General features: G+C 34.3%; 2 protein-coding genes, 1 long non-coding RNA gene, 2 other non-coding genes and 4 pseudogenes across 5 annotated transcripts; 3 read left to right on the forward strand and 6 right to left on the reverse strand.

The window, feature by feature from the left end:
• Positions 1–18204: 18204 nt before the first annotated feature.
• Positions 18205–19449, reverse strand: LOC120181021 (signal recognition particle 54 kDa protein, chloroplastic-like). Its single transcript, XM_039186267.1, has 5 exons — positions 19087–19449; positions 18848–18980; positions 18703–18770; positions 18503–18603; positions 18205–18320 (listed from the first exon to the last, which is right to left on the reverse strand). The coding sequence occupies exons 1-5, from the start codon at positions 19258–19260 to the stop codon at positions 18299–18301; spliced, it is 498 nt and encodes a 165-aa protein (XP_039042198.1). The 5' UTR covers positions 19261–19449; the 3' UTR covers positions 18205–18298.
• Positions 19450–19465: 16 nt separating this feature from the next.
• On the forward strand, positions 19466–21455 carry LOC120181022 (annotated as a pseudogene).
• On the reverse strand, positions 21359–23675 carry LOC120181020 (annotated as a pseudogene).
• A 461-nt stretch (positions 23676–24136) lies between these two features.
• On the reverse strand, positions 24137–27052 carry LOC120181039 (rho GTPase-activating protein 5-like). Its single transcript, XM_039186276.1, has 5 exons — positions 26381–27052; positions 25700–25820; positions 25488–25607; positions 25001–25231; positions 24137–24861 (listed from the first exon to the last, which is right to left on the reverse strand). The coding sequence occupies exons 1-5, from the start codon at positions 26875–26877 to the stop codon at positions 24277–24279; spliced, it is 1554 nt and encodes a 517-aa protein (XP_039042207.1). The 5' UTR covers positions 26878–27052; the 3' UTR covers positions 24137–24276.
• A 2486-nt stretch (positions 27053–29538) lies between these two features.
• LOC120181041 lies at positions 29539–30626 on the reverse strand. The gene is made up of 3 exons (XR_005521725.1): positions 30530–30626; positions 30432–30459; positions 29539–29879 (listed from the first exon to the last, which is right to left on the reverse strand). It is a non-coding gene; the product is annotated as an uncharacterized LOC120181041 (long non-coding RNA).
• Positions 30627–36915: 6289 nt separating this feature from the next.
• Positions 36916–37443, forward strand: LOC120181053 (annotated as a pseudogene).
• Positions 37444–37968: 525 nt separating this feature from the next.
• On the forward strand, positions 37969–38043 carry TRNAK-UUU. Its single transcript has one exon. It is a non-coding gene; the product is annotated as a tRNA-Lys (tRNA).
• A 775-nt stretch (positions 38044–38818) lies between these two features.
• Positions 38819–38891, reverse strand: TRNAK-UUU. Its single transcript has one exon. It is a non-coding gene; the product is annotated as a tRNA-Lys (tRNA).
• A 432-nt stretch (positions 38892–39323) lies between these two features.
• Positions 39324–40204, reverse strand: LOC120181040 (annotated as a pseudogene).
• Positions 40205–72089: the final 31885 nt, after the last annotated feature.

The following is a 72089-nucleotide window of genomic DNA, read 5'->3' on the forward strand; positions in this document are numbered from 1 at the left end:
GGGTTATCAATTATCATACTAAACATCATGTATCCTTAGCAACTATTGAAATTGAGGGAGGGGGAACCTTTAGTATTTAAGGTTTAGGGTTTAACTACAGTACCCTAGTCTAGTTGATAAAGGCATGGCTTTGGTAGTTGTAGAGTCACAAGTAAGGTTTAGGGTTTAAAGATTAAAATTTAGGGCATGCTTAGTTCTAGAAAATATTTTTAATTTTTATTTTCTATTTTTGTTTTCAGAAAATGGTTTTTATTTTCAATTTTTTGAAAATTAGAAAACATATTCGGTTGATATAAATGAAAACTTGAATCCAAAATTCAAATACTAAAAATGTATTTGGTATCTAATTTTTTTAAATAGAAATAAATAAACAGTTGTTAAATAATTAAATTAAACTATAATTATTAAAAAAATATTATATAAATTTAACCTGTGTTATGCAAAATAAAACAATAAACCTGATAAGAAATTCCATAACACAAAATTTATTTTTGTTTATAATAAGAATATAATGTTAATACATATTGGACATCAATTGACTTTAAAAAATAAATAAAATTCTTGTCATAAGCAAGACCACAAAAAAGTGTCATTAACAAAAATAAATATGTTTAGTTATAATTGACCAAAACAATTTTGGGGAAAATAATTGGTTTTGTCCCTAGACGTTTTTGCACTAAATGTGATCCTTAAACTTAGGAAAAAAAATTAATCTAACCCTTTGAACAACAGAATCAAACATTGATCGTCACGATTCACAAACTTACATGGCAATCTATAATATTGATGTGACAGTTCACGATTCTGTTGTGACGGTATTCGATGGACGATGATGTGGTAGATAGACTTAATTGATTATTTTATAAAGTTTAAGGACTTATTTACTTTAAATTAAAAATATAAAATATAAACAATTATTAAGATATTTAATACACTAAATGTAAAAATATTAAAAAATAAATTAGTAAAAAATTTAATTTAAGGATTACACTGAGTGTGAAAAAAGTTCACAGATCATATTGATTTTTTTACAAAAGTTTGAGGATTTCATATACCATTAAATCAAAAAATTATTGTTAGAATGATTTAAATGTGTGTAACTTAAGTTAAAAATCTATATATTATGTTTCCTTATTTTTCAAATTTCCAAAATAATTTTAATGAAAATACTAAAAAAATCTTTTTTATTGTTTTCATATTTTCACTTATTTTTATTTTCATTTCCAAAATTATTTTTTAATTTTATTTTCTTCAATGTTTTCTATTTTTTTAATAAAATATAAATGAAAATAACTTAACCCAAGTTAAACTCAACATTTACGGATTTACCCTATTCCCCGAATAAGTAGCCGCCACTCTCTTTAAAGCATCCAAACTATATAGAAGCCTCTTTCGAAAGAGACCAAAAGTAGAATAAACCTAACATTTGTTGCCACCTACGATTCTCAAACAAGGAGAAGCCATTCTGGTTAAGTTGGAATCAATGGGATCAAAACGGAGCCGCACAAAAAGGAAGAGGCCTGCTTCCCTCAGAAATATCAATGAATACAACAAAAACGATCACCTGGATCAAGCGTTAAGGTTTTGTGAAAAAGTTAGGGAGGAAACCAGTTCAGAGGATTATCTGATGTTGCTGCGATGCCTTCACGATTATGGCACAGGAAATATATCAATGGTTGATCTGAAGATGAAGATAGCCGATTACTTCCCAAGTTTCATTGAAGATTTTGATCGTGTTTTGGAGCACTATGACGGGAAGATGGGTGACGGCAAGAAGAAAGAAGAAGAAGGGATTGATGATTGTTTATTGACAGAAAGCTATCAGTTTCTTCCCAAAGAAGTTGCAGGACTTAGCTGCAAGGGTGCCACAGAACTTGAAAAACAAGTTCTCAACAGAACCTGCTATTGTAAGGGATCGGGCTCCACGACGCACGTTGAAAGGAGTATAAGCCATGCTGAAAAGGAGTTGAATGAAAGAGAAGACGAGTTGTTCATCACCGACATGTGGAAGGCATGGATGCGTTCCACCAGGGAGAATGCTACAAAGCTGGATAGAGCGATCAGGGATGAGATAATCCAGAATCCAACGGTGAAGGATGTGAACAGCTATTTCCCGGAATACAATTTCAGTTTCATAGCCAAAATGTATGGGAAGGAAGGATGGGCAATGGTGGATCTACTGCGTGAGAAGCCTCAAGCATTTCTTCCGGTCCTTATCAAGAGGCTGGACAGGATGAGAATTGAAACCCTTCCACATTGGACTTTACATTAATTCATCTTTTTTTCTAAGGTTCTATCCTCAAGTTTGCCTTCTAGACTCATCTGGATGTATTGCATGGGGAACTAGTTTATGTATTATATAATTAATATATCCAACTATTTTTTTTAACATTCAGAAAATTATATATGCTAAATTTACATTTATGTGTTAATTTGTTTTCATGTCTGGATCAAGCCACCTATTCTCAATCATCTCTGCCATTCTCTTTACTGTAATGTAGGTTGAACAACCATAATATGATGGTATTTAGAAATATACATTATTTTTGTTGATGCACAAATTTGAGTGTCATGCAGTCAGGAGGATTATAAGTGAAGATCTTTAAGAATAAGCATACCATATATCTTTGTTGGACCGTTTCATCTTCTCTCTGCTTGATAGGTGAAGCTTGATTCGAATAATCATCCTGTAATGTTTGGCAGCTGAGAAATCAGCAGTTTCTATAGCATCATTCTCTGCTTGCATGGCTAATGCTTGCCATTTTCGTTTAGCATCTGTTGTGATACCCTCCATGGAGGAAACATTTCCTTCCAAAAATGTTTTGTTTACAACAGCGCTTTCTTTGATATCAACAAGCTTTGCATCCACCTGCCAGAGAAACCATTGTTTAGTCTTCAAATAAGCATAACCAACACTAAAAACCAAATAGAGAATGAACGGACCAGCTCTTTTTGCCGACGAACATGGTTATACACGATTTCTCATATCAGCAATAAGCTTCACAGCATCAGACTTCGATTGCTCCTACATGGCATATGCTTGATGAATAAGAAAAAGGAGCACTCCAAATAAATAAAATAAAAGCAACCAAACTCAAACTATCAGCACCTACCTCTTCAATAGAATGTGCATTTGGTGAAGCCAGAGTTGAAATTTTATCCAAGGCAGCATCGGCGCTAGCTTTGTGCAATCACACTACATTTTGGACTGCCTCCATGTGGGAAATATGCAAAGCTCTCGCAGCAGTCACCTTTTTCTTCATTTCCAAGATTGCCTAAAAGCAAGAATTATGAATATAAGGTCAACCACAGCTGTTAAATTACATCCACAAATGAACTACCATGCTGGAAAAATGTAACATTCAAGGCTAATTTAAGGGGAAAACTGTCATTACCTTATCATGTATATCAGTAAAGGAGCAACAGAGTTTCTCAACACTCTGAAGGTGCTCAGTTTGCTTAGACACTGATGAGGCAACCAAATTGCAAAGTAAACCAATTTCTTGGGCTAGTTCTGCTTGAAACCTGTTAACCACAACTTTATTATCAGAGTTCAGTTTGTCCTCTCTTCTATAAAGTAAAGCACCATAGGGTCATGTATCAATTCACTCATTATACATTACGAATGAAATGGCTAAGCAGAAAACATACCATTTTTTAGGAACAATTAAGCATTATCCTTGAGAGCTTTCTCCAAATCAGACCTTATGCTAGAGCATTTTCTATTTTTGAACATTCAAAATAATGTCGACACAAAATAAATATTAATAGGCAAGATTCAAGTAAGTACTTATTGATATGTACCTTCTTTTTTCAGTTCACATATAATAAATTCTTTCTCCTTCAACTTACAGTGACACTTCTTCAGTTCTTCTTCAGAGTTGGCAAGCAATTTGACGGTTCTATTCAAGTTTTTCTGCATTTTCCACCTATTTAATTAACATGAGTCTATATATAAAAGGATCGGAGAAAAACCTTAACACAATTCACCTCAGTCATCTCAAGTTTCCCACTCAAATCAGAGCATTGTTGTCTTGCAATTCCTGAAGTTGCTATTTTGTAACAAACACACAAAAGAACAGAAAGTTGTAAGCCAGATAAATCAAACAAAGACACCAAGGATCTCATGACCAGGGCTAATTAAAAGTAACACCATAGCAAAGGCTAACCTTCTGATGTGTTTCTGACCCCCATTTGTTCAATCTGTTATCCCATTGTCTAAAAAATGCCAGAGAAACCACATGAATAATAAGGAAGCAAAAGAATCATTCAGTAGCCCTGAATAATGAGTGTACTGAATAAAAGGACTTCACTTATACATGTACAGAAAAAGTCATAGATAGAGTAGACAAATGCACCAAAGTTTCCAATAGTAGCGAAAGAATATCTTATGGTTAACCTACATAAAGTTATCAATAAGTTAATGTTAAACCTTTTCTGATTTCCAAACAACAGAATCATATAACTAGCCATGACAATAAAACGTCAACAAGTTGCATGGTAGGAACAAGAAACAATAAGTGGATATTTTCATACCCAGAAGATTGCACATTCACAATTTATATTCAACTTACATTCAAGATATAGTGCAAAATAATTACTTTCTTCCACAGGCATGCATAATCACAACACTTTATTAATAACACTTACTGACTGTGAAGGCTATAAACCAACTTTAAGTGCATAAAACTCGGAGGGAATTCAGAGTACTATTTGAAGCATGAATGATACATTAGTTTCCAGGAAGTTAAACTTTCATTTATCAAAATTCAATTTTAACCAAACAGTGCTGCAACTTGCAGGTCGATGCAATTCCAACAAAATTGGTAGAAGCAATAGCAGGAACTCATTAACTGTAAATGTTAGCAAGTTTCTAGCTACTGTTTAAGTAATAAAAGAAAAGATGAACCGATCAAAAGGGTGACATGGGAAAGAAATCGACTTGTTGGTTAATGACTTTGCACAACAAACCTCAGGATTATTCTTTTATATTCTTTGCCCTGTGTGCATAATCCAGTGTACTTAAGGTATCTTCAAGACAATGGACAACAGGAGAAACTGTAGATATAATGCAAGTCTTTGTTCGACCCCACAAGTGAATCACGAAGTAATCGAGTAAGCTTACTATCCCTAAACCCTCATTAAACTAAATAATTGGAGAAGTACATGAAAGGAATACAGCTATCAAGCCACTAAAAGAGGATTTTCAGACCTGTGAAAACAAATGGCTTAGCTTCAGTCAAGCATATAAAGCAGACAAAAGAACCATTACCTTGACTGCCCTCTTTCAAGCAAAGTAAATATCTTAATTAGCACTTGTAACAATTTCTTCTTCTAATCCTCTCACAAGAACTCCCCCATTCCCATCTTCCATTAATGGCAACTGCTTCTGCTGTTCGCCTCCAAAACAACTCTTGAAAATTCTTCAGGCGCATGAAAATCAATCATCTCTTCGTTAACCTACTGACTGTGAGAAGATAAAATAAGATTCCAAAATCTCAAATGACTATCATATCTTAGTCAATATGCTAACTTTTAGCTCATTAAGTCATCAATCTTTTGATAAAAGGGACAAATTTGAAACATATGAATAATTAGATGACCATTTTATAATTTTTAATAGTCGAGAAACACAACAAAGTAATATTTTATAGTTTGGGGACCATTTTTTTACTTTACCAAAAATTAAGTTAATGACCCGGATAAGACTCAATTAGACGCTCAGGTTTGGACCTAGGTGTCTTTAATGAAATCCATGGAATGTTATATTAAACTAATAAAATGCTAAGGAAACTAGAAAAGCCCAATTGATAGGGCTAAGGGATATTTAAAAGAAAAAAATAAAATGAGGGGCTTCGTGAGCAATTTACCCCTTTTCAAATAAAAATCTATCTTGAAGCCCCAATATGTTGAGGGGATATTTGGTTCGCCGAAAAGATTACTACCAAGGGGAATTATCTTTTCCAGAATTGTATTATCATGTTTGGTTTATGAAAAAGATTATTATCAGGTAATAACTTATTACCAATAGTAGTATTTTTGGGTTAAAATGATGGGAATGTCATTACCTCCAAATTCTTAGGTAATGAACAATTCCCACCACTAATGATATAAATACCCTTGAAATAATGATTTTTTTTCATATAGATCATTCTCAATTCTTATTCTTCGCGCTTTACTCAAAATTATAAACTTAATAATAATAACATACAAAGAGTTTAATATAATAAGGGTAAATTACATTGTTACTCACTGAACTTTAGTCTCTCTCATATTTCACTCACTGTACTTTCATTTTTTAATTTGCTCACTAAACTTTAGACACTGAACTCTTTTGGTCACTCGACTATTTACTCAGTAAAGGGGTTCTCATGTGGCTTATTCTAATAATAAAACATGCCACATAGGACTTATAATTAAAAAGATAAATTACACATTTACTCACTGAACTTTACTTTCTCTCCTATTTTACTCACTATACTTTTAATTTTTTTTCAATTAATATAGCAACGTCATAACGCTGTTAGAAATTTAACGGCTGAGTGATCAAAAAGGTTCAATGTCTAAAGTTGAGTGAGTAAATTGAATAAAATTGAAAGTACAATGAGTGAAATAAGAGAGAGAGTAAAGTTCATGAGTAAGCATGTAATTTACCCATTTAATAAAATATTAATAAATTTGAGTAGTTAAAATCATTTTATATTTTAAATATTTAGTATATTAATTATTTTATAATTTTATAAGGTGAAAAATATTATTATCATAAAAATATAATTATTTAAAATAATATTTAATTTTGAGTTATTAAAAATAGATCTTACACATTAAAAAATAATATATTTGTCTACTCGAGATCACAATATTATTTTTCATATTATATTTTATATAAATAAATATGATACTTATAAAAATTATTTAAAATTATAAGTTTGATATACTAATTATATTAATTATATGTTAAATTTATTTTTTCTTTAAACTTAGATAGTGTAATAATTAAAATATTTTTATGAGTTTTCATTCAAATATTTATAGTTTAATATTAAAGTTTTAATTGTTAAAAAATATATATATTATAAGGATAATTTGGTAGAATATGCATCTAAGTAATCTTATATTCCTCCAACCAAATATTGTAATCTTACATTCCTATTAAACAAACCAAATAGGGTAATACAACATTCCCAGAGTAATGTTACATTCCGATAATCTTATTCCCAAAGATAATCTTGCATTCTGTAAACCAAACGTACCCTGAGAGTTATAGTGGTTTCTAGAAGAAGAAAAAAAGAAAGAGAGATAAAATTTCACTATCAATTTTTTTGAATCTTTACCACCTCTATCCTTCATCTACTTCTAGATTGATCAAGAGAGAAGACCTCAAATTTAAGGTAAGAATCGATACTTCTATGTAATGGGTTTTGAACTAAAGGGGGAATTTCATATTTGGGGGTGAAGTTTACACCGAGTTTTTGGGTGAACCTTTATATATGAAGAGTTGCTTGAGAGTTTAACAGATCCAGAGTTACATCAAACTTTATTTTCATTTATAGTAAAGATTTTATAAGTAACTATTTCCTTGTTATTCTAGTGAAAGGAGGGGGTCTTCCCAAGATAAAGGTAAAGGAAAATCTTGAAGGTAGAAGAAATGGGATTTTCTCCTAATTGTTTTTAGGTTAATGCACTCTTATTCTTTGTGGATCCATATGATTATAAAGAGAACAAATTATGAATGCAGTTGCATGTTCAGGTGACTCGGTCATTCCAATTTAATCCTTATTTCCATTTGTTTTGTGAAATCATAAGTTTAGTGTTGGAATTAAGTGATGATTTCACTGGTGTAAGTCTATGTTATATATCACTACTAGAATTAAGTGATCATTTAATCGTTGTAAGTCTATGTTATATATCACTACTAGAATTAAGTGATGATTTAACCAATGTATGTCTGTGTTAAGTTTCACCAGTATAGTCTATGTTATATATCACTGCTAGAATTAAGTGATGATTTAACTAGTGTAAGTCAATGTTAAGTTTCACCGGTATAAGTCTATGCTATATATCACTACTGGAATTAAGTGATGATTTAACCAGTGTAAGTCTATGTTAAGTTTTACCGGTGTAAGTCTATGTTATATATCACTGTTGGAATTAAGTGATGATTTAACTGGTGTAAGTTTATGTTAAGTTTCACAAGTGTAAGTATGTGTTATAATGTATGTTATGAATATGAGATAAAATATGCATGGAGACATGAATCAAAACTAGGTGAATGATAAAGAGATACGGCTCACTTGGTATGCAAGGATATAAAATCATATTTTTCTGCGTGAGTCGCACGAGCCCCGAAGGATTAAAGTGACTCACACGGGAGTACATAGTCATATTATTCAGGGTGACTCGCATAGGAGCCTCAAAGAATTAGAGTGACTCACGCGAGAGAACCTAATCATATTATTCCGGGTGACTTGCAAAGGAGCCCAAAAGGATTAGCGTGACTTGCATAGGAGCCCAAAAGGATTAGAGTGACTCACACAGGAGCACATAATCATATTTTATTTTAGGTGACTTACACTGAAGCATAAATGATCTAAGTGCACTACACAATAATATTTAATTGTTTAAATTATGTATTGATACTAATGTTTAAACATTTCGTGGATGGAAAGATACACAAATAGTGTGTGTGTGTGTGTGTGTCGGTAACATCCAAAAGTGTTATAGTGTCACACCCCAAAATATGGCCTAAAATTCTCTTTAAAAAATTTTGAGGACTAAATTAAATTTTGATTAAATTAGGGGATCAAAGTAAAATTTTGATTAAATTTTTGATCCAATTTCATAAAGCAAATAAAGATGGAGGACCTATGGCATGATTTTTCCATTTTCTTTTTTAGGGTTTATATAACCCCAAAATCAGGAAAACTTTTAATTTATTTATTTTCTCTCTTTAATATTTTCCTCTCTTAGAAACAAATCTTTGATCGTCGTTTCGTCGCCGGTTGTTGCTTTGTTTTTGACACCTCCCGCACCATCGTGTTCCTTGCGTCGTCCCGAGTTCACCGATGTCCTTCTTATCTCCGTTGTCACCGGCGTGTGAGGGGTGAGGAATATCAAGTTTCTGATATTTCAAAATCGAGCTCTCCGCCGTTCATCGTTGTGAAACAAGTTTGGTAAATGTCTCAAAACCCTTTAAAATGCACTTAGAAATTTGTTAAGAATTTTTCCAACACCCTAGCCCCTTGCACGCGCCGCACGCGCCCACACGCACTGCTCCTCTGCGTGGGGAAAGTCCACCTCCTGGTGAACTGCTTGGAAATGGGTCGATCCGACCTGACCCACTGACTCAAACCGTTGACCCATGTTCGACCCGTCTTCCTGACCCTGTCCAACATGAACCATTGACCATTGATTGTTGACCGTTGATCGACTGTTGATCGTTGACATTGACCAAAAAGTCAAAATTTTGAAAAGTAATATTTTATGTTTTTCGACATCATGAATATGATTCTGAAGTCTGTTTTAACAAATTCTGACCCTAAAGCCCCGAATCAATCTCGTTAACCTAAAAATGCTTAGTATTTTTAACATTTTTGCTTATTTATTTGAGATTTGGTTATGGAATTGATCCAAGAAGATATTTTTATGAAGATACTCATGTTTCACCTGACCAATGGTCAGTTAGGTCCGATATTTCAACTCCGTCAGATCCACACGATCTGCGTTTCTCAAGAGTTACTTATAGGATTACGATATGGATTTTTCGATTCATAGGATCTAGCGTTGCCGCTAATCGTGATCGACATAATCAGTAGTAGGTTTCCCTATCAGACTACTTAGATCGATACATGTGTGTTTCCTGTTAGTGTTACATTACTGTTTTCAACTATCTGTCTGAACTGTTTGAGATTTCTGATAATATTAAATATTTTTACGACACAATACCTGATTTTCTGAACACAATTTATCTGATATATGATTTACTGTATATTTATGATATTATCTATGGATTACCATATTTTCGTATCTGATTTCTGAAAATCGAATATTTTCATATTTTAATGGATTAAACTACTATTTTCATTCAAATACATACATGTTATTCTGTCATTGGGGGTATTATTAGAGGATGTATCTCAGGAATAGTCTATGACTTGTAAGACCTAACCGCTTTCCTCAGGCTCCTTGGCTTTGTGCTCAGGGTAAGTCCTTACTGTAGGCTCATTTGTTTTTGCTCAGGGTAAGTCCTTACTACAGGCTCCTCAACTTTGTGCTTAGGGTAAGTCCTTACTGCAGACTCATCTGCTTTGTGTACTGGATAAGACCTTACTGCAGGCTCCTCTGCTTTGTGCACATGGTAAGTCTTTACTGGGTATACAGGTGGGTGTATAGTTCTGGGGAACCTACACATTCTGGTGATCGGACGAGGGTAGTATTCATGTTTTTAAAACATGTTTGATAAACCAATTTTAGTGAAATATCTTATCTATATGTTTTTATACACAGTAAGGAGTAGACTGAGCTTTTTAGCTCATTCCGTAAATTTTAACATTTTCAGATAATAGCATACTAGGCTAGCAGACTTAGCATAAGGAGGACCGACTTATCCTAATTTTGTACCACTGTATATTTCTATATACCTTTCTGTTATATTTGGTGACATGTGTTTAGCTACCGTCTTGATATATTTGTATTACCAGTATTTTGTTTCATTTTGTAGTATTTTGATATGTATATGTTTTATACAATTTTCTGACATATGTATACATTTATGTTTATCATATGAATCTTTCTTATGGATTTTAACGTTGTTTTAAATATGAAAAATTTATGAATACGATATGTAATCGCCTAGATTTAGGCATAACATCCAGGTTATGTCTAGGGGGTTACACTTGGTGGTATCAGAGCTTTCAGTTTTAAACACTCGGACTGTGGATGAGTCCAAAATCCAGATTTTCAAGATATTTTTCAAAAAATTGTGTTACCTTGTTTTATGAGTTTAAATATATTTGAGGTTCATGATGTTAGTCTAACTTATGTTCAAATTCTTTCTATAGAGCCTTGTAGATTTACTTAAATGAGTGCGACTAAAGGTCATAGGCTAGGCCGTGGCCGTGGTCGAGGGTGAGCGACTCGACATTCTGTTACGATAGACGAACATATGTCACCTAGAGTTCCTTTTATCCCGCATATAGATCCGTCTATTTCTAGAGATGATCTGGTTACTCCTGCGAGAGACCCTCTCATCACTAAGGATGAGGACACTGATATAGATGAGGACGCCATTAATATGGTTGTCTTTCGCATGTTCAAGAGAGCTGCTAGAGTCTTTGGTAATATGTTTGCTTTTGAGATTTTGAAGTTTTTTGTAGCTGATGGAGTAGCTCCGTTTCTGAGAGTCTTAATATCCCGGTTGATAATATTAAGAGTTCGGTGATAGTTCAGAGTTCTGTAGGTCAGTACATAGAGTTAGAACATATTTATAAAGGGTGACCTATAGAGATCCATGGGAAAATATTTCTGGCCGACCTGATAGAGTTATCTTTGGAGAAGTTTGACGTGATTCTTAGCATGGATTGGTTGAACAATTATCGAGTTAATCTCGATTGTGAGACCAAGAGAGTTGTTTTAAAGACTTTGGATAACCAAAAGATTATGATGATCGGGAAATGTCGTGGATTCCTAACGAATATTATGTCTACTTTTGTAGCTTAGAGGATGATTAGGAAAGGTTTCGAGATGTTTCTTGCTTATATTTTGGACACTAGGAGTTTTCGATCTGACATTGAAGGCATCTAGATTGTTAAGGAATTTCTCGATGTTTTTCTTGAAGAGTTTACTGGATTGCCACCAAATAGAGAAATTGAGTTTGAGATTAAAGTCTATTCCGGTTCTACCCAGTTTCGATGGCTCCTTACCATATGGCCATAAAGGAGCTTAAGGAACTGAATGTTAACTCCAGGAGTTATTGGATATGGGATTCATTCGACCTAGTGTTTCACCATGGGCATCCCCAGTTCTCTGTTAAGAAGAAAGATGGGATATTGAGACTTTGTATTGATTATAGGAAATTGAACAAGCTTACTGTTAAAAACAAATATCCTCTGCCTAGGATTGATGATCTGTTTGACCAATTTTGAGGGGATTCTATCTTTTTGAAGATAAACTTGAGGTCTAGTTATTACCAAATCAAGGTGAAAGATTCTGATGTCCCAAAGACTACTTTTCGTAGTCAGTATGAGCATTACGAGTTTTTATTTATGTCATTCGGGTTAACTAATGCCCTGCTGCTTTTATGGATCTTATGAATCGGGTGTTTTGACCTTACTTGTACCAGTTTGTAGTTGTGTTCATCGATGACATACTGGTGTATTCTCGAACCAAAACAGAGCATAATGAGCATTTAAGGATTGTTCTACAGACTCTAAGGGAAAATAAGTTATATTCCAAGTTGAGCAAGTGTGAGTTATGGCTCAACGAATTAACTTTTCTTAGACATATCATTTATACTGAGGGTATTCGGGTGGATCCGAGTAAAGTGGAGGCTATTCTAAACTGGATGCAACCCAAGAACGTCTCTGAGATCAGTAGTTTATTGGGCTTAGCTGGTTACTATCGTCATTTCATTTAGGGATTCTCCATTATTGCAATTCCTCTAACGAAACTGTTAAGGAAAGATGTTCTATTATCTGGTCTGAGAACCAATAAGCTAGCTTTGAGAAACTGAATATTGTTCTGACTCAACCCCTAGTGTTGATTCAGCCTGAGTCTGGGAAAGATTCTTCTGTCTATAGTGATACTTCTCACTTTGGATTAAGATGTGTTTTGATGCAAGATGATAAGGTTGTCACTTATGCGTTATGTCAATTAAAGTCGCATGAGCGCAACTATCCCACTCACGATCTAGAGTTAGCTTCCATGGTTTTTTCTTTGAAGATCTGGAGACACTATCTCTACGAAGAAAAGTGTTATATCTATACCGATCATAAGAGTCTGAAGTATCTACTTACTCAGAAAGAGTTGAATTTGAGACAGCGTCGCTGGTTGGAGCTTCTAAAGAACTATGATTGTAAGATAGAATATCATCCAGGGAATATTAATGTGGTGGTCGACGCCTTGAGTCGTAAGGCAATATCTTATCTGAGAGTCTTGCTCGCCAGCTTGAGTTTATTTGATGATTGCAGTCTGTTAGCAGAGTTACAAGTTAAACCCACTTTGGTTGATCCAGATAAGTGTTATATCTATACTAATCATAAGAGCCTAAAGTATCTGCTTACTCAGAAAGTTGAATTTGTGACAGCGTCGCTGGTTGGAGCTTCTAAAGGACTATGATTGTAAAATAGAGTATCATCCAAGGAAGGCTAATGTGGTGGTCGACGCCTTGAGTCGTAAGGTGATATTTGATATGAGGGTCTTGTTCGCCAGCTTGAGTTTATTTGATGACGCCAGTCTGTTAGTAGAGTTGTAAGTTAAACCCACTTTGGCTGAGGAGATTAAGGCCAAACAACTCATTACTTCCCATTGTTGAACAGGTTGAGCAGGGATCGAGTTCATAGTATACTTTGGATCAGGATGGTATTTTGTGCTTTAAATGTCGTTACTGCATCCCTAAATATGATGAGTTGAGACGGGCTATTCTTCAGGAGGCTCATAGTAGTCCTTATTCTATGAATCCTGGCGGGGAAAAAATGTACAAGAATCTCAAAGAGCGCTACTGTTGGACTGGTATTAAGAAGAATATTTCAGATTTTGTGACGAAGTGTCTAACTTGTCAGCATGTTAAGACAGAGCACCAACATCCGTCTGGATTGTTACAATCAATTAAGATTCTTAAGTGGAAATAAGAGCGCATTACGATGGACTTCGTTACCGGACTTCCTATGACTCCTTCCAAAAAGGATTATGTTTAGGTGATTGTTGATCGACTCACCAAGTCAACTCACTTTATCTTGTTTGGGTTAATTATTCTTTGGACAAGCTGGTTATATTGTACATTTCCGAGATCATTAGACTTCATGGTGTTATGTTGTCTATCATATCTAATCGAGATCCGAGGTTTACTTCCAGGTTCTGATAGGCTTTGCACGAGGCTCTGGGTACTCGTTTGAATTTCAATACAACTTTTCACCCATAAACTGATGATCAGTCTAAGCGATTGATCCAGGTGATAGAGGATATGTTACGGGGTTGTGTGATTGATTTCCATGGTAGTTAGGAAGATTTCTTGTATTTATCCAAGTTTTCTTATAATAACAGTTACCATGCAAGTATTTGCATGGCACCGTACAAGGCTCTGTATGGACGTAGATGTTGTACTTCTATATGTTGGATATATTTGCATGATAGAAAGACTTTGGGTCAGAGTTAGTTCAAGAAACTGAGGATACTGTCTGATTGATCCGTGATCGCCTGAGAGAGGCATTTGATAGGCAAAAACCATACGCAAATTAGCGACAGAATGATATCGAGTTTGAGGTTGGGAATCAAGTTTTTCTCAAGGTATCTCCGTGGAAGAAAGTGTTGATATTTAGACGTAAGGGTAAATTGAGCTCGAGATTTATTGGGTTGTATCGTATTATGAATAAAGTCAGACATGTTGCTTATCAGCTTGAGTTGCCTCTCCAGCTCAGTCGCATTCATGATGTTTTTCATGTATCCATGTTGAGGTGATATTGTCCAGGTCCATATCACATCATTCATGTTGAGGAGGTAGAGTTCAGACCTGATTTGTCTTATGAGGAGGAGCCCGTTCAGATTTTAGATCGGGATGAGAGAGATCTTCAGAATAGGCGTATTCCGATGGTCAAAGTTCAATAGAGTAACCTTGGCCCCTCAGAAGCTACTTGGGAGACATTGGAGTCAACGATGGCTCAATTTTCGTATCTGTTTACATCAGGTAAATTTCGAAGACGAAATTTCTTTTAAGGGGGAGAGTTGTCACACCCCAAAATAGGGCCCAAAATTCTTTTTAAAAAAATTCGATGACTAAATTGAATTTTGATTAAATTCAAGCACCAAAGTGAAATTTTGATTAAATTTTGGATCCAATTTCAGAAAGCAACTAAATATGGAGGACCTATGGCATATTTTGCCATTTTCTTTTTTAGGGTTTATATAACCCCAAGAAAAATTTTAATTTATTTTATTTTCTCTCTATTTAATATTTTTCTCTTTTAGAAACAAATCTTTGATCGTTGTTTCGTTGACGATCATTACTCCATTTTTGACACTTACCATACCATCGTGTTCCTTGCGTCATCCCGAGTCCACCAATGTTCTTCTTATCTCTATTGTCATCGGTGTGTGAGGGGGTGAGGAATATCAAGTTTCTGACGTTTCAAAATCGAACTCTCCGTCGTTCACTGTTGTGAAACGAGTTTGGTAAGTGTCTCAAAAACCCTTAAAACACACTTAGAATTTTTTTTAAGAAATTTTTCAACCCCTATAGCCCTGGACGCGCCACCCCTGTGCGTGGGGAAAGTCCACCGCCTGGTGGACTGCTTGGAAATTGGTCGATCCGACCCGACCCACTGACCCGAATTGTTGACCCGTGTTCGACCCTCCTGCTTGACCTGGTCCAACATGAACCATTGACTTTGACCCAAAAAGTCAAATTTTTTGAAAAGTCGTATTTTATGTTTTTCGATGTCCTAAGTCCAATTCTGAAGTCCATTTCGCCAAATTCTGACCCAAAAGCCCCCAAATCGAGCTTGTTAACCCAAAAATGCTTAGTGTTTTTAGCATTTTTGCTTATTTATTTGAGATTTGGTTATGGAATTGATCCAAGAAGATATTTTTATGAAGGTACTCGTGTTTCACCTGACCAAGGGTCAGTTAGGTCCGGTGTTTCCCGTCCGTCATATCCTCACGATTCGTGTTTCTCGAGAGCTACCCGTAGGTTTCCATAAATTATTTAAATAAAGGTTAATATTATTATTATTAGGATTCCGATATGGATTTTCCTATTTGTAGGATCTAGCGCTACCTTTAATCGTGATCGACAGAATCAGTAGTAGGCTTCCCTATCATACTATTTAGATCAATACAGGTGTGTTTCATGTTGGTGTTACATTATTGTTTTCAACTATCTATCTGAACTATTTGAGATTTCTGATAATATTAAATATTTTTACGACACAATACGTAATTTTCTAAACAAAATTTATCTGATATTTGATTTACTGTATATTTCTGATATGATCTATGGACTAGCATATTTTCGTATATGATTTCTGAAAATCGAATATTTTCATGTTTTAATGGATTAAATTACCATTTTCATTCAAATATATACATGTTATTATGTCATTGGGGGTATTATTGGAGGAAGTATCTCAGGCCTAGTTAATGACTTGTAAGACCTTACCGATTTCCGCAGCTCCTCGGTTTTGTGCTCAGGTTAAGTCCTTACTGCAGGCTCCTCTGCTTTGTGCTCAGGGTAAGTCCTTACTGCAGGCTCCTCAGCTTTATGCACAAGGTAAGTCCTTACTGCAGGCTCCTCTGCTTTGTGCACAGTATAAGACCTTACTGCAGGCTCATCTGCTTTGTGCACAGGGTAAGTCCTTACTGGGTGTACAGGTGGGTGTATGGTTCTGGGGAACCTACACATTCTGGTGATCGGACGGGGGTAGTGTTCATGTGTTTTAAAACATGTTTGATAAACCAATTTTAGTGAAATATTTTATAGGTATGGTTTTATACACTGTAAGGAGCAAACTAAACTTTTTATCTCATTCCGTAAATTTTAACCTTTTCAGATAATAGCATACTAGGCTAGCAAACTTGGCATCAGGAGGACCGACTTCTCCTAATTTTGTACCACTATATATTTCTATATACCTTTCTTTTATATTTGGTGACATTTGTTTTGCTACCGTCTTGATATATTTGTATTACCGGTATTTTGTTCCGTATATGTTTTATACAGTTTTATGAGGTATTTTGATATATATATATGTGTGTTTTATACAATTTTCTGACATATGTATACATATATGTTTATCAATATAAATCTTTCTTATGAATTTTAACGTTGTTTTAAATATGAAAAAAAAAATCTGAATGCGATATGTGACCGCCTAGATTTGGGCCTAACGTCCATGCCGGGTCTAGGGGTGCATATAGTTCATGCGCTGATTGTTTACATTACCTATTTTGTTTATGATATATGAATCTCAATATAATAATTGGTACATTACTAGACACTAGTGGTTCACTCTGTAAATATTGAATTATCTTGTCTGACTGGTGTATCTATGTAGACATTTGGTATCGGTAATCGTAGTGTATTTTGTTGTGAAATGTTTTAAAATTAATGTTTTTTTAAGTTGACACTGATATAGATGGTGCTCCACTTTTGAAATTAATATTTAAAATAAATCAATTTGTATGTACCATTTTGTTTTAAAACAATTTGTTGAATGTTGAAGGAAATGTCTTATAGTTATGAATAATGGATCTACTGGACACTGGTGTGTGACACTTTAAGCCCGAATGTGTTTAGGGTGTTACAGTTAATAAATTAATCAAAAGCTTAATATAAAAATAAGTGTCCAAAATATATATTTTCTCTCCATTCAGGTCCCTAAACTTTTTTTTGTCAATATAATTGTTTAATGTTACAAAAGTTATCATTTTAAGTGTTCCAACCGTAACAGCCATTAAAAAAGTTTGTTGAATGACATGTGTCGTGTTTATATATAAATTTTTTGAAATTTTAATTTTTAAAAAGAGATAAAAATTATAAAAAAAAACCCAAATTTCTTTAAAAAAATAAAAAAAATCTTAAAATCCTGAAATCTCTAATTTCAATCGTCTCTATCGTCCCACCAACTAATCAATTATCGTCTTTATCGTCATCCTAAACCCTTGAATACATAAACCCCTAAATATATATATTCCTAAATCACTAATCATAAATTTAATGGGTGAAAATTTTAGTTGAGATTTAATCCCAATAGATCCATTATTCATAACTATAAGACATTTTATTGACGATTAAGTCCTATAACAGTTCACCCAGAATAACAAGTTGGTCTATAGCAGTAGGTCTATACGCATCTCCAGCAATAAGCATGCAACGCTTACCCTGTAGTCAACATTACGCTCCATTGTAAATTGAGGCTTAACGAAAACTGCTAAAATTATTTATACGTGAAACGGAACCTGTTTCTTATGATAATTAGGTAACTTCGCACAAACGGTTGTCTTCCCAACTCCCTGCAGACCAGCCAATAATATAACAGCGGGGCCAGATTTGAGAACACCAGTTCAGAAACCTCTCCTCCAATCAATTTCACCAACTCATCGTGTACAATCTACAACCAAGGAAGACATATGTGGTTTGTATAAATAAAAAATCAGAGACAATAAGACTGTTCTTTTTTTTAACAAGAATGAATGCAAGATCCTGCTGAACCAAACATGTTAAGCGAATTCATAAAAGCCTTCCTTAGAGAATTCCTAAGCAAAGTTCGTTTTGTTGATAGAATGATCATACCTTAACCAATTGTTATCCGGCTTCACCCCTCGAATAAGACCAACTCCAACAGCCTGGTCACTTACAGCTTGGACAAACCGTCTAACAACAGGAAGACTCGCCTATGAAAAGACACTAAAAACGTGTTATTAATACGTGAACTACAAAGTGAATTGAGGAAAACCCCCAAGAATTTTCCAGAACACAACTCAGTCACTTACATCTGCTTCCAAAAGGGCTCTCCTAATGTCACGCATTGGCTCCACAATATTATCCTTCGTCAAAACCACTGAAACACAATAAAAATAAATCTTTTTTAATGATTAAAACACTTCTCTTTTATGCTCTAGCTTCGGAGTGGCAAACCTTCTCCTTTAAGTTTGGTCCAAGCAGCTTCGAGGCCACTCGTCAGCTGACCAAACATTTCAGCTCTCACAACACCTCGCATTTCTCTCCTTAAAGTAACCGTCTTGGAATTTACCCACCCCCATATCTCTCTCTGCCATCCAACCCAAAAAGAGAAAGAAAAAAAAAAGTTTTAGAAATTGAAAAAGCGAAAGGGAGGTTATTTCTTGCTTTAAAACTGTCGACTTCCTTTTTCTTACAGAGAAGTAATTCCTGCAAGAAAGGGAAGCGTAATTGCTGGGACATGTACTCCATGAACTCCCAAGTTCAGTTGAGTTTCTCGGACTGTTGTAGAAGCACCGTTTGGCTGGAAAGGAACCCGAAGTCACCGAGAATTTGCCGGCAGCGACGGTCGAAAGTTGCATGGCTTCCATCGCCGCTCCTTTTTTTTTTCACTTCTTTCTGATTAGATATAATCCATTGTCTTCTTCTTGAATTCCCTGCCACGCGGTTTACCTTTTCTATTTTACGCCCCAGTTTAAATCCAATCGTACAGCATTACGTGTCCATCACTCTCCACGCAGGGTTTTACTACTACTCTTTCTTCTCTCCCCCAACTGAAAAAAAAGGTAAAAACGGCATTCGCCGCCGTTTCCTCCTCCTTTTTTCTTTCTTTTTTGCTTCCTATGACTTGGATTCCATGGAACACTCAGTTAAGAGAGTTGGCAAAGCAATGCCAATACCTTCAAGCTCTGACTCTCTACCGCCAAATGATGCGTTGCGGCTCCACTCCAAACGCCTTCTCTTTCCCTTTCGCTCTCAAACCCTCCGCTTCCCTTCACCTTCCTTTCTCCGGCCAACAACTCCACTGCCAGGTCATCAAGTCCGGATGCTCCCCGGAACCCTTTGTTATCACTTCTCTCATCTCAATGTACTGCAAATTCAATTCCCTCGTAAACGCCCGCAAGGTGTTCGATGAAAACCCGATATCGAATCAACTAACGGTTTGCTACAACGCTTTGATTTCCGGGTACGCGTTAAATTCTCGGGTTTCCTATGTTATTGCTTTGTTCTGTAGAATGATGGAAATGGGTCTTCCTGTTAATTTAGTTACAATGTTGGGTTTGATTCCGGTGCTTTCGGAACCCGGGTACATAAGTTTAAGGATGTCTTTTCATTGTTGTTGTGTGAAATTGGGGTTGAATCTTGATTTCTCTGTTGCTAATTGTATACTTACAATGTACGTGAAATGTGGAGCCATTGAGTTGGCAAGGAATTTGTTTGATGAAATGCCCAAGAAGGGTTTGATTACTTGGAATGCTATGATTTCAGGGTACGCACAGAATGGGCTCGCAGCTAATGTTTTGGAACTCTATAAGAAAATGGAAGGTGCCGAGTTCGTCCGGATGGGGTTACTTTTGTTGGGGTTTTATCATCTTGTGCACACCTCGGTGCTATTAGTGTTGGCCGTGACGTTGAACAGCGAATCGAGTCTAGTGGACTCCGTCTTAATCCATTTTTAAACAATGCACTGATTAATATGTATGCTAGGTGTGGTAATTTGGTTAAAGTTCGAGCCACTTTCGATGGCATGCCCGTGAAAACTTTGGTTTCATGGACAGCGATTATAGGTGGATATGGAATACATGGATATGGAGAGATTGCGGTCGAGTTATTCGATGAGATGATTAAGAGTGGTATTCGACCTAATGGTGCTAAATTTGTGAGTGTTTTATGTGCATGTAGTAATGCGGGTTGACCGAAAAAGGCTTGGATTATTTTGCCGAGATGAAGAAGAAGCATCGTTTGCAGCCAGGTCCAGAGAATTATTCTTGTATGTTGAATCTTCTAGGTAGGGCTGGTCGCCTGAATGAAGCTTTGGAGCTCATCAAATCAATGCAGGTAAAACCAGATGGAGCAGTATGGGGAGCCCTTTTGGGTGCCTGCAAAATTCACCGAAATGTAGAGATAGCAGAGCTGGCTTTCGAACAAGTTATCAAGTTTGAGCCCATGAATATCGGTTATTATGTTCTGCTATCCAATATTTATTCAGAAGCCGAGAATTTGGAGGGAGTATTGAAGGTTTTAGAGTAATGATGAGAGATCAAAAGCTCAAAAAGGATCCGGGTTTTAGCTATCTCGAATATAAAGGGAGAGTTCACCTTTTCTTAGCCGGAGACAAAAGTCACCCCCAAAAAGAGGAGATATATAGAATGGTAGATAAGCTGGAAAGTTTGGTAAAGAAACTTGATGACTGCAAAGGCAATGAAGAAAGGAGGAACAAAGAACATTTACTCGGGATGGGTGTTCATAGTGAAAAGTTGGCAATTGTGTTTGGATTGTTGAACTCGGAGCCAGGGACAGAGATTGTTGTGATAAAGAACCTAAGGATATGTGAGGATTGCCATTTATTTCTCAAGGGCGTCAGTAAGTTTTGAGGATTGCCATTTATTTCTCAAGGGCGTCAGTAAGTTTGTGGATCGTCAACTTGTTAGAGATGCAACCCGTTTCCACCACTTCAGAGATAGTATATGTTCATACATTGATTTCTTATACTCGAAGTCTCAAAACAGTAGTTGAGAATAATACAGATTACAACGTCGTCGGATTTTATAATGTTACATTAGTTTTTGCCATTCCAGTGCATTGCTGCTATTGCTCGATTATGCGACCTAGGTCTACGACTGCGTCGGTTCCGGAGACACAAACATCTTCAACAAAAGGAATGGTTTTCCACACGGTCAGTTTCATTGGTGCATTTGCTTCACACAAACAAATTGTTGATGTTTTAGCAAACATGTATTCCACAACTATTACACCGATTATCAGAATCTTACCTCCAGCAGTTATATCCTTTTCGATACAAATGGCGCCATAGTGAGAACCAGCCACTTCCAGGAGTGTGAATTGCCAATTGTTTGTAGGATTCCTGGGGTCATCGGATGATTCAACAATTATATCAGACGCCTGTCAACGTAACCAGTGTTAATCAAAAAGTTCCGATACAATTCAGTCATACATATTCAACGATGTCATTTCTCTATTCATATTCCATATATACCAAATTGTACAAACCTCAGAAACTGAACTTCCAGGAGGATGAAAGTTCCGCAAAGTTGCCTCCCTAAATCGAATAGTGAAGGTCTTGAAAGGTACCGCCGAAAAGCCTTTTCCCAATGCTTTACATATGCCTCCTGGAAATAAGAATCAGATTGCAAAACAATTAGGAAAAAATGAAAACATGTCACATATGTCATGCTTCAAGACGGAAATTAGTATCGGTATCTTGATTACTTTGAGAGTCCATAATTTGATAAACTCCTGACGCTGAACTTCAGGGTCAGATATAGCAGTTAAAACTTTCACTTCGTAAGCCGAAAAATAGCGTTGAGCAAAGGCTATTAAATTGTTCTTTGTCCTTCGTTGCTTCTCTTCAATATCAATGCCAATCTACGATTACAGAAAGCAAACAACACCGAGTTTAAGCATGCATGGCAATAGAAATTCAAAACAAAAAACCCAACATACCTATTGTTGTAAGCAGATGCATGTGAAATCTCACAACAACAATTAAACAACATATAGGACTTACTGGCACATTTACAGTGACACCACAAGCAATCATAGTAGATGTGTGTGATAGATTAAAATGCAACGGCAGTGGGCTGAAATTGTCCTCGTTTCGCCACTCCACCTATTTAAATAGGGAACAAAGAACAAGATAAGCAAGACCATAAAAAGATATTCGAAAATATGAATTCAACAGATATTAAGCCAATGTCCTTGAACAAAAAAATACTGCAAATCTAAGATGGATCTTACCTCAGGCTTCCCGTACAAATTCTTCCTAAATTTCAAACATCTGGGATTCATTTGACAATTTGTCTGATCTAGCAATACAAAAACTATGTAAGCGGTCCATGCAAAGCATATGACAATAAAAAAATCTTGAGTCGCTAAGAAATGCTATCCGAAAACGTTCTTTGCAGATAGAAATCTTCACATTGTATTGTTAATTAGCAATTGGTGGTAAACCACTGAAACAAAATACACATAATACTTGGAAAATAATGACAAGACTATAGCTTTTGTTTGAAAGTGTGAACCTAGACAGGAACTGTAAGTAATAGCTTGAAACTCCACATGTCGAAGGGAAAATCAGATCAAGTATTAGGATTATACATCAGCAATATATTGAACAAAAATGATTACTTTCTTTTAATAGTCTAGGGTGATTTAAGACGTAGTAGTATTTGTTTAGAATTTTCTTAACCATTGACAATGCAGGCACGAACCCAGATATGGATAAAAATATCATCAGATATATTGATTGCCTTTCACCACTTCATAAAACAGCCTAAGAAGAAGAAGAAAATGGAAAAATAAGAAAACCTACATCTGGCAATGGTAGTGCGAACCAAGGCTCGAGCAAGAAGAGCTCTTTTCTTTAGCTGGTCTCCACGCATTCGGTTAACACTCTCGCTTTCACACGGGGATAAGAGTTCAGAGTACTGATTCAAAAGACCCCAACTCTTCACCTCATCTGGTAATATGTACCAAAGATGGGTTTCCCTTGAAACAAAAAAAAAATACAACTTTAGCACAAAAACCATATAGCACCCACGGATTATCACCCAAAAGGGCATTTTAATTGAGTTCATATATACACCATAAGTTGTAAATGGGAATCAACGAATTAGCTACAAGGGAAGAAATCATTACATAGGAGACGGAAGCTGCAAGGGAACCAGAGGAGGCAAAGCGGCAGAGAAATTCCGCTGAAAGCATCGTATATTCATCTCCAACGCTCTTCCAAACACCAAAAATGAATCAGAATTTACAACTCTTTAGAATTAAATCATGTTTTGGGTTTTTTGCATTGAAATTGAAAGGCTGGCGTTATTGTTAATGAAGAACAGGTGGGCTGGACCAGATCTTCCTCTTTTGGGCTTACTGTTGTTTATGTTTTTAAGACATGAATAAAATTCAATAGGAATAATGTACCTGTTATTGTCCCTTGACAGTTGACATTTAAATTGACTTCAATGCATAATTTAGCTATTGATTTTTTAAAAAATTTAAAATAATAATTGAATTTTTATTTTTAAATTAAGATTATCTAAAGTCCTTTTTAAATTTAATGTCTTTCTATGCAAAAAAAAAAATCAATCTAGTGTCTAAGTCCTTTTTTTCTCAAATATGTATTTGAATTTGAATTTAAGGTTCCCTTTTTTTATTTTAAATAAGTGAAAATTAGTTGAAAAGATGTTATTAACTTCAGCACAGTAACAATAAGTTTGATGAACAATAGAAGGGAAAAAAAACTGCACTCAAAATCAGGCATAAATTCATACACAATATTTCCAAGAGAAAGAACAAAAAGAAACCAGAACACAAGTTACTAGCAGTTGGCATTTTGCCACCCATGGCTACACAATGTTAGCATTCATTCATCTCCAAGCTTCGAAAAGCTCGGCTCTCATATTTATCAGCCCAGCAATCCTTGTTCCTTTATTCTTCCTAGCACCTCCTCCTGCATTCTCCATTGATTCTTCATTTCCCTTTTTCGTTCCCTTCTTTCGACTCGAAGCACTTGATTGATCAACTCTGTTCTTTCCGATACCGCCTTTTTCGAGTCCATTCGCTAAAGAATTCACTTGAGACACTAACGTGCAAGAGCACTTATCGAGTGTAGATCGGTTTCCACCACAAGTGTTATCGATTGTAGTCAGGAAACCTTGAGAGCTACTTTCGGTGGTCAAATTCTCTTTAGCAGAGTGAGGGGGGCTCTCTACCGAAGGTTCTTCAGCAACAAAAGCTTTCTCTCCTTCACTTTCGTTTTTCACCTCCTCATTGGCATCTTCGAGTAATTGCGAAAAGCTCTGCTGTCCATTCTTATCAGACGGCTCTGAGCGAGAATCGGGATTAGAGTCTATCATGGAATCTTCTCTTTCTTTAAGTGTTCTAATAATAAGTGTCTTCAGAAGATTCATCACCTGGACTGCATGCATCAATGCAGTTAAAGGATCTGACATCTGCAATAAACAGCAGTAGTGAATATCCATTGTGACAAGCAGTGTCGAACTGGCTCAAAACTCAGTAACTGATAATTTGCATGAAGTTCAAGTTCAAAATGTGTATTTAAATTAGAACTACCGAAAGATATTTACTCACTTGAGTCATGTTCGGAGCAAACACCATCGCGACATTACGTGCATTCATCTTGTTCAAATGTTCCACTTGCACAACATCAGCCATTAAATTTATTGCCCAATCCAGTAGAGCAGCTTCGGTTGGAGGAAGGAGCCTTACAAGCCGAGCACACTCTTCTTCTGACTGGGCTTCCATTACCTCCTCGGGAGGAAGAGAATCCAAAACGCCACTAGGAAGTTCCCTAAACCAAGCCTGCAAAACCATAAACACCACAACTGAATTGAAAAATCCATTCAACAGGGGAAGTTCTCAACATTATTTGCAGATAGCTTGGCAGCATTTTGAGCCCGTGAATCAGTTCTTTCAATAGTTTGGTTCATTCTCGATATTTTAATTACGTCAATAAAATAAGCCTGATAAAATACAAGTAGAGACACCTATGAACACGATATAAACATGTTCAAAATACTTGAATACACCCAAGGCTATTAAAGAGCAAAGAAAATACCTTTATAAGACCAGCCAAGCAATGTACATCTATCCCATCTGGTATAACTCCCCTATTTAGTTGTTCCCTAACATACTCCTCCTGACTGTTCTCAGCATTAATTCTGAAAATTCCTTCTGCCTATATATATAAGAAGTTAACTACAAAACCGGATACTTCAAGCAATTATATAGTCATAGACCACAGTAGAGAAAAGATCGATGGTCATATACCTGGAGGCCTCCTCGGGCATATAAATGACTTTGCATCAGGAGTAGTATCGTTGGCACACTATTCCCTCTAGAGTCGGGTGAAAGCTGCATAGATTCAGTCGAAACTCCAAACACACTCGCGCTGCACAAGAAGAGAACCTTAGTCAATGAAATAAAACTGGCACAGATATGATAAAGACCTTACAAATTCTATGGTCACAGAAAAAAGATGGTCATTTTTATTTCCACACATTCAATGAAATCAATCGAATTCAACTATAGAATTTAAAGTTTGATCTTTGATCTGAGAACCACACACAATGAAACAAACGTAGAATAGATATATTGCATGTAAGGTTTTTTATTCATCAAAATGATATAAGAAAAAGGTTTAGAAACCATCAGCAAGCTAAAAAGAATACAATGAAGAGAAAGACTTGAACTTTTGGGGAAGAAATTTGCATCAAATTGAAGCAATTGTCCAGTTCTAGCTCAAAGAAACTTATCATCGTCTGAAGCTCCTAAAATGGGTTGATTTTTACAACTTTAGTTTAAAGAAAGGGAAAAATAATAAACCTTTTCCTAGTATTCCTGTCATAAAAACACTAATCCTTTGACAACCATGAAAGATATCCCATATTTGAATTTCAATGATAAATTTCAAGAAAGAAACAAATAAAGAATCTGCATAAATAAACTTGCCTGGCACTGGGGGCTCTTCTGGGTACCTCAGGCTCAAATTCAACCGGCAAGCCAAGGAATCCATGGAACCTATCAAAAGTTACATGAGCAACATGCCTGAAATTCGTAGGCAACCCGATTTCCATTGAACAAATCTCTTTACTTCCAGAAAGGCTACACCCAATCAAAGACTTCCTAAATGCAGCCAAGAAAAGCGTTAACAAAGACAGCTGATCCCCTTCTCTTTCCCTTTCCTTCCTCTCTCCCTCTTGCCTATTCTCTTCTTCTTCTTGATCACTCCCTTGGGCTATTATATTCCCCACAGTGCTTACATTAGAGCTTGAAAATGAAGGGAAGTGAGATGGGGATGATTGGAGTACTTCCGTCATAATGCTCTTTTCCCACCCTTTATTGGGGTCAACAAATTTAGAGCCAAGGAACAAAAAAAAGGGTTTTCTTTGGCGTCTATATAGAGTTGGATTAAAGCAAAGATTTGGATGGTAGGAAGCAACTATCATCACTCTTTTTAGGGTTTCTTTCCCTTTGTTACACAATCATCTTGGCTGGCTTAGGCTTTGAGGAGTGAAGAAGCAAAGTGTAAAGATTGGAAATTTAGGAAAGGGAGAGAGAAGTGGGTGGTGGTGGTGGTGGAGGAGACGAAGATGTTCTTCATTTACCCTCCCAAAAATCCCATCATCCGTTAACAAAATTGAGGTTGCTTGTCTACAGTGGATTATCCTCTTGTTTCTTCCTCAGCCAATCAAGTGTTGCCATTTAAGCATTTAATGAGGAGTTCTTTTATCAGCTTGACACATGGTTATGTTTGGCATTAAAGCATATGATATGATAAAGACATGCAGACTTTAGTTTTAAGCCCTCCAATTCCATAATTTTTAATAATCTTCTATATTTATGAGATCGAATACTGTGAAAACCATTAGTTAAATCAAATTTTAACTATTAACTTTGCATTATATCATCTTAGATCATCTGATGGTTTGATTTTATGGTTTCGAATCCCAACAAGATTTTACATGAAAAAAATTGTCATAATCTTAGTTTTACAAGATCATGTGGATCCCCACCAGCTTCCTAGGAAATATATCCAAGAGGCTCAAAACCCTACAATTTGTCCCCTTTCACTTTGCTTTTTTTTGGTTTACCTTATAAAGGTGGGGCTAAAGTGAAAGGCTGTTATCAGAGTTTTGTTTAATAAGAAGGTGCCTCTAAAACTTAAGGAAAAATTTTATAGAATGGCAATAAGACCAGCGTTACTGTATGGATCAGAATGTTGGGCAATCAAGAAGGATCACGTAAGGAGGATAGAGGCCGTAGAAATGAGAATGTTTCGATGGGCATGTGGTAGGACTCTGTGGGACATGACACCAAACTCTGCTATTAGGATGTCCTTGGGGGTGGTGCCTATACCGAAAAATTGAGAGAGGGAAGACTACGGTGGTTTGGACATGTCCTTAGGCGACAACCATCGGATGCGGTCAGGAGGGTGGAGTCGATTACAGTCGACGTGCCAGAATGAGAGGACGACCAAGGCGGAAGTGGGAAGACTGCTTGAGATTTGATTTAAAGGATTTAACCCTTACTGAGGACATGACCTCTGATAGGAAAGTATGAAGACTTAAGATCAGGGTAACTGAGTAGTACATATCACATCCATAGGGTATATCATCTCTGTCTTCTTTTTATGTATTTGTAGTAATTTCCATGACTTCTTCTTTTTATACGTTTCTGTCATTGGAATTTATGAAGGCTTAGAACTACGGTAGCGGAGTAGTGTTGCTTTAGTTTAGGTTTTAACACATTTGACTTTATTCCTTCTCGTTGCTTGCTATCGTTGAATTTTGTGTATCCTTTACTTCAAGTTTTGCTCTTTTTAAATATTAGTCGGGTCTTACGTTTCTGTCTATATGCAGAGATTTTTATACAGTGATTACTTCACATTTCAGACGCACATATGTAGACTGCATATGAAGACTGTTCAACTATTTATTTATTTATTTATTTATACATGCATGCCATTTCTATCTTTACTTTTAATTTTTTTTAACTGCCGGAGGTCTTCCACGGAAGCTGCTCTCAACCTGGTATTGGGGGCAGTCTATTAACCTACCTCCCCTTACCCCATTGCATATGGGAATAGGTTTTGTTGTTGTTGTTGCTTCAAGTAAAAAGAAAATTATACTCGTTTTATTTTAAGTTCTTAAATTATTATTTTTTGTCAAAATAAGTCTTTAAATTATTATATGTAATTACTTTATATCCTACTATTTTTTCAGTTATAATTTTTTTCGGCCAATAACATATTGACATGGGCACAAAAGTAGATATTTGTTCTGACTAAAAACTAATTCAGGTACTTAAAGCAAAAAAAGATATAATTTAAGGATTTATTTTGATCAAAAGATAGTTTAGGGGCTTAAAGCAATATATATATATATAATTGAAAGATTTTTTTTTTTAGTTTAAGCCTTTGATATGTACTGTTCAACTTCATTTGCTATAAGAAGAATTGCTTGTTTGTATGTTGCGTGCCAAGGTTCCCCTAGATAAATGATAAAGAAGCAAAGGTTTGGTGAAGATGTTTTTAAGAAAATCCATAGAGTATTCTCTAATCATCCTCATATTTGTAAGTATTAGATAGGAAAAAGGAACAGATAAATACAAGAGATTAATGATGATCTCCATTGTCTTACCAAAGCATTTGCTTCTATGGATTAGTCAACTATATTCTCATTAACAATACAATTAATGAGTTAAACAAATGCCAAGAATGAGAAACGAAAGGAGGAAAAGTAATGTCCAAGTGAATTAAGCTGCCATTGTATCCTCAAAATCTTTAAAAATTGCCACCAAACATGTGCATACCTCTTTCCACATCAAATTTTGCCATTTGGCGATACAAGGCAAATGCTTATTCCATTTAGGAGCTGTTGCCTGTTAGATGAGCTGTAGATCATATATTATTCATAAAATATAACCCATTATTTTTCTCTTATAACTGTCTCCCCTGCAAAGCAGAGAAACGTTTTATATCCATATTGTGATTTCTTGATCTTACCTCTAATTCTTCATTTTTTTATGTATCACAATACATAAATTTAAATATAATGATAGAATCTTTAAAATCTCCGTAAGAGCCCATTAAGACCATCAGTAATAAAATAGAATATTACACTCTACGAGTACTCGAATTTAAGTAGGTTCATATGCAAAGTATGTACGTTTTTCGAGAATTACAAGAACATCCTAAAGGAGAAACCAAAGTGAAAGTTAAGGAGCTGTTGTCTACGACTACTCGTTGAGCTTCATGTAAAAATAGACTTTAAGCTGCCCGTTGTATAAACTCTACCGTATTAATATTCCTTTTCCGTCCTTGAACATCTTGGGAGACTAAGGTCCACTGTTCCAAATTTGAATCTAACTTGGCGGCCATACTTCATATCTTTATACTTTGGTTTCGTACATGGATAAAAGGATGGCAGATTTTGCTCCTTCGGCCACTCTGGTTTCGTACATTTGTCAGCTTAAAAGATGCAACTTACAACACCAATTAACAGCAGCAACCCAAGTATTACCAACCGCAATGACATAGTAGCAAATACTATAAGAATGCACACTTAATTTACAATCGAATGTAACTACTGAGTTCTTCAAATATTCAACCATGACACACAATAGATTCTTGGAGATGCAGCGTTATAATCATTAACATCCATAAGAATCTACAAAGGTTGAGAATATAAAAGGGGGAAACCCTCAATTCTTGTGAACCCTAAATGCCAGACCCAAAAAAATGATGTAAATCACATTTTAGGTGCAGACATTAACGGGGATATTGGCTTTACAATTAAAATTGAATATCAACCCGCAATTAGAACCCTTCAGCTACAAGATACAAATACTGATCTCAACTTAAAGAGTAATCAATGATTATGCAGTAAACTAACCCAATTTAGGCTTAAGCAGTTACTACTAGAAACATGAAACAACGAGAATATAAACTAGGCTTACATGAAAATAGAAATAGGAGCAAAGAAGAAGAAAAGAAACTTACTTTGGAGCTTCTTATCCATGTACCTGTTCTAAGAAAACAGTACCGATAAAGAAATTAGAAATTATATGAAAAATGAAGAAGAATTCAAAAGAAGATACTTTTGAGATCTGGAGGCTGCCCTGATCTGCTCATAGTGACGGAAGATTGGTGTTGTGGGGAGTGCAACAGCGAGGACCCAAAAAATAAAAAGGAGGGTTTTGGGGAAAAGAGAAGATAAAGCGTAGGATGTAAAATTAATTAGGGCCTGAGCTTTATTGAGAAACGGCCCACGTATGGTGGAAAATTAAAATGGATAAAAAAGAAAAGTGGAATCGAACTCGGGCCTCTCGCACTCGAAATAAGAATCATAGCACTGAAAAACACCGATAGTTGATGTATGATTATATCTTCCACAGAAACACATGTGACCATTTCTTATAATCTATTTGGATATGAGCACCAATTTTACTGCAGAAGCTCTTTTGTGTCATGAATACAGATGTAATCACTCATTCGTCTGGAGTTTATAGTTTTAAAAATTTTTTTCTTGAAATATATATATATAGTTTTGAAAATATTTTTTGAAATATATATAATATAGTTTTTGAAAATACTTTTTTGAAATATATATATATAGTTTTGAAAAATATTTTTCGAAACATATATAATATATAGTTTAAAAACATTTTTGAAACATATAATATATAGTTTTTAAAAAATTTTTTGAAAACATATAATATAATTTTGAAAACATTTGTGAAAACGTATATAATATAGTTTTTAAACATATAGTGTAATTTTTCTAAAAAAATGATTTTTGAAAACACATTTTACATAGTTTTTATTATAGTTACATTATATTTATTTATTTATTTATTTTTTAGGCCTAAAAGAGTACAAATTCGGGTTCATCAGAAGTCTAATCGGGTAAGGGGCTTGACCCAGCCCTAACTCGATTAGGGTTTTATGTTAAGCTACAACGTCGCGCAAACAGGAGCCACGATCAAGGCATGAACGAACAACCAAGATTGAAGCAAATCAAGGGTTGTGAAACCCTAAAGGGGTACATGATTATGATCTGGACCGTTGGATCTGACCCAATCCAATGGTCATGCAACAACCACAACCAAGGTCCCAGTCAAAGAGAACCGGCCGACCGAGAAACTGGGACTACACAATCCCGGGATTCTCGGCCACATGAACGACGGTAAGCCGAATAAATCGGAAATGAGGGGAACACCCTTTCAAAATCGACAACAGACCCCCGAATGAGCCATAAATACCTCCGATGAGCACACCAAGAACACGGAAAAACAACAACGATCGGAGCAACCAAACTGTTAATACAACCCAAGTAAACAAGAAACAGAAACAAGAGCCAAAAACTCAACAAACATACCATGAGAAGCAACCAGCAGCAAAAGATACAAAACCAAAACAGACAACAAAGTATCGAAACCAGGCAAAGCATTCACGTAAGCAAAAAAAACATAAAGCAGTGTTAGTCTCGCTCGGGAAGGAATCGACCACTGGAAGTTGAAAAGGCTCGCCGAAAAAGGTGAAAATCCGAACCTAAAATTTAGATCTACGTTGACTAGGGTCTTTTTAGGGTGATTGGACTTTGGTTTCATATTCACGGGGTTAGGTAGAGTACTTTGGTTGAGTTTAGTTTTTTTTTCCATCGATGGTGGTGGTCGGAGCGGCGTTAACAACGACGGGACTACGTCGGTGAGTGGCCGAATGTTCGGCCGGTGGAAGCATTGAGAGCATTTGAAGATAGGAGAGGGAGTTTGTTAAAATGATTTAGAAATGAATTTTGGGTTTAAATGGGGTATTTATAAAGGACTAAGTTGTAATTAGGAGATTTTTAATCCTTTCTACAGTCCTCTTTATTTGAAGCATAATTCGTTTTGGTCACCATCTGCAATTTTTCCCTCAAATTTGTAATTTATTCAATTTAATCATTTTTTATATTTTATTTTTGCGAATTAGCCCCCTAACTTTTATTTTTTTTCTCATTGCAACATCTAATTAACGTCAATTTAATCCTCTATTTTCTTTATTCTTTCTTATATCCTTTAACTTAAATTTTCTTGTATGCTTTTATTTATTTGAATTTTATCAATTTTTTTATCTTATTGTTTTTTAAATCTATTTTTATTTTAACTCTAACTTTAATTCTTTTCAATTTTGCTTTATTTATTCTATCTTACGGCCTAATATTAATTTTATTTTTAGAAAAATTTCAAATTCGTCAAAGGGGTAAGTGATTCGGATCGAACTTTTAAATTTAATTTAACTTTTAATTTTCGTAATTAAGACAACCGATAAATTAAATTAGTACCGAAAGAGCAATAAGAGGGAGCTAACCTTCCCAGACTGTAATCGACTCTCAAATCCGATTCATTCTGGTAATAATGTATCAGGTAAAAGGATATCGATCAACCTAATTTTAAATGATCGGAAGCGGCTCTATCACATCAAAATTAAGTCGAAACTCAATTTCGGACCCACCGAAGAATGGTTACGACAAAAGGTACGAGAAATTTAAAGTCCGAGAGATCCGAGGCAGAGATCGAGTAGAATTCATTAAGAGGGAGCCATTTCTCATCATTACTATCTTACATACTCCATGCTGAGAATGAGAGAGCGACATCGCCTTACCTTACATTATTCCTCTACAAAGCTAGAAAGCCTCCAATTTGCCTTCATTAATTTCTTTAAAAACAAATCCACGGTTTATTTAAATTTAAGGGGAAAATGAAAATTAAGATTTGTTTAAATTTAAAGGATAAAAATATGAAAAATAAATAAAGTTAATTGCATCACATGTCCCTAAATAACTATTATTCAATTTGGTCTTTGAACTTTTGAATATTCCAATTTCATCCCCAAACTATGATCCTATTTTAAATTAGTCCATTTCAATTCATCCACAAACTATAACCTCATTCTAAATTGTCCTATGAACTTTTAAACATTCCAATTTCATCCCAAATTCATCCAAATAAGAATGATTCCCATAACTGAGTCTAATACTATTTATTGAATATCATCACACAGTAAAAATATATAGTAATTCCTATATTTTTAATTATTTTTAATATTATATATATATTGACAATGTAATTTGACATATATTTAATTTGTACCATTTTAACATTAAGACAAGGCAAGCAAGTCAATGTTCTTGTAACCCAATCACTTTAAAGTTTTTTTTTTCCTTCATATTATGATTTGACTATGTCTCATTCATTTAGAAATAAACATGTCAAACATATATAGATCATTTTGGTATATAATTCATAATTCATATTTCATATTTCATATTTCAGTCACATGCATTCATATGAAGAGTGTTTGGAACGTATAATTTAACTCAAAATCATATGGTACGTTTTATATTTATTAATAATCACAATCCTTTAACATGACTACTGATAAACCTAGGGATGAGCACAAGACTCAAATCAAATGGGTTCCGATCGATTCAGATTTTTAAAAAAAAAGAATTCGGGTTCGAGTCTGATTTTTTAGAAGTTGTGTTCTGACTGGTTCGGGTCATGTTTAGAGTGAAAAATATTCTACCCAAAAAATATAATTTTACCTTAATATTTAGAGATAATTGGAATTACATTATTTTTTCAATTAAATCCCTATTTATTAATAAAAGTAATATTGTTAATAAAATATTATTTCGGGTGGGTCGGGTTCGAATTTTATTTCAAAAAGGCGGGTCAGGATTGGTCAGGTGTATATTTACGGGTCAGATTTGGGTCAGTTGGAGGATGTATATTTTCGAGTCAAGTCGAGTGGACCGAAAAACCCGATTCGACCCGACCTACGCCATCCCTATACAAACATATAAGATGTATTAGGATCAAATCTATTGTCAGACGATTGTATTATTAGGTTATTCATTATGCATACATATGAATAGTAATTTTGACATTAAACTAACACCCGCATGCAATAAGGATTAATATAAAATTCTCATACAAAACCGAAAGGATAGATTAAACCTTGTGAACTATTCGTCTTCTTTTTATTTTCTTTTCAACCGATTCTCTTGACTTCCATCATTAAAAATATCACCAAATACGATTCTCCATCGCTTACATACTCCATGCTGAGGTTGAAGAGAGCGACATCGCCTTACCTTACATTATTCCTCTACAAAGCTAGAAAGCCTCCAATTTGCCTTCATTAATTTCTTTTAAAAAAATCCACGGTTTATTTAAATTTTAAGGGGAAAATGAAAATTAAGAATTTGTTTAAATTTAAAGGATAAAAATATGGAAAAAAATAAAGTTAATTGCATCACATGTCCCTAAACTATAACTCTTATTTCAATTTGTCTTTGAACTTTTGAATATTCCAATTTCATCCCCAAACTATGATCCTATTTTAAATTAGTCCATTTCAATTTCATCCACAAACTATAACCCTCATTCTAAATTGGTCTATGAACTTTTTAAACATTCCAATTTCATCCCAAATTCATCCAAATAAGAATGATTCCCATAAACTTGAGTCTAATACTATTTATTGAATATCATCACACAGTAAAAAATATAATAGTAATTTCCTATATTTTTAATTATTTTTAATATTTTATATATATTGACAATGTAATTTGACATATATTTAAATTTGTACCATTTTAACATTAAGACAAGGCAAGCAAAGTCAATTGTTCTTGTAACCAAATCACTTTAAAGTTTTTTTTTTCATATTTATGATTTGACTATGTCTCATTCATTTAGAAATATAAACATGCCAAACATATATAGATAATCATTTTGGTATATAATTCATATTTCATATTTCAGTCACATGCATTCATATGAAGAGTGTTTGGAACGTATAATTTAACTCAAACATCATATGGTAACGTTTTATTATATTTATTAATTAATCACAATCCTTTAACATGACTACCGATAAACCTAGGGATGAGCACGAGACTCAAATCAAATGGGTTCCGATCGATTCAGATTTTTTTTTTAAAAATTTGGTCTATATATTATTTTTTTAATTAAATCCCTATTTTTATTAAATAAAAGTAATATTTGTTAATAAATATATTATTTCGGGTTGGGTCGGGTTCGAATTTTATTTCAAAAAGGCGGGTCAGGATTGAGTCAGGTGTATATTTTACGGGTCAGATTTGGGTCAGGTGGAGGATGTATAATTTTCGAGTCAAGTCGAGTGGACCGAAAACCCGATTCGACCCGACCTACGCCCATCCCTATACAAACATAAGATGTATTAGGATCAATCTATTGTCAGACGATTGTATTTATTAAGGTTATTCATTATGCATACATATGAATAGTAATTTTGACATTAAACTTAACACCCGCATGCAATAAGGATTAATATATAAATTCTCATACAAAACCAGAAAGGATAGATTAAACCTTTTGAACTATTCGTCTTCTTTATTATATTTATTTTCAACCGATTCTCTTGACTTCCATCATTAAAAATATCACCAAATACGATTCTCCATCTAAATTAAAATGAATGAATGAATCACCTATCATCAGCGTTGATACCTTTATACCATCAACGATAAAAATTCTCATTTAATTAATACAAATATATAATTTTAGGTTGTAGAGAATATATTACTTTTTTGAGTTAAATAATAAAGTAATTAAATATATTGGATACAGTCCGTGGATAGTAGAGGCGTTGAGTCAACATATTAAGGCACTAGCATTAGTCAAAGGGTCCCAACTCCAAGTATCAATCACTTGGAGGAGGGTCGAGAAGCATTACTGAAAATTAAAAAATCCTTCTTCAAATATGCGTCTCTCCATTTTCCCATTTGTATTGGTCCTCCTCTATTCCCGCCATCCCACATCTTATTTGTCAAAGCCTTCATCTTAGTAAATAGCCTTGTTGTGAGCCCTTTGCTGAGTCAACTCAATTTGTGATCTATGGATGATCGTCATCTTCAACGTAGTCCGGTCCAGCTAGGCCACCCCTTTCTTTTTCTGGCCTGGCTTAATACCATGTCCTTTTTCTGGAGAAAAAAAGTCCACGTCTATCTCATAATTTGTCAACCCTCTTTCTCTCACTTGTCATTACAAATAAGCAAAGAAGATAATGAGACACGAGCCATTAAGAGTGGAGCAGAATCTCCATTGAACTTAAAAGTGTTTGATTCATCATGGCTCCACTTTGCAGAAACAGAAATCGAATGAGACACAAGTGGTTCGTTTTGTTTTCTTCAAAAGAAGCATAAAACAATGATTAGTGGTTGGCATTCGATTTCAAATACAGAAATGATTCTTTAGCAGTTGATTAGTTCCCACCTTTTTTCTAATCCACCCATGTTTAATAGATTGAGAACCAAATTCCTTTATTTTTTTTTTTGTCATCCTCTGGTGCATAATGTCTAATCAAACGACGGGGATGAATCTCAACATCATCATTCATCTTTGACATTGTTTGAAGCCTAAAGTCAGATAAAGTGGCCTCTTTTTAACTATCAATGAGTCAAAGCAATGCTGAACATTTTTCTTCACATGTTCACAGATTCCACCAATTATTGACAAGTCAAAAGATGGCATTTTTCCTCCTCAATTCCCTTCTTTAGCCACCCCATAAATTCCCTCTCTTTCAAGTTCCAGACACCAAAGCAAAATGTTGGGGAAAAAGATGGTTCCTTGAAGAAGCTAGCCAAGAAGGTGAAGAGCATAGGTGGTGGAGGGGATGGAGAGGATTCAAAATACGAATGTTTGCTGAGGGGAATTCGAGCAAATGTCTTCGCCGCCGACGCCGTCGGGGTCTTTCGCCGTCTATGTCGGAGAGGAGGAACAAGATTTGTAGTGCCGACCAGCTACTTGTCTCATCCACTCTTCAAGATGTTGTTGGAGAAGTCTTACAATGAATATGGCTTTGAACAGAGGGATAAACTCGTCGTTCCGTGCAGCATCGCAACGTTCCGAGAAGTTGTGAATGCTGTGGAGTGCTGTATGGGAAGTTTGATTTTGGAAAACTGGTTGAGGAGTTTGTTTAAATTGAGGAGTAACTTCCTTCATAGCTCGTATGCTTGGAGTTACACTTGTAGTTTTGTCTGTATCATACACATGCGGCCTCTGCTGCACTGCTGATTTTGATCATGTTAATCACTTGTTGTAGGTAGATTGGATTTGAATCAACTTCAAAAGACACATGAGGTGAATTTTCCTAAAATTCTGACATTTTATTCTTCTTGTAAACATATTTGCAGAAAGAGTTCATAATGTGATGCAAACAGAATTACATAGAATACCCTTTAAAAGACCATTTCCAGGCTGAAAGAAATGTTTTGGTTGAAGGACAAGAATCTGCATTTGAGGTGGTACTGTCGGAATTCAGACAAAAAAACAAAATCTATAGTCCAATTTAAAGAAAACCATTTACTTGCATTCTTTACATATATTTTTCATTACACATAAATTTGAAATCGAATAACAAATACATTCCTTTATTCGAATTCAATCTTAATCCAAGCTGTACTCTGATTATTTACAAAATAAACATTGTTTGTGTCTGAACGCAAGCCGTCTTAGCTCAGCCGGTAGAGCGCGTGGCTTTTAACCACGTGGTCGTGGGTTCGATTCCCACGGCGATGACGATGTTTTTATTTTGAGATTTCGCTTGAAGATGTGATGGTGCAGATGATTTTTTTTAACTCAATTAAAAGTAAATAAACTTATTCGTTACAGTACTGGGTTTATGGATGGAAAAGATCCAAGTTATTACACTCTGTCTGCAAGAATTCTTTTCATTGTCTCCATCTGTTGCTGCAATTGCTTTCTTGAATGCGTTGTGGAGCGGGCCGATTTCATTGTGCGGTTTGTTGGATTGATCAATCACATGGGATAGGGATGATAACGTGAATGAACTAGTACATACCAAAATGCAGGTTGCCACCGAGGACCGTCGGTGAGGGTTGTAACAGCGTATTGCTCCTTTGATCTGCAACCAAAAGAAAGGTTTGGTGGAAAGAGCTGCAATCGAACCAGCAGCTGCCAGGCTCCACAGAGATCAGTACCCCCTTGATTTGCAACCTGTGAGTTTATATTGTAACTTCAAGGTTCAAACAATTTAACAACATAATCCATAATTTTCTTTCCAACTAAAGAACAATTCACAAGTTCAACAATGGTAGGCATATCAGTGATTTGTTGATGAATTATCCCAGGCATAATTTGTTGATGAACATTCCTGATGAAAACAATTGTGACTTACAGCAACAAACCCCGTCAGTGTCACTGGGTTCATCTTCAACCTCACGACCTGAGACGTCAAGCCGAATAGTCCTGTGATTGACTTTACTTTGAGTTGAGTTAAAAACATGGAATGTGTCTTCACCATCACGTCTTCAAGCGAAATCTTCAAAACCACGTCGCCGTCTGTGGGAATCGAACCCACGACCACGTGGTTAAAAGCCACGCGCTCTACCGGCTGAGCTAAGACGGCTGGCGATATTAAATTGTTTTCATTCATTCATCAAACTAATTATCACTCAAGCGCGTTACAATCCACAGTAGAATGAAGAAGAAATAAGTTCGAAGATACTGTTCGTAATTCAAACTTTTGTAATCTTTTATTTAGGCTTAAATATAAAAACGTGTCCAACTTATGCATTTGGTTTCATTTTTCTACCTGAGGTTTATTTTGTTCTAGTTTAATATCTAACGTTTACTCTATAAATCAGTTTAGGTCAAATTGTGACGAACTATTAATTTCGGACGTTAAATGTCACCTGATATTTGTTTAATATTAAAATATGAAGTTTGTAATTAAAATAATAAAAATTAATTAATGAAAATTAAAAATAACTTTAACCCTAATCATATTCCTTCTCTTCCCCTTCACTCTCTTCCCGTACAATCGTCAGCATTCGTAGCGTTAAAATTCTGGTCGGCCACCGGACATCCACGGGGAGCCTTGGGTTGCCCAGGAAGAGATGATTGCTTCATAATCTAAGCTCAAAAATGGTTTCTTCTTCTTCGTTTTTGTTTTATTGTCATCTTATTCCACTTCCCCTTTACTCTTATTTACTACTTCTTCCTTTACAAACTCATCCTCTCGGCCGCACTTTGCCAGGGAATCATAGTTAAAGCTTAACTCAAACGTTTCGAAGCCGCAGCTTTGCCAGGGAATCATAGTTAAAGCTTAACTCAACGGTTCGAAACCCTCTTCGTCTTCAACCATCACTTTACCGTTATCATTGAACAGTCTCTAAAATCTTCATTGGAGTCAATTAGCCCCAGCTCCTCCATTGCGAATTAAGGACTCGTTCTCGAGACCCTTACCGAGCAAACTCTTGACATCGGCGGCAAACTATGCAAGATCCATCTCGGAAGGGAAAACCCCATGCAACTGTCAACCAATATAGCTTTAGAGTCGGTCGAAGTGCATAATTCAGCAACAAAGGGACCAAATATCGTCACCCTATAAAGCAACTGCTCTCTCATTCTCTTCATGCGATATCTCATCGCACCGATTTCCGGCACCATAGAAACGGGGTCGTTCTTCCTTTTGGAGCCCTTCACGGGTCTCTTTGTCCTTGCCTTTTTAGTAACCCTCGATCCCTACGGCGAAAAGCTCTCCGATGACTTAACCGAGCGGTTTTGAGGCGAACTCGTATGTGTCTACGAGCAAGCGAATTCGCCGAGAATCGCAGGCTTGGCAAAGAAAGCATCGTCGGCAGCACAGTACCATCGAGCCCTTCTCTTTATACAGCTATCACAACCTCTAACGTGTCTGGCACCAACGGCGTTGGTCATCTTCTTCAAAATTTTCAGATTAATGCAGAGTGATGGGGAAGAGAGTGAAGGAGAAGAGAGGGAAAGGGTAAATAGTTAAAAGGTTTTAACTTTTTATTTTTTTCAATTTTCATTATTAATTTTTTTATTTTAATTACTAAATTCATATTTTAATTAAACAAATGACAGGTGGCATTTAACGGCTGAAATTAACTATCCATCATGGCCTGACCCAAACTAAATTATAGAATGAAAGTTATGCAACAATTAGAACGAAATAAACGTCAGGTACTAAACTGAATCAGAGACATGCTTTTGGGTACTTTTTTATTTTAAGCCTTTAATTTATGAAATTACTTTTTATAAACCCAAAATGATCTTTAAGGGTAATCTGTCTAATTCTCTTTGCATCACATTATGAACTCCTGCTGCAAATATCTACAAGAAGAAAAACTCGAATTTATGAATGAATTAACCTCATCCTCTTGTGTCTTTATCATATTTTATTAGGATTTTACCATTCTGCAATCTTGATTTCGCATGATGTGACGACGTATGGGAGTTAGCAAGCGGATGCTATACATCAGTTTCGGCTGCCAAGAACAACAAGAAGCATTTCACTGATATGGCCGAACTTCCCCATGTAATGCCATTGACAATCAGGATCGACTCCATCATCATCTACGACAGCTGCCTTTATATCGATTTTCGAAGACCCCGTGATTGATGATCCAACAAACTCACTACAGCAAAAGTGGCTTGTTGCGGCGTTTTTTTACTTATAGCGGCGTTTATAAGCGCTGCTAAAACACCTGCGGCGTTATGACAAACGCCACTAAAAGCGCCACTGAAAATAGCGCCGCTAAAGTTCACGGCATTTTCAACAAAAACCACAATGTCACAACATATAGCGGCGTTTGTTGAAAAACGCCGCCATTAGCGACGTTTTTAATGCAAACGCCGCTAAAAATTGGTATATAGTGGCGTTTTATGATACAAATGCCGCTAAATGTATGGTATATTACGGCGTTTTTGTTACAAACGCCGCTAAATAACACAGAATTTAACAGTTCTAAAAATTATGCTTAATACCCCAAATCTATTTTTTCAACCTATTCCATTATCCAACAAACAAAACAGTAATAACATCAAACTTATATCTATAACAAGCAACATCAAATCCAATAAATAAATAAAAGTTTTCATTAACGTAATATAAGTTAAGTTAAACACGGTTCAGTAACATTAACATAATGTTCATAACATAAATGAGGCTACGATGGTGGATTTGAGGTTGCGTTTTTTGTATCATCAACATCATATCATTGAGTCATTTTTCAAATTCTTCACATCTCTGCTGATATGTTGATTCTCTCTGTGCTGCCACTGCTTCTCTCTCTGCTTCTGCTGCTCTCTCGGCTTCCCTTGCTTCATTTTCCGCTTTCAAGTTAGCCATTTGTTGATCCTCCCAGCCAACTTTCTTTTAAACGACCAACTTCTAATTGGGAAGATCGAGACTGTGATGACATGTACTGTGATGAACTGATCCAAAATATTTGGTGGGAGTAACGAATGATCCTTGACAGCGCACCCGTCCATATCTTTCAGGACCCAAAACATCATTAATAGCTTGGTTTTCAATGTCATCATCATTAACAATACCTTGACTCGAAGCAGTAGCATGATACTCCGCCCTTTTCTCCCTCAATTTTCCTAATAATACAGTAAATAATTAATTAAAATAAAAAATGTCATGGTACAAATATAAATAAAGTCAGGTAAATTTAAAACATCTACCCAATAAACGTACCATAATTTTTGCAGCGTCAGCAGTCATAGGAGTGCCATCCTTCTTCGTATGTGTCATGTCGAAGAGTTGGATTCGACCAACTTTAGAACAGGATGTATTTTCCTACAATGTACCATAATGTCATTACTATGAGTTAGTATGTACATGAAATAAAAAACTATTTCAATAATCTATAATACCTCCTCATGAGCTATACAAGCAAGCTCTTCGATCCAGCCGTGTGTGTAAACTTTTGTTGTTGCCTACTAGCAACACCAACATGCTCTCGGTCCTACAATGTCAAACAACCACTTATAATGATGATTTAAATTTCGTTACAAGTATTTATGAAAAATACATCATACCTGGCCTTTTTGAGAACTCAAGTTTTAAATGCTGATTTTCTTCTTGTGCATGCTTTTCTAGATTAGCATTATGAGAATGAGCTTGAAGAAATGAAGCACATGACTAGACAGGAATTTTTTGCTTCCATTAGAAGGTACACGCATACACATACATACAACAAGAGATTCATTTGCAGATTTTGGAACTAGACAAGAAACTATATATATATATATTTACTGTTTATAATGTTTATATACCTGGAAGAGCAGTGGTTTTTCAAGGGGTGCATCCATGTATCGTGGAGTACGAGGTATTATTGTCAAAGTGAACAGAGCTCCATGCATGATCTTCTCCACCTCTAACGAACATGAATCTATATACAGGCATCATCAGCACGGTCGATGGCAGGCAAGGATCGGCAGTTGCTAGAAACAAGATCTTTACCTAGGAACTTCAGTGAGTTCATGATTTTCCCCATCAAAAAATGAACCTAAACCGTGCTTAATCATGATTTGTACTAAATACAGATATTGAGGAGGAAGCTGCGGAAGCTTACGACATTGCTGCGATCAAATTCAGAGGACTTAACTCAGTGACGAACTTCGATGCTTTATTAAATTATGGTGGTTATCTATGCTTCAGTAAACATTTAATTGCATTTTTGTCCTTTTTGATGCCAGACTAGGGCAACTTTCTTTATGGACGTTGTTAATTCTTCTCATAGCTATGCGACAGGAGGAACGTCTGTCAGCGAGTTCTGGTACTAACTTTCTCATTTTACAGATTTAAGTTGTTGTTTCATATCAAACAATCTTTTTCATTTTACAGATTTAAGTTGCTGTTTCAATTGTAGATCGATTTGCAGAAATCTGGTCATGTTTTCTTTTGGCTTAAGTACTGAAAATTGGTCTCTTAAGTCTTAATAATTACTGAGACTTAAGACAAAAAATACAAGCAAGGCATCTAAACTTCTAGTGTCATTGAATTGTGCAGATTTATTACTTTCTAATTTTTGCAAGAGCTTATGTCTCCTATCATGGCGCTGTCACTTCATATTATCATTTTTACACCCGAGATGAAATCGTTGAACTCTTTAACACCCCGACCCTCTCTTAACCAATGCTCCATGACCTCTGATATTCCAGTCCAAAAATCATTTTACAAAACTCAACGCATAACGGAGTTTTACTTTGAATCTAGCAAAAATCGATCCAACAAGGAAAAGAAAACTAGAACCCTATGAAGCTTCCAATAGACTAAGAGAACAAAAAGTGACAGAGTTTACTAACCTTTGAACAGAACTAAGATCTGAAGGCCTGCCAAAATTGAGTCACCAATGAGCTTTGCCAAATCTGGATTCCCTCGTTGAAACTTTCGTTGGAGGTTAACGACAAGATCCCTATCTGAAATTTGAGGAGGAATAAACTGCAATGGTTAGTCTTCTCCAACCGCAAACAAATGCCTCTAACTCAGTTGCCCTCCCAGTACCGACTTCCAAAGAACGAGAATCAAAATGGGAAAAGGAAATCTAGAAAGAAAAATAAACAAGTGATAGATCAACTAACTGTTTGTTCACAAAATTATAAATTCGTAATGACAGATATGGAGAATCAAATGAAGAGAAGCTGGTGTATATACTAATCGTTTGTTCGCACTGCTAATTCGAGGAAGAAGATTTGGGGATAAAACAAATAAGGGGTTTGGGCTGCACAATTGGGGATATCTGATAAATTAAAGGACAATTGCGGCGTTTATATTAAAAACGCCGTAAAAGAACTACTCTATTACTGCGTTTTTTACGAAAACGCCACTAAGGAACTATTCTATTGCGGCATTTATTAAAAAACGCCACCTAATATCAACTCTGTTGCGGCGTTTGTACCCAAAAATGCCGCTAATAACCTTTAATTTACATAATATTAGTTCATTTACAACTAATCATTTATGCTACATCTACTAAAAAACTGATATATGTAGCTTATATAAGTAACAACATCCATACATTTGAATTAAGACATAAGGTATGCATAAAAATGCTTACAATTTAGAAACATTAAAGTTATGCATAAACAATCTTCACCATATTGTTCAGTAGAATTTAGTTTTGGTCTTCGTGGGGAAAGGATGTAGGAAAGCTGTTTTCCTTGTTTGACGACGCATCGTTAAGTTTTTCGTCCTTGTAAACTCTATGGATAACTTTTCATCCATTTCACCAAATAAATCTCCTACCGCCGGTTCACCAAGAAGAGTCCTTGCGCGCTTCAGTGCTTCACTTGAAACAGATAACGACCTTCCACTTACAGTATGAAACTTGATGGTAGGTGGCTGCGAACTGAATAAAAATTAAAATAAATTTAAATAGATGATTAAATGTTTACTTGGAGTAACAGTAGAGGCAACTTCATCTTCATTGAGGATAGATACTGCTTTTGTAATTGAAGATTCTTTCAACGCCACAGAGTTACCAAATTCAGTTATAAAACATCGGTATTTACCCACCTCTCTATCATCGTTCTCAATAAGCTTCGAAGATCCTATATGCGTACGATCTATAAATTTTGACTGAGCGTAGAAAAACAAATTATAGCGGCTGAAAGATTCATAGATTATTACATTCAAGAAGGAGATCGGCCTGGAAGGGTATGGAGCAATAGAGTTCCTTTCGGGTCATCATCGAGTTTCAGAGGCGAGATCGGACCGATATCCTCCCAATGATAATTTGATCCATCTCAGAGCAAATACGCCACGTAGACATTCCGACGATAATTTCTCTTAGTCAAGGCAACACCTGCTCTTTTTTCTCAAATACGTTAGCTATCTGGGTTTTCCCCATTTTCAGAAAACCAAAAAATGAAAAAGGTCATTAATGAATAGGGATCAAACCTTGCAATTATATTATAGTTCGTCGGTGAGAGGCCCGATTTGGTTGCCTGAATCGTTTGAGAGCTGTTGTTGTACCAAGAAGAAGCTTTAAGGGAAGAAGAGTTTGAATATTTAGGGTTCAGGTAGGAGAAAAATAGGACTAATATTTAACATTTTGCGGCGTTTATACAAAAAAACGCCACTTTTGATTACATTATTGTGGCGTTTGCTAATAAAACACCACTATTGTTTAACACTATTGCGACGTTTGTCTAAAAACGCCACTATGATTAACACTATTACGGCGTTTGTACAAAATGCCACTATTGATTAACACTATTGCGGCGTTTTAGGAACAAACGCCACTATATGTGTAATATATGCGGCGTTTGTGGTAAAAACGCCGCTAATTTACCACTCTATTGTGGCGTTTTGGCTAAATCGTCGCAAAAATTTATACTCTATTGCGGCGTTTGTGGAAAAACCCGCTAAAGTATCAATTTGTGGCGCTACGATTATAAACGCTGCTATATGTTTAACTTTTGTGGCGTTTCTCTCCAACGCCGCTAAAACACCGCTACATTCATTTTGCTGTAGTGACTCCACTAACAAATCAGCCTGGTCCACTACGTGGAGTGTTCTTGGTTCGAGGCATCAGTCTGACCATTGCCGTATTCGACACCATAGATGGATGTTTAGCTTGCGCGTGTTTGTAGCCGGCGCCACTGCATTCAAGAAACAAATGCAAGAACTGAGTCAATGAAAGAATTCTTGTAGTTGTTTTCATTCACTGAACAATGTTTGAATAAGCTCCTTAGGCATCTCCAATGCATCTTCAAAGTAGAGAAAATATTCACTTTGGAGATGAATTTCACTTACAACCCATCTCTAGAGTAGAGTATGGAATGTGGAGACTACAATAATCTCTACATGTAACGTAACACTATAGTTCATCTCTATAGTAGTATGATTTTTATTTTTTTTTTTTTTATTTTCTTTTGTTTTTCTTTTTTGTTAATTGTGGAATGAATATTTTAATTTGGAGAATCAATGTTATTTATGAATATTTTATTTATTTTTTTTTCTTGATATTTATTCGAAATGTATATGTTTATTATATATTGTAAAAATTAATATTAATAGTTAAATATTGTGAATAAAGTATAGTTGGTAATGTAGAAATAGTGTGAAGATGAATTACTGTTTTATCTTTAGAGTAGAGATAAAAATATTGTAGAGTAGAGATGAAGGCTGAAGATGACTTTAACTATTTTATATTTCTTTTTTAAAAAAAAAGATAAAATGATAACAAAACACGAGAGAAAAAAAAAAGGCAAGCGAAATCTGAAAAGACGAAAAACAACAAAACAAAACGCCGTCTGTGGGACCGGCTGGAGCTAAGACGGCTTGTTGTCATACGTTCTTTCGATCCATTAAGGAAACAATGTACTACGTGAGTGATACTCAAGTACAGTCCCTAATTCGAATAAAGTATTTGTTATTCAATTTTAAATTTATTTTATGGTGATATATATATATATATATATATTAAATTAAATTAAATCGCGTATCCTTGAAATTGGACTATTTTCCTTAAAAAAATAAAATATTATTCGAAATTCAGATTTGTAACATTTATAATCTTAATTAAGCTTTGATAACTAGTGGTTAAAAAATTATTTTGGTCATCTAACTATATTTTTTCAAATTATATTTAAAGTTAATTTGATCATTCGTCATTAAAATTTAACAATAATTAACTTGTCACCATAAGGTAATACTACATCATCATTGAAAAATTGAGAAAAAAAATTATTACATCAGCAATTCTGTTATTTTTTATGAGGAATGAACAAACGGAACCAAAATATAACATCTGTATAATTTTAAAAATAATTGACTGGCCAAAACATAATTAAAATAAGAGTTGAGAGACTAAATACGTAGTTTACCCTATAAATAGAAAAGTAAGTGAAACAACCGGCAAATACATCCGCAGGGCCCTTGGGGATGGGACATTGTTCTTAATACCACTAATTATAATTGCTATGAATGGTAACGTTGTAATTGTAAATGGGGACAAGACAAGCAATTCGCCACTAAGTAACCAATTTGCAGAGAGGGCCATGGTTGGCTCTCAGGTTTAGGTTCCAAATTAATACGCCAACTCTATGGTTTAATTGGCTCATGGCCATGGTTCTTCCCTGCATCCACAAGAATGCGCTTCATAGCATCAACCAGCTCCTGCATCTGTTCCCTCGAATGCAACGCGATAAAACGCAAACGCAATCGAGCCGCCCGTTGCGGATAGTGTCGAAAACGGCGATCGAAGGGGCAATGCCGTGACACGAAGCGCACCCCATGTAGTCATCTTCACCCACTAGCTTCTGCTGGTCATCGGAATCGTCGATCACGGTATCTTCGAACAGCGATATTAAAGACGTTCTCGGATGAGGAGGAAGTCAAGGCAGGGTTTTCAATGGCCCTGCACATCAAGAAATTCAAGTCGGCCATGTCCGACAAGTGTTTGTTGCACTTCTTGTAGCTTTCAAACGATGCGTAGACTTTATTTGCTAGCTCCCAAGCTTCTCTCTCCTTTAATGACGTGCACGTTTAGGACAGCTGAGTGGTAAAATCCTACAAAATTTCAAGAGTTTGGAATTATTATAAATTGAACTTAATTACTAATTAAAATTATGTAATAATTTAACTAGGGCGTTCCGTCTTTTTCAGATGCTAATACTATTAAAAGTTGACCAGCCTGTGGTTTTCTATCAACAAATATGGTAAAAGAAGTACTTGGTATAGGGTCGGACTATGAATTGTCATGTGATGGATTCTTTAGAAATATACAAGGCCAACATCAACATAATATCTATTTCAGGACATTTATGATCGAATTCCCAACTTCAAAACGCGTGGAACTCAATTTTGACAAAGTTCGAAGATTGTTGTAGGAGAATTCGAATTTCGCTTACCGAAATTGTGATCAGAGAGCGGAGGTTCGAGAACTGAGCGGCAATCAGTGAGTGTTACTACTCCATACTGCTTCTGATGATCTGCATAGCATTTAGAATTGTGTGCAGCTATCAGGCCGGCCGCTCCTAATGCTCCATACAGTTTAATCCCTCTGCTTTGCAACCCTGAGAAGTGCAAAATTTTCATCATCCTTGATGTCGATTAAAGGAAATTGTTAGGTATGACTCATAAATACCGGTAAAGGAAAGTCTCGTAGAGGGGGTTACGTATGTAGGTTGGGGGTGCGGGGGTGGACCCAGCGTACTGTACAAGGTTATTTTTGTAAATATGTACCAGGGTTTATTTATTATAAAAGAAATGTAACCTTAACCTATGAGACATTGAATTGAATAAAAAAAAATCTAGCGCCGCCTAAGGCACCGAGAACGTAAGCACATTGCTGAACCTCGTTAAAATTCTTGTGTTTTTCCTGTTTTCTTTACATATACCGGTAAAGGAAAGTCTCGTAGAGGGGGTTACGATTATGTAGGTTGGGGGTGCGGGGGGTGCGACCCAGCAGTACTGTACAAGGTTATTTTTGTAAATATGTACCAGGGTTTATTTATTATAAAATGAAATGTAACCTTAACCTATGAGACATTGAATTGAATAAAAAAAAAATCTAGCGCCGCCTAAGGCACCGAGAACGTAAGCACATTGCTGAACCTCGTTAAAATTCTTGTGTTTTTCCTGTTTTCTTTACCCGATTCTTCAATAATTGATATCATATGTCATGAGCAAAATTCGAAGTTGCGAAATTTGATTGTCAGGGTAACTTAGGATTATGGCAAACAATGGTGAAGGATCTGTTGGCGCAACAAGGGATCCTAATGGCTTTGCGACCTACAAAGCCGGCGTCGATGGAGGAGGAAGATTGGGAAGAATTGCAGTAGCGAGCGGTAGGAACCATACGATTATGCTTGGTAGACGAGGTCATGTATCACGTCATGCATCTGTCGTCTCCAGATGAAATTTGAAGGAAGTTGGAAAGTCAGTTTATGTCCAAATCTTTAACGACTAAACTGTATCTAAAGCAGCGGATGTATGGCCTGAAGACAAAGCGATGATTTTGTTGTGTTCGTTGCCTCCCTCGTACGAACACATGGTAACTACTCTTACATATGTGAAAGAGACTATCAAAGTTGAGGAGATTACTGCAGCCTTGTTAGCTCACAACCAGCGGAAGCAGAATGCAAGGGAAAGCTCTCAAGCTTATAGCTTATATGTCAAGGGTAATCGAGACCGTGGAGCAAGGTCTAGGAAGCGGAATTAAAGATCCAAATCGAGACCGTGGTATGGTTGAATTACATAAAAGAAATCTATTGCATGGTGTTAAAAGTTGTAAGCTCTATTTTTTGCAAGTATTGTGTTATTGGTAAACAGACTAAAGTTCGTTTCAAGACTGCGAAGCACACAACTGAAGGGATTCTTGATTATGTGCATTTTTATGTATGGGGCCCTTCCACGACATCGTCTTTGGGTGGATCTAGGTATTATGTTACCTTTATTGACGATTTTTCACAGAAAGTTTGGGTCTATTTTTTGAAACAGAAGTCTGACGTTTTTTAGAAGTTCAAGTTGTGGAAAGCTGAGGTAGAAAACCAAATAGGACAAAAAATCAAGTGTTTGTGATCTGACAATGGTACGGAATAAACATATTCACAGTTTCTACTCTTCTGTAAGGAGCATGGGATTAAGAGATATTTTACAGTGCGCTAGACACCACAACAGAATGGTGTTGCGGAACGGATGAATATGTCGTTGAATGAAAGAGCCATGTTGCGGTTGAATGCAGGGCTTCCTAAACACTTCTGGGCTGAGGCTGTTAACATGGTGTTATCTTATCAATAGATCGCCAAGGGCAATCATTAGTTGGGAAAGTTGCAGAAGAGGTATGGACTGGTCATGATGTTACTTTTGATCACTTACGGATTTTTGATTGTCCTGCTTATGTACATATATCTACTTATGAGAGATCTGAAATTGATGCAAAATCGAATGAGTGTATTTTTCTGGGTTACAAGAAAAGTGTCAAAGGATTCAAGTTCTGAGATCTAGTTGAGAAGAAAATTGTGATCAGTAGAGATGTTTGTAACATCCCAATCTATGGGTTAGTGACTAAATTGTAAAAATTTTAGAACTTGGTGACTAAAGTAGAAGAATGAAATAGTTTAAGATTCATTTGAAAATATTACCTGAAAAAGGTAAGTAATTATTAGATGAAGTGAAGGGCAAAAGGGTCTTTTGTAAGGGAAATAATTAATTAAAGAAATGTTATATTAACCACTGGAAGGGAAGAGAATCTAAAAGCTTCCAGAGTTCTCTTTCTCTTCTTCTTCCTTCATGCATGGGAACCCAAACAAAGGTGAGTTTCTGGTAGTTAGTTTCTTGTTAAATTTAAGATTGGTTTATGATCATTAGATGATAACTAAGCTTAAGGAAAGCTTAGATTATCTTAAAACCATAAGATGAGAGTACATGAAGAATTAAAGAAAGGAAGTAGGAAAAGTGAAATATTGTATTAGAGTTCATAATAAAAATTAGAAGTGGGATTGACTTGTCATCAAGCTAATTAAGGAATAGGAAGTGTTAAAATTAGATTAGAACATGTTGGAAGTTGAGTGAGATTCTTAAATTCTATATGGAGAATTGGATTTCTAAGTTTAGAGGTATAGAATGGATATAATTAGTTTAAGTAAGAGTATGCAAGTTAGGGATATAAAAAAGGGAAATATAAAGTGTGAGAAGATTATGAAGATTTTCATGCTAAAATAACATTTCTGGGTTATGTGCATCGATGCATATTCAATGTGTACCGATGCATCAAGGATAAATCCCAGAAACGGTTCAAGTGTATCGATGCACATGAATGCATCGATGCACTCCTTTAAAATAAAAACATTGAATGCCATCAGTGTATCGATGCACAAGTAGTGCATCGATGCACCCCCTTAAATACAAACATCGGATGAGATTTATGCATCGATACATAGATAGTGCATCGATGCACCCGTCAAGGGATACATCGATACATGGTGTAGTTCATCAATGCATACCTTCATTAAAAGATAAAAATAGCTTTCTTTTTAGCCTAAGGAGTGATAGTTTAGAATATATCAATTAGTATACTGATATGTATCAATGTATTATTATGTAGATTTAGAACGTAATCTCGTTCCGGAACAATTGAAGGATTAGAATCGAGTCAAAGCAAGGCTAAGGTGAGTACATATTATAAGTATGGTACAATGGAATAAGACTTGTGATAAGTCTAATTCCTATGTTGATTTTCATAGCACAATAATTATGAACATGCATACATGATAATTATTATGATACATGCATAAAGTATATATGTTCATATGATTTGATAAATGATATATGTGAATATATTCAAATGCACATGTGACATGGTAAGGATATGATTATGTGATCACAAGATAAATGACATGAATACATGAACATATGAACATAAGAATAATGCCCATGGTATACGATATAAGAGCTATATGTACAGTTGACATGCCAAGAGTTGAGGGTTCTACGTGGTCCATCGGGACATATATGTATTCTTTGGAACATTTATAGGGTCTTTTGAGATGGATTTGATCCACTGGAATATGTATATGGTTATTAAGGAGTGGTCATTCGGGACAAATACAGTACATAGGTCCTTCGGGACAAATTTCATAGCCCCTAGTGGGACCCATACGAGTTGTGGTGACAACATAGTGCACAACCTCAATGTACTCGAATACCTTGAGTTCTCAAAAATGTACATGGGCCTATAAAAGGTTATCAAAGGTATTTGCATTGTTATAGTTATATGTTACCATATTATTATTGTTTACATTGAATTGTATATGACATGATTGAATGGATAGATTGCATGTTCATATTCATACGGAATGCATTATTATTATATTTATATATCTCACTAAGTCTATGACTTAGCTTGTAAGTGATTTACACGTTGGTACCAAGAATCAAGAAGAGCAGAAATAGGGTGGTAAGAACAGTAGCACTGCATCAGATCAGAAATAACGGATAAAGTATGTCTTTTGTCGTGTATAGTGTTGGCATGTAAGAAAAGTGTATGTTACGAATGCTCTGATCGATTTAGTATTTTGTGGTTTCTTTTATGTAAATTAAGGTATTTTGTTTTAATGAGGGTTTAAAATTTCTCTGTTTTCTTTAAGTGTCAAAGTTTGAAAAGTTAATGTGACACCTCGGACTCATATTCGGGTCAGATACGGGTTAGGGGTGTTACATTTAATGGTATCAGAGCTACGATTTAGTCGATTCTCGGTATATATTGGAGTCTAGAGTGTCCTATAAAGTATTCATGCCAACAAAATAGTGAAAACTTTTGATCTGATATAATAGTAAGTGTGTTGTCTTGCTAGTAGAATTAGATTGCCAAGTTATAATAGAAGTATGATTATGATAATTCCGAAATAAAGTGAAAGGTGATATTCCTGATTGTTATAGCTATTCAGCTGCCCTGGCCAGGCAAGATGAAGAGTGGACACATCAGGAAATGCCTCGTAAGCTCAAATGATGATTTCAAGAATTTGAAATCATATCAGAATAGTGATATAAGGTATTCATTGTTTTGAACTTGAAAAGTGATCTGGAGTAATTTTGTTAATTTGTGGATAAGATATAATATGGTGAACAAGTGTCACCATAAGAGCGTTAAAATATCAAGTGATGTGGTTATCATTTGTAGAAGAGTTTAAGAATAAGTGCATCAGTGATATGTTTATAAAATGAATGAAATCAGAGTTATGGATTTGAACAAAGGGGTAGTATTGAGTATAAGCAAGAGTGTGAATATGATAAGGGTTGGTACTTTAGAATAAAGAGTTAGCGTTGGCTAACAAGATTACATGATGAAAATTGTGTTGATTATATGAATGTGATATAGTGAAGGAAATAATGATTCTTATGTTTGAGGGAAAGTAAGGGAGTATGAAAGAAAAGACATGATCGATGTTATAAGGATATTTTGATTTATGGAAAGTAATAGAATAAGGAAAGAAAATGATAGAGTTTACAGCATTAGATATGATAAGAGTTATACAAGAAGTATCGATTATAAGTTTGATATTGAAATGAGAAAAGTGCGTAAAGTAATATGAAAAGATCATGTGTATTGAAGTACAAACAAGGATTAAGAAATGATGAAAGGTCAGATGTATATGATTGGTTAATTAGGGCTTGTGCCCTAGATTGAATAGTTGTTATTAATTAGCTGTAATATCAAAGGTGGCTGAGTTATAAGGTTTGGAAAAGATATAAGATTGAGTTAATCAAATATAACGTGGATTTGGATTTGGTAAGGTATTCTGAGTATGTAAAAGAAGATAAGGATTTTCTATAAGAACAAGAATTTTGGGCAATTCATACGGATTATAAGAGTTACGAATATGCGATGAAGATCGATAATCAGGGATAAGTATAAGCGATATAAAAAGAGTATGAGAGTCTGAAGAAAAGATATGATATATGTTACAAGGAGGTTTTGATTTGTGAATGAGTAAAGAGATAAGGAAACTAAATGAAAAAGGAAATTACAGGGGTAAATATGATAAAGATTATATAGAAGTGTAGCTGATAAGTTAGATGTAGAAATACGACAAGTGTGCAAGGAGATGTGAGAAGATTGTTTGATTATATAAAGTATATGTTTAATCACATTTGAAGAAGATTTAAAGTTTGGTATTGTTATAAGGTAATTTGAGGATAATGAAGAAATAGATGGATTAATGATATGGAGTGATAAAAATAGAGGTTATTGATTATATGATAAGTGACAATGGATGAATATATAAGGGGAAAAGGTAGTTGAAGAACTAAAGGAATGAAAGAGCAAGTAATGGAGACAACATAAGAACATTAGAAGATATGTTCTTATCAATGTGTGCAATGAAAATTCGAGGATGAATTTTCTTAAAAGGAGGGGAGATTTGTATCATCCTAATCTATGGGTTGGCGACTAAATTGTAAAAATTTCAGAACTTGGTGACTAAAGTAGAAGAATGGAATAGTTCAATGATTTATTTGAAAATATTACATGAAAAAGGTAAGTAATTATTAGATGAAGTGAAGGGAAAAAGGGTCTTTTATAAGGGAAATAATTAATTAAAGAAAGGTTATATTAACCACGTGGAAGGGAAGAGAAATCTACAAGCTTCCATAGTTCTCTCTCTTCTTCTTCCTTCATGCATGGGAACCCAAAACAAAGGTGAGTTTCTGGTTAGTTAGTTTCTTGTTAAATTTAAGATTGGTTTATGATCATTAGATGATAACTAAGATTAAGGAAAGCTTAGATTATCTTAAAACCATAAGATGAGGAGTACATGAAGAATTAAAGAAAGGAAGTAGAAAAGTGAAATCTTATATTAGAGTTCATAATAAGAATTAGAAGTAGGATTTGACTGGTCATCAAGCTAATTAAGGAATAAGAAGTGTTAGAATTAGATTAAGAACATGTTGGAAGTTGAGTGAGATTCTTAAATTCTATATGGAGAATTGGATTTCTAAGTTTTAGAGGTATGGAATGGATAATAATTAGTTTAAGTAAGAGTATGCAAGTTAGGGATATAAAAAGAGGGGAAATATAAAGTGTTGAGAATATTATGAAGAGATTTTCGTGCTAAAATAACATTTCTGGGTTATGTGCATCGATGCATATTCAATGTATACCGATGAATCAAGGATAAATCCCAGAAATGGTTCAAGGTGTATCGATGCACATAAAGTGCATCGATGCACTCCTTTAAAATAAAAACATCGAATGCCATCAGTGTATCGATGCACAAGTAGTGCATTGATGGACCCCCTTAAATACAAACATCGAATGAGATTTATGCAGCGATGCATAGATAGTGCATCGATGCACCCGTCAAGGGATACATCGATACATGGTGTAGTGCATCGATGCATACCTTCATTAAAAGATAAAAATAGCTTTCTTTTTAGTCTCGTTCCGGAACAATTGAAGGATTAGAATCGAGTCAAAGCAAGGCTAAGGTGAGTACATATTATAAGTATGGTACAATGGAATAAGACTTGTGATAAGTCTAATTCCTATGTTGATTTTCATAGCGCAATAGTTATGAACATGCATACATGATAATTATTATGATACATGCATAAAATATATATGTTCAAATGATTTGATAAATGATATATGTGAATAGATTCAAATGCACATGTGACATGGTAAGTGATATGAGTTATGTGATCACAAGAGAAATGACATGAATACATGAACATATGAAACATAAGAATAATGCCCATAGTATACGATATGAGATCTATAGGTATAGTTGGCATGCCAAGAGTCGAGGGTTCTACGTGGTCCTTCGGGACATATATGTATCATTTGGAACATTTACAAGGTCTTTTGAGAAAGATTTGATCCACTGGAATATGTATATGGTTCTTAAGGAGTGCTCATTCGGGATAAATACAATACATAGGTCCTTCAGGATAAATTTCATAGCCCCTAGTGGACCCATACGAGCTGTGGTGACAGGATAGTGCACAACCTCAATGTACTCGAATACCTTGAGTTCTCAAAAATGTACATGGGCTTATATAAGGTTATCAAAGGTAATTGCATTGTTATAGTTATATGTTACCATAATATTATTGTTTACATTGAATTGTATATGACATGATTGAATAGATAGATTGCATGTTCATATTCATACGGAATGCATTATTATTATATTTATATGTCTCACTAAGTCTATGACTTAGCGTGTAAGTGATTTACACGTAGGTACCAAGAATTAGGAAGAGCGGAAATATGGTGGTAAGAACAGCAACACTGCTAGAAGATCAGATCAGAAGTAACAGATAAAGTATGTCTTTTGTCGTGTATAGTGTTGGCATGTAAGAAAAGTGTTTATTACGAATGCTCTGATCGATTTAGTATTTTGTGGTTTCTTTTATGTAATTTAAGGTATTTGTTTTTAAATAAAGTTTAAAATTTCTCTGTTTTCTTTAAGTGTCAAAGTTGAAAAGTCAATGTAACACCTCAGACTCATATTCGAGTCGGATACAGGTTAGGGGTGTTACAATGTTGTTTTTATGAACGTTTCATGTTGCAGTAGAAGAAAGACACGACAGTGGTGGATTTTGAGTAGTTTCCAGTTGAGAAAACAAGAACTTCTCAACTGACTTCTGGTGGTTCCGCCACGGATGATTTGCAGGATTATAGTCTCGCCAGAGACAGGGTGAGACGGAAGAATATAAAGCCTCCGAACAGATTGGGTTTTGAAGACTTGGTCTCTTTTGCACTTACTGTTAGCAGTGATGATCCGATTACTTTTCATGATGCAGTTACTAGTCAGGAAAACGAACAAGTGGATGACTGCCATGGTTGAGGAGATAGAGTCTTTGAATCAAAATCGTATATGGGAGTTAGTTCGCCTTCCTGAGGGTAAGAAGACTATTGGTTGCAAATGGGTGTATAAGAAGAAACCAACAGTAACAAAAAAAGACGGGGAGAAATTCAAGGCTCGCTTGGTAGCAAAGGGGTTTTCACAGCAGAAAAGAGTTGATTATGATGAATTTTTTCTCCTGTGGTTAGGCACACTTCAATTCGAGCAGTACTTGTATTGGTGGCTAGTTGGGATTTACATTTAGAGCAGATGAATGTTAAAACTACTTCTTTGCATGGTGATTTAGAGGAGCAGATCTACATGCAGCAGCCTGAAGGTTTCACTCAACCTGGAAACGAGCATTTAGTTTGCACATTGAAGAAATCTTTGTACGAGTTGAAACAGTCTCCGAGACAATGGTACAAACGGCTTGACTCCTATATGATCAAGATTAACTACAAGCGATGTGAGTATGATTGTTGTGTCTATGTTAAGAGCCTTGATGATGGTTCTTTTATTTTTTTCTGTTACTGTACGTTGATGATATATTAATTGTTGCGAAGAACATGGATGATGTTATCGTTTTGAAAACTTTATTGATTCAGGAATTTGATGTGAAAGATTTAGGTGCTGTAAAGAAAATTCTTGGAATAGAAATTTGCAGGGACAGAGACTCAAGGAAACTGCGGCTATCTCAACAGGGTTATGTTGAGAAAATGCTAGAAAGGTTTGCGATGAGCAGCGCAAAACCAATGAGCACTCCACTGGTGAATCACTTTAAGCTTTCATCATAACAGTGCCCTAAGATAGATAAAGAAGCTGAAGATATGACAAAGGTTCCGTATTCTAATGTTGTTGGTTTTTTTGATGTATGCAATGGTATGTACTCGTCCTGATTTAGCTCATGCAGTTAGTCAAGTTTGTAAGTACATGTCTAAACCTGATAAGCAACATTGGGAAGCAGTCAAGTGGATCTTTCGCTACTTAAAGGGTACTGTGGGAAATGGAATTATTTTTGGTAGACAGCGGGATAATCCTTTGGTTGTAGGATATGTGGATTCAGACTATGCAAGTGACTTGGATAATAGAAGATCTACGACATTGTATGTCTTTACTCTTGGTGGAGGGCCTATTTGTTAGAAGTCTATTGTTCAATCTGTTGTGGCACTATCTACAACTGAAGTTGAATACATGTTAGTGGCTGAAGCTACAAAAGAAGCTTTATGGCTTACTGGTTTAGTGAAGGAGTTGGGTGTTCAGCAAGGTGGAGTTCAGTTGCTTTGTGACAATCAAAGTACTATTCACTTGGCTAAGAATCAGGTATATCATGCTAGAACTAAGCATATTGATGTAAGGTTTCTCAAGATCAGAGAGTTGGTTGCATCTGGAGAGATTTTGTTTCAGAAGGTACATACTGATGAAAATTCCGTTGATATGTTCACCAAGCTAGTTACGACAGACAAGTTCATGCATTGCTTGGACTTGTTGAGTGTTTTGAGTTGTTAAAGAAGTAAGGTAACTCAACCCACATTGAATGTTTCCTAAGGGGCAGGATATTCGCCAAGGTGGAGATTTGTTAGGTATGGCTCATAAATATACCGGTAAAGGAAAGTCTCGTAGAGGGAGAGTTACGATTATGTAGGTTGGGGGTGTGGCCCCGTAGTATGGTATAGGGTTATTTTTGTAAATATGTACCAGGATTTATTTATTATAAAATGAGATGTAACCTAAACCTATGAGACATTGAATTGAATAAAAAAAATTCTAGCGCAGCCTAAGGCATCGAGGATGTAAGCACATTACTGAAACTCGTAAAAATTTTTGTGTTTTTCTGTTTTCTTTACCCGATTATTCAACAGAAATTAATACTTGGATTATGTAAGGTTTAGATTACTTACTGCCAAGATCGAACGAGTGTCATCAGGGTTGATGAAAAACCTCACTACTTGAGTAGATCTGGGTGATTTCGCATCTTTGAACTTCAAGTTGGTGAGCTTAAAAGAATTAACAGAGTAGTCGGGCATGTCAATTCCCCGTGCCAAAAGTGTTTTCTTAGCTTTCCCTTTGGGGATAAGATCTTCGATCGCCCAACTAACCTCTCCTTTGTTCACCATCATTTCCATTTCCTCTCTTCGTTACCCATCAACATTAACAACTCTCGTAGCAAATACACTGCTGTGGTCCGGTCGCACGTGGCGGCATGCAGGCGGAGCACCAGCACCCACTTTGCACCGGGCAAAGCGTATGCACTAACGAAAAATAAGTCATTCTTGGTCTTACTCTTACATGAACCAATCCAGGAATTTTGGTTGAGTTCATGTTCGAGAATCGAATGAAGGGGTGTAACATTCCGGTTTTCTTGGCCGTAAAGATTTTTGAGGATGGATGAAGTGGCGGAATGGTTGAAGGACTTGATTTGAAAGAAGGGCGAAGGAGAGGTGACGAAGGAGAAAGTGTTTGAAGTAGGGGTGGAATGGAGCCTAGACCGAAGAACCGGGTGGGAATTTTTTAGCTTGTGAAGCGCCTTTCGTAGGCGCGAAACATCGGGGATTCGACAAGTAAGGATGGCCAAGACGGCAATGCCGGTGCCACTTAGCACGGCTTGGCACCAGCTGTTCTCGGCTCCGCCAACAGCTCGGCCAGTAGGAGCGTCGAGAGTTTGGGTGGACATCTCGTTGGTACTATGATAAAATGATACTAATGGCAGCGTTGATGATAGGTAAACTAGTAGTACGTTTGCTTAGTTGATGAAACGGACTTGTATTTTATAGACTTGACGATAAGAGTAAATGCTGTGTGAATCTTTTTTTACATAACAATTCTCTCATTCGTAAATAATAATAATAATTATGATGTATCATAGTATTTATAAAATAATATCTATTTTATTTTTTAATTATCAATGACGCATATATCATATAAATATAATTGTTAAAATCATATGTGGGAATTCTCTAAAATTTATACTTTTTAGGATTATTAAGAAAAAGAAAAAATAAATTATTTTGATTAATATTAGAAAATTAGTATATTTTTACAAAGAAACAAGTTATTTTGGTTTGGGAAAATATTTTTATAAGAGAAGAAATTGATTTCAGAAAAAGTATGTTTAACAGTTTTAAGTGTCAATTAAAAATTAGGGACAGCAACTTGATATGAGTTTAACGTGTTTTAATATGATTTTATTTTATAATTTTTTTTTGAAAAAAAGTTGAGTTTCAAACTGGTTAGGTTGAATTTAACGTGTTTTAATATGATTTGATTTCTCTCTCTTGTAATTCAAAAATAAAAAAGTAAAATATATTTTACTTGACTTAAATATTTGTATTTAATTCTTATAATATTTTAAAATTGAGATAAAAATAAAATATATTTTTACAGTTAATATAAGAATAAAATATATATTTTAAATTAAAATAATAATAAATTATATTTAACAATTTAAAGTAAGAATAAAATATAATAAGAAAAGGTAAGAATAGAATATATTTAATAATTTAATTTAAGATAACTCAAAAAAACAATTTAAGTTAAGAATTTAATATATGTAATAATTAAAATATATTTTAAGTTAAAATAAAAATAAATTACTTTTAGGTTAAGACAATAATAAAATAGATTTTTGGAATTTGGAAGTAGGTATTAATACTAGCTCGAGCTTAAGGCGTATCCTTAAAATGAGGACCGGGGCTTTTCCTGTTCTGTCTTCTAGAACTAAAAAGGTAGGTGATATTTGGGAAATGATTAGGGTGAAGGGTACTAAAGTACCATGGCAGAAGCTGATATGACTCCCACTCCACATCTCAAAGCATAGTATGATTGTGTGAATGACTTTACTTGACAGACTTCCAACAAAGGATAGACTACATCGCATGGGACTTGTTATCGAAAGTCAATGTGTGTTTTTGTAATGCTGCTTTGGAAACAAGGGACCACTTGTTCCTTGAGTGTCCTTTGGCTGCTTCTTTATGGAAGACAGTCTTCAATTTTAATGGCTTGCGAAGAAATCTTTGTCATGGGAGACTCACTTAGCTTGGACTTGTGGTGTTTGGAAAGGTAAGCCCTTACTCACAACAGTCATGAAGCTAGCTTCGAATGCTCTAATCTACACTTTATGGGAGGAGAGAAACAAAAGATTGTTCCAAGGTTGTTCAAGAAATGTTGATGAAATGCTTCATACTTTTAAGGAAATTGTAAGTATACAATTAAGGGGTAGGAATATTAATAGACTAGATAGTGTTAATATTACTCTTTGTAATCATTAGGGTATAGTTTGATCATTGTTTGTTTTTGTAAGTAGGGTGTTATAATGTAATCAGAACGCTGATTGTTTTTGTAGCAGAAATCTGCTTCTTTGAGTAATACAATGAAATTATCCAAAATAATAATAATAAAATAGATTTAATAATTTAAAATAAAAATATTTTTAATGTTAATATGTAATTTAATTTAATATGTGAATTTAAGTTAACATATATAAATATTAAGAATTTAATCTTAGACTTATATATAGAATATATACGATACGTGACATTCTTAAAACCAAATAAACTGCAAAGGCTACTTTAACACCAAAGGAATACGGGTTTGATTCTCATTCTCCCCCATTTTAGCGTCCTTTTTTTCCCATAAGAGGGTTCACCTCATATCAGTGAAAAATAAATCTATTACATTAAAATAAATTTAATCTTCTATTTTAACTTCTTTTGTTTTTTTTCACCAGAGAGTTCACCTCTAATTGGTGGAAAATAAATATATTACATTAAAATAAATTTGATCCTCTAATTGAATAATGACATGTAATATGATCTAATTTAAAGGTTAAATTTATTTTAATTTATTAAAATTAGGACCAAATTTATTGAATATGTAAGTAATAGTGATCAAATGTGTAATTATACCAAATTTTTTAACTGCCATATCAGCTTCTCTGTTAAATGTTAACGACAAGCGGCTTGATTGAATATATTTAAATAGTTAGATGACATGATTGATAAAATTTTAAAAATTAAGGTCAAAATAAAAAAGCGACAATAGTTCAATAATCAATAGTACAAATTACCCTGAATTATAAAACATTGGCTTAATCACCTCCTTTTCCCGCATCTAAACCACAACCTCACCGCACGAACAAACTACCCTTAGTAGTTAAAGGAATTATTGTTGTTTTTAAAAGTCACATGCTCGAGTATCAACGACTTCAACATTATAATTGAGTATTTATTGTCAAATAATTAGATGATTTGAAAAAAAATATTTGTTGTAGTGTTTATAATATAAAATTTTAAATATCACGGAGTATAATTTAATATTCATGAAAAACATATTTAATACATGGTTAGTAGAATAATTTTATATTCTATAAGCAAGTATGCACCATTATTGTATAGTGTTTTTTTAAATAAGATAATTTCATTTATAAAATTAATCCTTTTATATAAAAATTGATTGAATATAAATTTAGTGAGGAGAAATATCTCTAAATAAAGAAAAAGGAAAGAAAAAATTGTTTATTTATTGCTTAGTCAAAAGACACGGTTGGGCGATTGGTGTTAGATATATAACAGTATCGTAGCTGAGTTTAGAATATCAATGCTCAACTACATTTATTTCATTACTTATTGGCAATGTAATTATGCTGATAACATATTTAATTATTTCATTTCATCTGTTCATTAAATAATTCATAAATTAATTGAATGATTTTTGTAATAAAAGAGAAAAATATTATTTTTTAAAATATTTGAGTTTGAACAGTTATGTATGTGAAAAGTATATATTATTAGTAATTAAGAAAAATTATGAGCATATATTACCTTATAATCACCTTAAGTTAAAATGTAACAGAATGCGAAAATAAATTGTAATCATTTTATCTAGAGAATGGAACCATAGGTACCATGTGCTTGGTAAATAAATAAACTCGTTGAATGGTTGTTGAATGTTGGGTGAAACCAGATTTTAATCACGAAACCACCGGCTCGTGACAAAAATAAAATAAAAGGATAAACTATGTATTTAATCATCTAACTATTACTTTGATTTTGTTTTGGTCACTCAATTATTTTTTTAAAATCATATCTAACGTTAAGTTTTAGTTTTATTTTGATCACTCGTCGTTAATAAATAAACATAATTGTTGATGGGAATTTTTTTATTATTTTTTTAATGATGACATTGCATTATCTTATGGTAATACATCAACATTACCATTAATTTTTTTAACGGTGGCTGATAAAAACATAACTTTAAGTTTGATTTTGAAAAAAAATAATAGCTAAGTGTCCAAAACAGAATCAAAGTGATAGTTGGGTGACTACATACACAGTTTACCCAAATAAAAATATCAGCATTAAAAGAGGCACATGGTGAATCTACAGTCAAGCACAACCGCCCTACCCAATATCAGAGACCATGAAGTATTTAATAATATATGCATGCATATCATCATTGTCCTAACACCATTAGTTCAGAAATTTAATGTCCATAAAACCATACATGCATTATAACGTATACCCCATGCGGTGTCTTTTTTTTTTTCAATTCAATAATGGAAAAATAGTTAAATACATCGGCAGTTACGTCTACCACTTTTATACACAAATGGTTGAATCCATAGTGTCCTTTGTTCGATTGAATGCGGTATACATATACACATATTGGGATGGCAACGGATCGAGTTAGGGTCGGTTTGATTAAAAAATATGAATAATCCATCTGAATTCGATCCGATTCGAAAATCTTATTTCTCTCGACCCGATAAAAAAATATACATCTTCACCGACTCTGACCCGATCCCATTTTTTTAGAGTATAAATTTGACCCGACTCAATATAAAATAAAGGTTTAATTTAAAAAATATTTTTTAAGAAAATTACATTGTTATCCTCATGTCGGGTCAAATTTTTTTCACCCTTCACCCTAACCGATCGAACCCGATCTCGTCCCTTAAAAAATTCGACCCAACCCAAACCCAAAATTTTAAAAAAAATCTAACCCTAACATGTCAAAAACCCATCAAATTCGGATTAAATTATCATCACTAACATATATATATATATATATATATATATATATATATATATATATAATCACACCGATGGTGACCACACTTTAGTTTTCGGAAGGATGAGAGGTAGGGGAACATTGCACCGTGTATTAATTATGTAACATGTGAGAAATTTTCTTTTTAATAAAACTTCCGCAAAATATTTTATTAAGGGACGAAGCCATGTTATGGATAGGAGGGCCAGCTGTCCCCACAACATCAATGGATTAATTACATTTTAGGTCATCAGATATTTTAAAACTATTACAATCAAGTCCTTACCCCCAAATTTCTTGTAATACTTTCAGTTTTAAAATTAATAGAATCAAGTCTTGACCCGAAATTTATCTAATTTAATTATTTTTAAGACATTTCAATTTTAAAATTAGTAGAATTAAACCTCAAGCACTTAACTTTTTATGATTTAATTTTTTTAAGATTCTGTTTATTTTAAAATTAAATAACTTGCCAAGAGATTTAAATTAAAATTACAATGGCGTTTTCGCTTGCGTTTCATTTGTCGTGACTATGACAATAACAAGTGCTATTACGGTCATTATGGGTATCACGATTGCGTAATACCGATTTTAAATAATATGTTTACCATTATGTAGACACATGATTTCATCCTATAGCATACACATTATATTATACATTATATATATATTACACTATTCACAATATATATATATTATTACTACACTATATATATATATTATTTTACAACATCTTGTGTTTTTTTTCAGGCCCAAACCCGAAGGCTAAAACTCAGCAATGGCCCAACACTTGCAGATACGGGTCTTGAAGCAACCCGAACCGGCCCAACAGTAACCCGACCCGAGCTGTAACCCGAACTAGCCAAACATTTTCACCCGGATCAGTTAGGGTTTTCCAACCCTAATCCTTCCTCCCTTCTCAGCACCGCAACAGCTAAACATGCAAGGAACAGCCGGCCAAATCGAGGACTCTTGGAGAGTCCTCACGCCTCACACCACCATCACCGAAATCCTTGCCAAGAAGCAACAAACACAAGCATTTTAGTCCAAGTCAAACTCTAAAAAAAGGAACTAAAAATAGACTTGCTAGGATTATAAATACACATGTAACAACACGAAAAACACACAAGAAATATACGGGGAACACATAAAGCTACGAGCGAAAATACGAAAGAAACCGAAGCATTTTGTAAAGATTTCTTAAAGGAAATTAAGGTAAAATACTCACCTTTTTTGGTTTTACGCTTGCATGAAGGCTTTATGCTTACTTTCGTTTCGTTTTGATTCGAAAAAAACAAAAGAAAGGGGTTTTAAGCCGATGATCGGAGGCGAGGCGGCAACCGATCGGAATCTAGGTTCGTATGAACCCAACGGCCGTGTTCTTCAAATATGAAGAACAGTTGAGAGAGATTTTGAGGTTGGATTTTGATCCATTTGAAGGGGGAGAGAAAAATGAGTTGGTGTTTCTAAAATTTGGCTTTTATAGTACCCACCAACCCAACCCGTGACTCGATCCAACCTAGGGAGGATCCATGTGTTTTCGAGAATAAAGAGGGGAATTACATTTCTAATCCCTCGCCCATTTTTTAAGATCTATTTTGGCCCTTTAAATCAATTTTAATCCCGAATTTTTCCTGAAATTGACTCAACAATCTATTTTCTTTTAATTTAGTCTTTTTTTAAATTCAATTCATGTTTTAATCCTTCTTTTTTATTTTTTATTTAAATATTATTTTTTTATATATATTTTTCTCCTTTATTTATTTAATTTATTATAACATCAATATTTATATATATATATATATATTATCTTTATTTTTATTTTCGGTTTTTTTGTTTGTTCTTTTTTTTAAACATCTTTATTTATATATATATATATATTTATCTTTTTTTATTTTATTCATTAAACACTACATTATATATATATTATTTTATTATTTTAATTGTTTTTTTCCTTTTTTTGTTTTATTTTTGTTTATGTTTCTTTTTTTCCTATTTAATTCCATTACTCTTTTTCTTCGTTTTCATTTTTTTATTCATTTTTTTTTTTACTTTATTTTTATAACCATTTTATTTTATTTTTATTTTTATTTTTATTTATTTTATTACTTTCTTTCTTTTATCGTTTTATTTTATTTCATTATTTTATTTATTTAACCACTTTCTTAGGGTTTTTACATCTTTACTTTACTTTCTTTATTGTAGTAATTGTTTACATTTAGTTTTGCAATTAGTATTTTCATATTTATGCATCTTTTTATCTTAATTCGATTATGCACTTTATTACATCTAACACTTTTCTTGATTTTCTAAGGGTATGATTTAACTCTATTAGGGTGTGTTTGGTTCAAGGAATGTAAGATTACCAGTGGGAATAAAAGATTATCAGGGAATAGGATTACTGAGAATGTTGTATTTTGTGTTTGATTTGTTTAGCAGGAATGTAAAATTACCGTGTTTGGTTAAAGGAATAAAATATTATTGGAATGTATATTTGACCAAATTGTCCTTATTATATATTTGTATAATATTACAAGTTGAAAAATATTTATATATTTTCTTTAAATAAATTAATCATAAAATTTATAATTTTTTTACAAAATTAAAAATATAAAAAAGGTTTAATGAAAGGGTAAAATTTTATTTAACCCTTGAACTTCATCTAAAATTTTAATTATAGATTTTTTTTGTAAATCTAAAATAGTTTAAGGATAAATTTGTAATTTAACCTTCGTAGAATTTTTATTATTCAATGACAGAAGAAAGATATTTTTGAAAAAAATAAGGGCATTTTAGTCTAAAACGCCAGTAATGTTACAATACCTAAGGGAAGGGATGTAATGGCATTCCCATTAATATACCCCAAAAAATCCACTATTAGTAATAAAACATTACCGGGTATGACATTCCCGACCAAACCAAACGGGGGAATGTGGATTCCATTCCCGGGGGAATCCCACATTCCCCCATCCAAACGACCCCTTAACGGTAAGTAGTTTGAATCAATTGTTACCTTTTTATTTAACTTTCAATTTTCTTAATTAAGACAACTAGAAATTAATTAGTACCGAAAGGGCAGTTCAAGGATGCTAACCCTTCCTTGGCTGTAATCGACTCCCGAATCCGATATATCTTTGGTAAGATGTAGATCAAGTTAGAAATCGAGGTATCCGATCAACCTATTTGTTCTTAAAATAAATGATCGGTGACGACTCTAACCATTTCATTCAAGTCGAAGCCCAATTCCGGGCTCACCCGAAAGACGGTTCCGACACATTATATGGCAATCACTATTATGATAACAGACCACTTTTTAAATCCCTTTTTGCCCCATAACTTAATTAATCCTGGTTCTGTCCCTGAAGTCTTTTTGCCCCTCATAACAATTAAAGAAAATAATATATTGTTATGCTGTAAAGAATTACTATTTTAGGAGTGATTTTTTTATCCATGTAAAAGATGAGCGTCACCTTTAAAATCAACACATAAACTCTTAAATTCAATCACTAGAATAAGAGAGATGGAACTTAATTGTTGTTCTTTTTTCAATAAGAGAAATGGTGAAATGAACTAAGAATAACCTCCGTGGTAAAATGTGATGGTCCAAGTTCGAACAATATTATCTGTAAAATATTTGTGAGTTTGTCCAAACTAAAATAAGATAAATATTATCTTGTTATTATATTATAATGTTAAAAAAGGAGAAATAATGAAATGGTAGAGAGAAAGAGACAAAATTTGTAAGTCTCAATTAATATTGTAAGAATATTTTGTATAAGTATTAATAATATGATTGTATGATAATGAAATCATATTTTTTTATGCGTACATATATAATATTAAAATGTATGACATCTTTAGTGATGATTAATATGTATATGAAATTAAAAATATATTGACTTTGTTTATTAGATTATACATTGACAGATTCAAAAATATTTTTTAGAGTTGAAACATACATATTAACCATACAAATTTTTTATATGAGATGCGTACAAATAAAATTTTAAGGTGAGCACAATAAATTAAATAGTCCACTAATTAAATGAAATTTGGATTTTAGCCCTCACTTAAACTTGCATATGCCATTTTGTTACCATAAAAACTCATAAAAACTTATAAAATACGTAAAACTCATAAAAACTTAACCTTTCTTAACTATAAAGTTACCATTTTGTTTCCAAATTTGTTCAACAAAATAAAATTGAACATTATTAATTACATGCCACTATCTAAGTCAAATTCCATCATAGAATGTCTTACTGATATTGAAATATATTCCTCGATGCTTGATGATGTTCTGAAATCTTTACTCTACTACTGGCTTTTTTTCTACGCATGAAAATCATCACACGCTAAGTATATACTTGGTGAGGCAATTAAAGCATTAAACAGTGCAATACAATTCATGCATGAATTTCAATGTCAAATTCAAAATGCCATAAAATCATGTTATTTGCATATCCAATATTTTACCATGATCAAAATAATATAACATTTCTTATCAATAAATTTACCATTTATCCCATAAGCTCGTAAGCTTATTTTACCAACATACTTACCATTTATTCCATAAGCTCGTAAGCTTATTTTACCAATATACTTACCATTTAATTCCATAAGCTCGTAAGCTTATTTTACCAATATACTTACCATTAGTATGATTTTGTTACCATTTTAGCACATGAAATACCCTATGTGAAAATCCATACCATTAGTATGATTTCCTTATCTTTGTAGCACCCTTAGTGCTTTATCTGAAAATCCATACACTCAGTATGATTCTCTTACCTTTTTAGCACATAAAATGCCCTATCTGGAAATCCATATTTTCAATATGATTTTCTTATCATTTAGCACACTCAGTGCCCCATATGGAAATCTATACACTCAGTATGATTTCCTTATCATTTAGCACACTCAGTGCTCCATATGGAAATCTATACACTCAGTATGATTTTCCTTATCATTTAGCACACTCAGTGTTTCATATGGAAATCTATACACTCAGTATGATTTCCTTATTATTTTAGCACACAAAGTGCCATTCGGTAATCACTATACATACATCAATAAATTATGTTATTTTAACCATTACCACATGTATGTACATAATTAAATGCACTCACCTTGACACTTTATAATTTCCAAAATATGTGCCTCACTATTGTTCACAATAAGTCCTTTTATACTTGACTTGCTTCAATCGCAAATCAATCTTAATCTGTATAAATCACAAATTCATAATAATACATATGTTAGTATTGTACTAACATAAACATATCCCATAACAACTCCATAATACACTTGAACTCATTTTCTATCAAAATACTCAATACTTAATAATTCCTATTAACATTGGAACCAACTTTTCCAATTTACTCAAAATGGTCTCTTACCATTTAACTTCATTTCCAAGCATCCAAAAATATATTCAACATTTAAACATTATTCTTCATCTTCTAATCCCATTCCACTTAAATTCTAAAGTTTCCATATTCAAACAATTCACACTACCTTTAAAGAATCAGTATTATGTATTGATATACACACTGGAATTTAATTCTGTTTCTTCCTTTGAAAACTAGACTCGAATAAGAATCTATCCATATAAATAAATCCTTCTAATTCATTCTGTACAATTTATGGTGAATTTTCAAAGTTGACCAACAGAATCTGTTTTGTGCAGAATTCTGCTGCCCGATTTTCTGACATTTCCTCGGTTAAAAATTCATATCTTTTTGTATACTCCTTGAAATTGATCTCCGTTTGTTTTAAACAAAACTAGATCGATATATAAACACAAATATATATAAATAACATCGAAATTATTTTTTATAATTTCTGGTGAATTTTCGAATACTGCCAAATTCAAAATCTAAACTGTTTTCTTTAACTTCATCCTTAGATTCTTTATCAATTCTTACAACCACTTATTTAAAATCACTTAACTCTTCATAGTCCATAAAACACAAGAAATCAACATCCCCTTCATCAACTCAAGATGAACTTGAACACCAACAAGATTATCATGCAATATTGGTACCAAATAATAGCGTTTTTCGCATATAACAAATTTCTATTTTCAGCATACTCAAAATCCTAAGGAAATTGCTTGAAAATTGAATTGAAGCTTTCTCTTATCTTAGGAGAAAACCCACGTCTGGTTGGAGAAGAATATGAGCATGTGAAATGAAATATTAGGTACATTTCATCTTAATTTACATTTAATCTAACTTTAAAAGAATAAAATATTCATTCACTTGAGATAAGACCAAATCACCCTTAATGAATCTTCCTATTCACCATAAAACCAAGCCATCTGATCTTTATCATATTACAAAGTCAAATATGAATTAATTTGACTTTCATTTCCGAAATTCCCCTTGAATTTTCAAAAATTGTGGTTTAGTCACTAAATTCCACTATTTCGATTAAATCTGAAAAATTCATTTCCAAACCAAATTTCTCTGATTCAAAATATTAAAATAATATTTCCAACCATTTTATAACATCCTTCAAAGTTTTGTAAAATTCAAATTCGATCTGAAATACCGATTTCCTTACCGGCTTTAACCCTTTCTAATTTTTTTTCTTTACTATATTTCCAAATCAAAAAATATGATTTCTATAAAACCCCACTCTCAAGAGTAAACTATCTATTTACGGAATAAAATTCTTTTTAGGAAATTATTACTTAATTCCCTAAACTTTTTCTCAATTTTCTACTTTGACCATCAAACTTTCCAAATTTTCATTTTGGTCATTGTCTAAATTTTTGGGGTATTACACCATCCCTAAACGAAGGTAATAGTATATTAGTCTATAGTATATTAAAGAAATATTAGATATAACCCCAAACTATTAAATAAAAAACTCCATTAAATAAAGGACCCATATTATATTAATATGAGTTCAACAGAAATAAACACAAGCGAATATCGAATATAGATAAATAAGAGTCCTTTTAATATTAGGGTCTATCCTATTTAAAAAAACTCGATTTAAAGTGTCCATTAATAAATAAATAAATAAACCATAAACCCCATTACATCCAGGTAATTTTTTCCAAAAATCACATTTTCGTTATATATTTACTTGTCAGATACCCTTTCAGATATATTTCTCTATCTAACACCTTTGCAGAAAGGCGCGGCCCATGCACCGCGCCTTACGCTGATGTGCACGTAGGGTAACATGAGGTGCATGGGCCGCGCCTTATGCCACGTAGGGTAAGGCACGGTGCATGGGTCGCGCCTTACTGTCGTCTAACACACGTACCCAAATAATTATATTCGTATTTCTTGGCTTTTAAACTTTTCTCTTGGTTAGAAATACGCTCTCAACCCCGTAAACATTCGCAAAAATCCACTCAACCCGAAAAATCACACAAGAAACCTTTCAACCCGTAAATATCACCCGACAATCCTCTTATCTTTTATTCAAAAGTTCATTCGATCTTTCGTTGCAAGGTAATTTTTTTAATATATAATATTTTTTATAATTATATATGATTATTTGAAAAAATATTGTACTAATTATTTTCAATTAATTTTTGTGGTTGTAAAATTGGAAAGCGGGAGCATACGTCGAAATATTTTCGCCGATACGGTAATAATAAAAAATTATATTATTTAAATTATTTACATTTATATGTAAAAATTGTATTGCGTTATAATTTAATTCATATATTATTTATTTAATTAATTAGGCTTGTTTCATGTTTTTTTGCAGATATAAGATTGTCTCCCTTTCAAACTCTAAGAATGACACGAATTTCAGCGGCTGTTTATTATGATGGAGAAATTCGGGAAGATGAAACCGACGTTGTTTTCGTATCAAATCATTATGTTAAAATATCATTCAAGAGAAACATAACTCTTGAGGAGTTGATAACGAAGATTTCAATGAAGGTTCATGTTAGAAGTACTAGAATAATGTCGTTGCTTCAGTACAGATTTCCAACATCATTGTTTCTGTTAACTTATTCAGCGTTCGAACTATCGAACAATGATGATGTTGAAATGATGGTTGATTCTCAAAATCATTATTCAGACGCCGATACGGAGATGTATGCAAAGTTTGTTGAAGTGTGTGTTGTTCGAGGTCTGTCATTAAGCTCCCACTATGGTCTGGCTGAACAAGCTGATCTAGTTGACAACCCAACTATAGTAATGTGTAATGATTTTAATGTCATAATGGGAAATCCACATCATGGTGCCATCCCATCAACTTCAATGGGGAGACATTCATCAGCAACTCCTTACGATCTGTACCGAGGTGGGTCCAAGAACAATCCGTATGGCAATATTGCGTCCAGTTCAAGGGAAAGAAATTCATCTGCCAATTTCTTTGACCTAAATATGGAGATGCCCTTGACACAATAATCTGTGCAGTTTCTATTTGATACGATGGCTTCAAGCTCCAGAGGGAGGCATTCTACTGTGAG

This window comes from Hibiscus syriacus, unplaced genomic scaffold, assembly GCF_006381635.1.
Source record: "Hibiscus syriacus cultivar Baekdansim isolate YM2019G1 unplaced genomic scaffold, ASM638163v2 tig00112507_pilon, whole genome shotgun sequence".
Taxonomy (NCBI): domain Eukaryota; kingdom Viridiplantae; phylum Streptophyta; class Magnoliopsida; order Malvales; family Malvaceae; genus Hibiscus; species Hibiscus syriacus.

Bases quoted from the DNA above. Each gene is read 5' to 3' on its own strand.
- LOC120181021 (XM_039186267.1), bottom strand. From the start codon at position 19,260: ATGGAAGCCATGCAACTTTCGACCGTCGCTGCCGGCAAATTCTCGGTG. The intron at 18,771-18,847 runs GTTTGCCACTCC...ATTGTGTTTCAG, and splicing joins GACCAAACTTAAAGGAGAAG to TGGTTTTGACGAAGGATAAT. The intron at 18,321-18,502 runs GTATGATCATTC...CCTTGGTTGTAG, and splicing joins CCGGATAACAATTGGTTAAG to ATTGTACACGATGAGTTGGT.
- LOC120181039 (XM_039186276.1), bottom strand. From the start codon at position 26,877: ATGATAGTTGCTTCCTACCATCCAAATCTTTGCTTTAATCCAACTCTA. The intron at 25,821-26,380 runs GCAAGTTTATTT...CTTCTTGTGCAG, and splicing joins AGAAGAGCCCCCAGTGCCAG to CGCGAGTGTGTTTGGAGTTT. The intron at 25,608-25,699 runs GTATATGACCAT...TTATATATATAG, and splicing joins ATGCCCGAGGAGGCCTCCAG to GCAGAAGGAATTTTCAGAAT.